Here is a 72,089-nt window from a genome sequence, read left to right as displayed (position 1 = left end):
TATGTAATCATGACCATTACTATAACGGGTTTTAATGAAAACTGAGAAACTGCTCAGATAAATTCAGGTAAGGTATAAGAAACCATCTTTTAGCCTTAAGGATCCGTCAGCCGATGGACACCGGACGGGGGCTCCCCACTGGTGAATCTACGTCTCCTTCGAGAAGCAAGTAGTCTGCACAGACCAGGCTCTGTACAGCATTTGTGTTCAGTTCTCTGCATCTCTGAAACGTCCGGAAGCACCGACACGGAAAAGGGAGTCGGATCCTGAGGAATCTATGTAAGGCAAGGAAGAAGAACCCAAGCCAGGCCTGGAGAAAGGGGGCAACACCCCAACCTCCAACCCCAAGGTCTCTGCAGAGGTACAGGGCATCCTGCGTGGGGAGGAGCCAGATACCCACCTATACCTGACCAGAGTCGGGAAGCAACGACCGAAACGGGATCTTTGGGCTACAGCGCACACCAGGAACCGGAAATAAGTCACAACGCTTGACCGCATCTCCGCCGGCTCCTCAGCCGCCTCTCTAGGACACTTGGAGGACCCGTCATCTCAGTGGTTGATCTGGCAACCTGGCACGCCTTCGCGTGCTTGGCTTCCTCCTAATGGCTCAGGCAGGAAAATCGACGAGGGCTCGTAACCTCTGGGGTCCAGCAGCCACTCAGTCTGGGCTAATATCTTTCTACTCCACTGAGGACACCTGGCCACTCTCACCGGATTCTCGAAACCCTAGGTTGCCTTAGGACCCGGTCCTCTGACGTCCCAGCCTTCAGGGTCCCTCTCCTGCAGTCTCTTAAGGTACCAACTGTCAGTTAACTTCCAGGGTCAGAAGCAATAATCAACATCCACCTAAGGAAAGCGGCAACAAGAGGGGCAGAGGTCGGCTTGCTCTCCACTGTTTTAAATCTTTGCATAATCGGGTCCCTCTGAGTAACCTAACCACTGATTTAGTCAGTCTGGGGTGGGGCCCAGGCAACTGCACTTCAAACAGCCCAGGTGATTCTAACGCAGGTATACACCAAGAAACAGCGGCTTCATCATAAAGCTAAGGTAGCTGGCATGGAAATCTGGATGTGGGTCCAGAGAGACCTAAAAACATCACAGAGTAATTTATAGACTGTGCTCTTCTCCCTGTTCTCCTTTTTATGGAAAGTACTAAAATGAGTGAGGAGCGAAGGCAGTGAGACTATTTTCACTGCTTCAGACTCTGTACCTAAGACACTTGGAACAACTGAGATGCAGGAATTTCTAGCAAGTACTGTGAAGATGAAGCACTTATCTTGGTAGTGCTGTCTCTGCATCTATCTTATTTTTCCTTCTCTTTGGTCACCATTGTTGGCCAGAGTTTTGGTGTCTCATTTTGCTTTCTGTCTGATTCCTTTTTATGTTCTCACATTTTGTCCATCCTTTTTCTCTTTCCATCCCATTTGTTTTTTGCAGATGCCTAAAATGTGTCTCAGGGCTCCAAGTCTAAGTGTCCATGAAACTACATATAATTCACGATGATATTTGTTCATAGTTTTGTTTTAAAAAAACTTAATGTGATTAAAAACTAGAAAGATCACTATAAGTACTTAACCACTTGGGTTTCACTTTTCTCATGTAGGTATGAAATGAGCAAAACTCCAAATTTTCTTTTTAAAGCTCAATATTCTCTGATTCTATAGTAAAAAGCTCCTATCATGCACAAAAAATACTTTTGATGATTCTACACTGCTTATCAAAGACTCAGTGCATTAGGAAAGTGTTCAAGGCCCTCTCAATCTGGCCCTCACCTACAATCTCCCACTCCCGCACTTCTTTGCAGGAACTCCGTGACCCAAACTGGAAAACCCCTGGCTCTTGAGCATGTCTTAAATGGGGGTCTTGCCTCACCCTATTCCCTGTGCCAAAAACACTTTCCTCTGTCCTCCACCTCCCTCTGCAAAGAATCTATGTTTCTCTCAATTACTAATTCAACATTTAACCAATGACACATGTATATTCATATATATTTTATATTTCAAAATTCTTCCACAGAAAATACTTCATATTTTATAATAATTTTGACCTTTTATTTTAAATTTTCCTCAGAGATAATTTTTGTCTTACTAGAAAAATATAAAACAATCTTCTACTATAAATTATAATTATGTTTTTTAAAAGAAAAGTATTGTCAGATATAGAAAATAGGAGTCATTTTCAAATACAAAATATGGACAGAGACTTGATTCTCCTGTTGTCCTGACCTTCAACTCAAAATTATAGTGAAAGAGAATCTTCAGGGCTCTATCTACAGCTCTAGGCAGGTTTTGGTTGCGAGATACTTAGCCATTTTTTGATGCAGTGTCCACTGTCCTAACAGTGCTCAAAGGGGTGCTGGACTATCCTTCAAGAACCAATAAGGCTATTTAATTGGATTTGAATCAATATTTCTTACACCTTGCTCAACCATAAAACCAAACTCTGCTCTCTCAGATTGGACTTTTCAAAGGGATAGGGAGGGATGGATACTGGTCCAGGGAACACCTGAAATGAGATCAATACTAGAGACTTCATGGGCTGAATAAAAGGAGCCAGGGTGGAAAAGAGAGGAGAAGTGAGAGAAATTTAGAAATATAAAAGGGAGACAACTAAGGACTTCTGGCCAGAAAGACTGGAATAATCACAGAAGAAGTCAAAGTCTACATGCCACTGTCTATAGGTTGAGACAAATATTATTTCTCACATAATGAGGAATGTGCATCCTAGATAAAAGAATTAGCATAAGAGAATTAGTACAATTAGTATCAGAAAACAAGGAAAGTTAGTTTGGTGAACTGTCAGTCATTTTAATTGTGTTAACCATCATTGCATTCTAAGCAGTACATCTGTCTCTACGGCATATATAATGTATTTTGTTTCTTGGCGTTTTACCAGTTGTTAAGAAAATTGAGAATTTTTGAGAAGCTGTAAACAAAACAAAACAAAAAAACAGGCACAGAACAAACCAAATATCCAACCTTCAACTGCAAGTGTAAAAACTCAGTCCATTAGAAATTCATCCTCTAAAATACTAATCTGTTCATATTTTAAATCTTTTAAAAGCTGATATAATTGAATTATCCAAACATGCTGCTTCAGCATATTGGAGAAACATTTAAAATACTTATGAACTCAGATTGTAATAGTATATGTACTATATCACTATATGGAATATATATTTAACTTGAGAAGTTGAGTTTTTTTGAGAAGTTGATTTTATTTCAAACTTACGTCTACTATATTTTCCTTAACTTCATCCTAAAATCCCTATTTATTTCTCTTGGATATAATTTAAACCTCAAGACAATAAAATATACTCTTGAGGAAATTTAAGACTGTTTTTCTTCTAAGATTGTTGATAAATACCTACAATTAGTCACAAGTACTGACACAAATAGTTTGAAATGTTAGGTCTAAGAATATATAACAGAACAAAATACATGAAACTGAAAAATACCACCTATCACTTCTCCATTCTCCACAGAAGCATTATGTGTAATTCTAGTGGTCAAAACCCTGTTTCCTAGCTCATGTGGAAGTTGTTAGCTTTTAAACAGAAAGTGTTTGACTTGGACTAAACTGGGGAGAAGAATGAAACAATACATAACATTTCAAAGTAGTGATTTTTCATCTGTAGGAGTATGTTGAACTATGGAGCACCAACAAATGAGATACTGTCAACTTGTAAATAGAATAAGGAAGCCCTCTGTTATAATGCAGAAATCTCTAAAGATTATATTGTTTCATGAAAACAATAAGGTATTGAAGAATATAAATAGTATGCCATCGTTCTGTGTAATCAAGGGAATAAGATTATATATTCATATTTTCTTGTACTTACATAAATAAACACTGAAAGATACATAAGAAACTAGTAAATGACTACCTATAAGGGAAGGATAGCGACCTTTTTTTAGTGTTGTTTCGATATTAGAACCAGGTGAAGAATGAATTTTTTAAAAAACTCCTTCTAAGTAAATTAAAATTTAAAGTTAAAAATAATCACTCACTACAAAAATAAATAAAATGCCTCAAATGAGAGATAAGTGGGAGGAATCTTTCCTGGAACTCCACTGTAAATTAAATAGGCTGTACATTTATTGAAACATATAGATGGGAGGGTTTGTTGAGCTAAAAAGCAAAACCTCAGTGCCTTGTAAGTCCTCTAAGTTCTATATGGCAATACAGTGCTTCCAGTGGCTTAGTAGAAAGAGCATTGCACTAGGAATTAGGAGAGAGGGTTTTAGTTCCAGCTCCATTAACTAGCTGTATGATCTTACACAGTCACTTCCTAGAGCTTCTGTTTCCGTATCTGTCAAATAAGGGCATGTAGAAGTGATCTCTGAGGTCCCTTAGAGCATTTCTATTACTCTTAAGTTAACTGTGTATGTATTTGGTATTCCAATCCAGATTGTTATCACCATAGATTTTTCATTTTTTTGGTCTCCTGGCCTTAGTATAAAGTTTTGTAACACTCAGTCAGTGTTAAGGAAAAGAAATCTTTTTATGTATGACCTTGATAATAATCAATAGGTAGTGCTGAGAGGCATGGAGGTTATAAAAAGCAATCAACATGGAAGACTGATCATACTTTTCTGTCTACTTTTGTATATGTTTGAAATTTTCCATAACAAAAGTTTAAATAAAGAAAAACCCCAAAATGCTCATAAGTCACAGGAAAAGTACAATGAGGCCTATATTTTTGCAATAAGGATCTGAAGTGAGATATCAGATTTTTAGCTAAGTGTCTTGGGCTTTGCAAAATTTAAAATCATGAGCAATATTTGTTATGACTAGCCACTGAGCTACTAATAATATATGGTTGCTTCAATACCTTGGTTCCTAAACTGAAGGCTGAATTACTAAACCTCTACAGGGAGAAGCCTTCTACATATTTATGGGAGGATTCATCTGCCCCCTTTTGTAGGTTAAAAGCAAATTATCCTATCTTATGTGAATGGAAACTAATCTAATAGTTTACATTACAGATTTTACTGCAATTATTTTTAAATTAATTTTTAAATACTCAGTGAACTACCTTTGACATTTTGTATTCAGGCTGCATATAATTTTTAAGACTGTTTTTTAAAAGTTTTTAAAAACTAGGATGAAGGAGTTTTCCTGAAGTACATGTAGAAAATTTTGGGGACAGATGTGTTTGAGGCTATGTTGATGAAGTCAACACAATATTCAGTATTGCAAAGTATGGATGTCACTGACCAAAGAGATTTTGACAGATATATTTAAGATATTATATGTCTCTCAGCATAAAAATAAGGACGTTTTCACTGGTCTTCCTTGGAGCTTCCTATACTAGAGGATTAATCTCTTATTGTTCTCTCAGAGACAAAGTAAGAACCAGGACCCTTGCTACCATGCCTAGTGGTCTGACATCATGAAATTTTGCCCTACCTGTTCCAAGGAGCTAGCTGGATTCAGCCACAGGGTGGACTTTCCGATGCTGGACAAGGTTGCAGTGGTAACTGAAGTTCTTGCCACATTCCTCACATTCATAAGGTCTTTCTCCAGTGTGAATTCTCTGATGCTTAATGAGGACAGAACGTCGACTAAAGCTCTTACTGCACTGACTGCACTGGTAAGGTTTTTCCCCCGTGTGGATCCTGAGGTGATGGAAAAGCCCAGCGTTCTGGCTGAAGGCTTTACCACAAACGCTGCACTGGTAGCGCTTCTCCCCAGTGTGGAGTCTCTGGTGCTGGAAGAGGCCTGACCGCTGGCTGAAGGCCCGCCCACATTCATCACACTCATAGGGCTTCTCCCCCGTGTGCGTTCTCTGGTGCTCGATGAGGATGGAATTCTGGGTGAAGCTTTTCCCACATTCACCACAGATATAGGGTCTCTCCACCGAAGAGCTTACCCGTTGCCTTTCCCATCTGGCTTCGTGGTCACAGGTCTCTCCACACTCAGGCACTGGAATAATATCACCATTCAATGTTTCAGGTACTTCCACACGAGATTTCGTTTCTTTAGACAGATCCCTCTTTGGGGCTAACTCCACATTCCAAGTCCCAGCCTCATCATCTGAAATAATAAATGGATGGCATGAATGTTATGTTTCCAAAGAAGAAAAAAAAAACTGGTCAGGAGAGTGGGTGGAAAGGGACAAGCAACACATTTTCTGTTTACTTTCCCACTCTCAACAATTATACCAGGACTTCAGGAGAAGATGCCCTGTATCGTAACTGCTTGCTTATTGTCTGCCTCTCCCACCAGACTGTAAACTTCCTGAGGGCAGGAACCACGTCTACCTTCCTCATCACTGTTTCCCCCGTACCCAGCACAGTGCCTGGCACACAGCAGACACTAAGTAAATGTGCTGAATAATGACCATTCAGGGAATGAGTTAGGCTTCCTGAGGAAATTCTAATCCTCACCAATCTCCTGAACCGGGCACACGCCTCGCAAGTTCCACTGAGGCTGCTCTTCCAAGGTTTGGAGCTGGCCACCTGACAACTCCTGGGCTGCTCCTAGAGTTGCTTTCTCCTTCACAAGCTCTTCCTGTTCATGATCATGGGCTGGGACCTGGTAAAAATCAAGGACAGTTAGGAAGCAAATATCAGAGAAGACACTGCAAGGCCTTCTCAAGACCAGTGGATAGGAAAAGAAGGCTCAAGAAACTGGCAAAGAAAAAAAGGCAGAGATTAAGAGCCTATTACAGATCAAGTTAGGCATAAAGAAATCCATCTCTTCCTCCTCTTCCTCTTACTGCACTGAAACCCCATGCTTGATCATACGAGCACAAACCCCTGTTCTCCCATCTTCCCACCTGCTCTCCTGGTTCATCCAGCTCTCTCTCCAAATCCTCCAGCACAGTTACCGCCTCCTCTCCACTCACTGGGCGGTGCTCTCTCACCCAGGCCTGGAGCTCCTCGGGCAGGATGGTCAGGAACTGCTCCAGCACCAGCAGCTCCAGGATCTGCTCCTTGGTGTGCATCTCTGGTCTCAGCCACTGATGGCAGAGTTCCCGGAGTCTTCGAAGAGCCTCTCGGGGCCCAGGTGTCTCCTGGTAGCAGAATTGCCTGAAGCGTCTACGAAAGATCTCTCTGGTGTGAGGGTTATCTCTTGACAGGCCAGATTCTTGCCCATAGGCATGGCCTCCCTCTTCCTCTTTTACTTTCACTGCTATAAGTCCCTCCTGCATCTCTGGAGTCTGAAGGGCCAAGGCTGTGGTCATTTGAGGTTTAACTATTCAGAAAAAGAATCTATTCTTGATAATTCCCCCTTGATCTTTTCTTCTGGAAATCCCAAAATCTAAAAAATAATTTGCAGGAAAAAAAATATTAAAATGTAGAAAATCTTTTCTGCTGGTAGGCACTGGGAGTATTTATACTAAAATCAGTAACTTCGTCTAATGAAGAACATAAATGCATGATTAATAAGGACTATGCAAATACTGATGAAGGTAATATAGGAAGGCAAACAAAACCAAAACAGCACCACCCCCCGAGTTTTATTGAAGGAAGGGACCATTTTGATTATCCTGAATGAATCAGCTCAAATAAATCAGCTTGGATGCACTGGGTTTCCATTTGAATGGCAAGATACTGGACTCATAGTCAGTTTTTAGTTGAATGGGGGTAAACAAACACTTTGGGCCCAAGTGGTCACAGAAGACACTAAGAATCAAGGAGAAAAAGGAAAGAAGAAGGAGGAGGAAGGGAAAGTAAAGAAGATAAAAAGACACAATGAGGAGCAAAACAAATGTGCTTGGGGGGAAGAGAAGCAGAGTCCTTCAAATCAGGTGAGGTGTGGAGGAAAGAGATGTATGCTTGGAGTGGGGAAGATCTGGGATTGAGACTGATCTTCCAGGTACTCCCTGCACAGTCTTGGGCTTCATCTTTTGAGCCTTAGTCTACTCAATCTGTAAAATAGGGATCCTAAAGCCAACCTTGTCTACCTTTCTAGGTTGATATAGAAATAAAATAAGATCACATATAAAGAGCACAAAGAAGCTGGCAGTTTGGTAAACTCGAAAGTATTATAAATTACCACTATTGTTATTTTTCTTATAAATTTTATTGACAGACTAAATGAATATCCTAGTGATCTAAACACTAAGGTGAAAGAATCAGAAAGTAGCCAACTGGAGTGGTCTTGGTCCACAGATATTAAAATGAAGGAAATATTAGTTCTAATATTTTTAAATCACAGAACTTTAGCTCTTTCTTGCTCTTCAATTTCTTGGAAATTGTTTCTCTTTGAAGTTCCTTGAGGATGGAGAGTGGGCAATCGTATGTAAAATAAAATAAGCGCTAATAAAGAGACAAACATCTATGACCACTTAAATCTTAATCAGGATAGTAATTAATGAAGGCAATTTTCTGAAAGAAAAATAATTATGTGACCTAATGATTTCCAAGCACCATTTTTTTTCTAGTACATACTTTATTTTTTTTTAAACATCTTTATTGGAGTATAATTGCTTTACAATGTTGTGTTAGTATCTGCTGTATAACAAAGTGAATCAGCTATATGCATACGTATATCCCCATATCCCCTCCCTCTTGCGTCTCCCTCCCACCCTCCCTACCACTGGGAAAAGCAGATGCAGGAAGAGAAGCTACGGTAATAATCTAGGGGAGAGATGATGGTAGCATGAACCATGGTCTGCTGAGCTTGTTCTAGGGTGAGAAACTTGGGGGGTACAAATATCAAATAGGTAAATTAAGAGTATGTGCTCTCACATTACTCGGTTAACCCAGCATGGGTTCAAAGAATTAAACAACCGCTTGTTTTCTCAACCTTCCAGGCCCCTGAAAAATGTCTTCTTCCTATCTGCTGCCTACCCACCTTGGTTTCAAGTCAAAGTTTTTCTATTCACAGACAATGCAGCTGAAGCTTTGAGCTCTGCCAATAGAAAATCATTTCTGGTATATGGTGTTTCAAATCTTTACTCAGTTTCACTAAGATCAATTTCCCTCCATTCTCTGTATATCCTAGGTTCCCTTTTGCTCTCCCTCCCCTGAATTTGCTTTTATCTGGTGGCCTGAATACCCAGGTCGTCGCACCAGCATATCTTAGTTCTTTGAAGCCACTGTCTCTGAAAGGCTTCCCAAGTTTTTTTTTTATAACCCTGCCCTCCTGGTCACAAGCATACAGCTACTAATCTCCCATCCAGGATCACCACCCCATTGTATATGCCAGGTACATAATTGGCATAATAATCTCCCCTACCTTAAAAAATACACCTGCATTTTAAAGCTGGTTTCTCCTAGAGCCTTGGCAAGCTCAACACCCTTAAATCTACATCATTCCTGTGGAGCAATGCTCTTTACCAAGGATATGCATGTAGTGAAGACAAAGCAGCACACAATGCAAAGGTGCCTTTATCATCATACATCCCCCTACCCTCACTTCTGATGTCACCATCTATGGCTCCTCACTACTTATCCCAAACTCTCAAGCCTGGCTCAAGACCAATTACACTTCTAGCTTCCACTGTCTGGCCCCACTCTTGTTTTCCTATATTCCACATGCAGAAACTGCCAGCTCCACTTAGGCGTTTCTTCTTTAACCAGGCTTTTCTCGTCCCTGTTCCATGTCACTGGTCTTGCCTTCTGCATTATTCAAACTCTACCCGATCTTTGCAGTTTGATTAAAATCTCACATCCTCCCTGACATCTTCCTCATCCATCCCAGTCTACTCTTATTAAAACAAACAAAAAAACCCCAAAAGTACAGAATTTAGAATTCCTTCACCAAGTTCTACTCCTGAGAAACAGACACTGTTAAAAATTGGAATGTATCCTTTCTATGTGTCTGCAATCACACACACACACACACACACACACACACACACAGAGACACACGACATAGCTCATATTTTTCCTATTAACTAAGCTAAGTAGAAGATAGTATGAGGCAGCAGAGAACATAGATAGGCAGATCTGGTTGTGAATTCTGACTTACTAACAATGTGATCTTGGGCAAGTTACTTGATTGATTTTTCTGAGCCTCGATCTCCTCATGTATGCAATGAGGACAACTACCCTGCAAAGCCGTTGAGAGAATTAAGTGAGATAATGCTTATAAAGTGGTTTTGCACAAAGAGCACAGCACATATTAAACATGCCAATTAACCACCTTTTAATGAGATAATGTACAATTTAATGTACAATTTTTGGTACAAGGATGGCTTGATCAACAGCTGCTACCTACCTTTAGGGCCAAGACTGTCATCTGTTCTACTGCTCAAAGCACCAACACCAGTGAGTGGGTGGGGAAACACATGTACACACACAAATGAAATGGCTGTTTCATTAGGTTTGCAGACACACTCTGACAGACTTACATGTCTTCCGGTATACATCTCTCTCTAATCTTAAATCCTAACTAGAAGTTCAGAATTACTAAGGTAGAAAAGGGGTAGGACCAGATTCAAATAAGGGAACTCACTTACTGGGTTGTGACTGTAAAGCTAATACAGAGAAAAAGAGCAGAGTCAGCATAGCAAAGGTTTTAAGAAAATGGACTCTGAAGCCAGACTCCCTGGATTTGAATCCTGACTACACCCCTTACCAGCTGTATCAACTGGGGTGAGTTATTTAATTTCATTTTCTTCCTGGACCTTAAATAAAGGGGGGAGGAGGGAGAAGTTACATACTACCAGTGCCTACCTCATAGAGTTATGAAAAGCAAATAAGTTAATATTTGGAAAGTGCTTTGAAGGGTGCTGGCTGACACGTAAGTGCTATTTAAATATTCGTGTTTTTTTTTTTTTTAAATCAACAGGTGGCAAGAGGCTTTACACTCTTGAGTGAATCAGACTAAGAGAGGCTGTGGCATGTTATAAAACTATCCTTGCTCGTTGTTTAAAATAAGCCCCCAGTCGAGAATGGTAGACGTGGGAAAACAGAAACCATCCTGGATATCCGAATCTACCCTTACCCTTAGATGCGGGGAAGGACAGTTCCGAGGGGCACGTGGGCTAGGACGGAGTGGTTGAAGGGCTCAGGAACAGACGAAGGGGATGGGGGTGGGGGCAAGGACGCGGACTCAGTTAACAGGGCCCTTCTAGTTTCGGGGGCAGCCTCCTCTGCCTCTCAACTGTCCGGCCAAACTCTGGCCAAGAAGACCCGCTGCCTCCTCCCCACGCCCAGTCCAGAGTCGCAGCGCACAGCCCGGACCTTCCGAAGGCCCTGCGGCAGCCGGACTCCGAAGCTCACCGGGTAGCCGTGGCACCACCTCTGAATCCTTGACAACCGCAGCCCGGATGATGATAGACTACAAAGGCCGGAAGTGCGTCACACCGCCGCTCTCCGGAGGAACAGCGGTTCTGGCCGCGTTCCTTCTAGTAAGCCCGGAGGTTTTCACACCTCTGTGGTCGCCACGCTGAATCCCCTTCCAGGCGTAGTGAGGCGCTAAGTGGCATAGTCTCTTCCAAGGGGGTTAATATACAGTAATAACAGCTAATATAGCGTTTTACGCATACTAACTCATTTACACATGCTAACTCACTCTACATTAACAGTCCTGTGAGTTCGGTATAATTATCCCCATTTAGCAGATGAGGAAGCTAAGGCACATTCCTTCTACATTTATCAGTTGCAAAGAAAGTTTCCTACAAAGAAAGTTTTTGTGCACTTTACTTTCTCGCACGTGATATTCCAGGCTCATTTTACACTTTTTCTGCCTTAGACCTGGAATCCACCATTGCTCCATGAAGCTATGGTTCCTTTTAATGGAGAATAATATACAGAAACCAGGATCTAGATTTTGAAAAGTAGATAAGCTCATTGCTACTGGGATAGGTCATTGCTTCTAGGCCCTATCAGTGGACCTTAGAGCTGGAATAAAATATACATATGATAGGGATTTTATAAGGTATTTCCAATTCAAATACAACTTCACAGATTTTTTTTTTCATTTTCACCGTTGCACATTTGATTTTCCTTTCTCCCACAGTAAACACCCTGGTTCACAGCAGCATCAATATATTCACTCAATTTGCTCTTACAATCTTTTTTTTTTTAATTTTCAAAATTAAAATATCAACATCACTAGCAACAACACACTTACTATGTACAGTGCAAAATTTCTTTGCTTGCTTTATTTGTTCTTGAATTGTATTCCATTAAGGGAGTATAGTTCAGAGTACATATACGTACCTTATTTGAATTCTTTTCTCTGTGTAGTTATGTTATAAACTTGATATACAGTTAGTCATTTGTTTCTGTTTTAATTTCAAAATTTGCTTTCCTTTCATCTTTTTCATTTCCTTTCTGAACATGCAAAACAGTTCAAAATCAAAATTATATAAAAAGATATATTCAGAGTTTTGCTTCTATCCCTAATTCCTTTATCTTATATATACTCTTGTTCCATTTTCATTAGTTTTTAATTTATCCTTTCCTTCCTATTTCCTTCTCTCATCCCTTCCCTTCCTTCCTTTCTTTTACAAAAATAAGTGTTTACCCTTTTACCACTATAAGTTATATTATACATACTCTTTTGCATCTTGCTTTATAACTTAATAGAATAACCTGGAAATTATTCTAAATCTGTTCATAGAAATATTCCTCTTTTTCTCTTTACAGTGGTATAGTACTCCATTGCGTAGATGTACCACTATTTTTTCAACCAGTGTCTTAGGGATGGGTATTTGGATTGTTTCCAATATTTTGCTTTAACAAATAATGCTGCAATGAACAATGAAGAGAGGAGAGGAGAGAAGTGTCTTTGTAAGGGTTGTATCATTTTGCACTTTCAACAGCAATGCGAGATGGTGCCTGTTTTCACACTGCCTCCCCAACTGTATGTTTTCAGGCTTTTGAATGTTGCCAATATGATAGGTCATTAGGTATTTGTTAAGAAACCGCAAACTGAAAGCTGAAATCCCTGTTAGAAATGAATTCACAGTGCCAAATGTTGGCAAGGATTATAGAGCAATGGAAATTTTCATACACTGTTGATGAGAGTGTAAATTGGCAACAACATTTTTGGGAAATTCTTTGGTATATCTGCTGAAGTTGAACATATGCATATTCTATGACCCAAGAGTTTCACTTCTAGTTATATTGCTGCCAGAAATGCATATATATTTACATCTAAAGACACACTTTAGCAGCATTTTTTATAGCTCTAAACTGGAAACAACCCAAAAGTCTATTAAGAATAAGATTGGTACAAAAATTGAAATTTATCCATACAATAAAATACTATGCAATAATGAAAATGAATGAACTACAGCTACAAGCCACAGTGATAAATTTCACAAACGTAATAATGAGTGAAAGAAGCCAGACACAAAAAGATACATACTTCACGATCCCATTTATATAAAGTTCAAAACAGGCAAAACTAATATGTGTTAGAAGTCACAATAGGGAGTAGGAAAGGAATAGTTTGGGAGGGAGCGCAACTGGGGTCTTCTGGGGAACTGGTAATGATCTATTTTTTGATGTTGGTGGTGATTATGTGGGTGGTTTCACTCTGTGAATTTCATTTAGCTGTACACCTGTAATTTATGTACTTTCTACATATGTATACAATATTCCAATAAAGTTTTTTTTTAATTCAAACCATTTTTTACAGCTGAAGAAACTAAAGTTCAGAGAAATGAAGTGTATTGCTGAGGTCAGCAGAACCAGGACTCAAATCCATGTTTCCTGATCAGCTATCTCCCTTGGCTCTGAGGGATCAGTGCCTAGGAATCCTTACATACAGATCCTAAAGGGGCCCTTTTTTTGGTTGCAAGTTTAACACAGTGTCCATTAGACAAAAATGAAGTTATCAGTAATGCTTAAATATATATGTATGACAATCTTCTTACTCAACTATTCTACCTTATGTGAAGTGCATTCCAAATAGAGATAGAGGTGGCCTTAATAAATATAAAGCCTAAAGTGACTTAAAATTATTATACAAGCCATAAGGTGATAACTATGATTATATAGAAACATGTAAAGTTTTTCTTAAATAAGAGTAATTGCTAAAAATAGAGCAGAAAAATTCTAAATACAGAAAATAAAATTATGTAAAGTCATACACCTAATTATATCTATCAATGTCTCTAAATACACAATTTAAGAAATGAAAATAATTCTTAAATAAGAGGTAGGATTCTAGAGGAATATTTTTCTTTAAAAAAGTTCTTTGATACCATTTAGGAATGGATTTAAACTCTTACTGAAGAAAGCTTAGTGAGTTTAGTGAACTCACTGAAGAAAGCTTAGTGAAACTCCAACTCAGGAGTTTTATCAATTCTCATTCCCCACTTTCCTCTTTTCCTTCTCCTTGTTCTATTCCTCCCCTCTTAATATCCACTAGACCACTATATCTCCTGGTTCTCATTTTGTTCCTTGCACACATTATCAGTCATTCATGCATTCATTCATCTGTTCATTGATCTTTTAGCACAAATTTATTGAGTTGGTACCTGCATGTCAAGATGGCAGAGTAGAAGGACATGTGCTCACTCCCTCTTGTGAGAGCACCAGAATCACAATTAACTGCTGAACAATCATCGACAGGAAGACACTGGAACTCACCAAATAAGATACTCCACATCCAAAGACAAAGGAAAAGCCACAATGAGATGGTAGGAGGGGTGCAATCACAATAAAATCAAATCCCATAACCGCTGGGTGGGTGACTCAAAAACTGGAGAACAATTATACCACAGAAGTCCACCCACTGAAGTGAAGGTTCTGAGCCCCATGTCAGGCTTCCCAACCTGGGGGTCTGGCAATGGGAGGAGGAATTCCCAGAGAATCAGGCTTTGAAGGCTAGCAGGATTTGATTGCAGGACTTCTACAGGACTTGGGGAAACAGAGACTCCACTCTTGGAAGGCACACACAAAGTAGTATGCACATCAGGACCTAGGGGGAAGGAGCAGTGACCCCATAGGAGACTGAACCAGACCTACCTGCTAGTGTTGAAGGGTCTCCTGCAGAGGCAGGGGGTGCCTGTGGCTCACTACGGGGACAAGGACACTGGCAGCAGACGTTCTGGGAAGTACTCCTTGGCATTAGCCTTCCAGGAATCCACCATTAGCCCCACCAAAGAGTCTGTAGCCTCCAGTGCTGGGTCACCTCAGGCCAAAAAACCAACAGGGAGGGAACCCAGCCCACCCATCAGCAGACAAGTGGATTAAAGTTTTACTGAGCTCTGTCCACCAGAGCAACACCCAGCTCTAACCACCACCAGTCCCTCCCATCAAGAAGCTTGCACAAGCCTCTTAGACAGCCTCATCCACCAGAGGACAGACAGCAGAAGCAAGAAGAACTGCAGTCCTGCAGCCTGTGGAATGAAAACCACATTCACAGAAAGATAGACAAAATGAAAAGGCAGAGGACTATGTACCAGATGAAGGAACAAGATAAAACCCCAGAAAAACAATTAAATGAAGTGGATAGGCAACCTTCCAGAAAAAGAATTCACAATAATGATGTAAAGATGATCCAGGACCTCGGAAAAAGAATGGAGGCAAAGATCGAGAAGATGCAAGAAATGTTTAACAAAGACCTAGAAGAATTAAAGAACAAACACCTAGAAGAACTAAAGAACAAACAAAACAGAGATGAACAATACAATAACTGAAATGAAAAATACACTAGAAAGGGGACTTCCCTGGTGGTGCAGTGGTTAAGAATCTGCCTGCTAATGCAGTGGACACGGGTTCGAGTCCTGGCCTTGGAAGATCCCACATGCCATGGAGCAACTAAGCCCATGTGCCACAACTACTGAGCCTGCACTCTAGAGCCTGTGAGCCACAACTACTGAGCCCACGTGCCACAACTACTGAAGCCCACGTGCCTAGAGCCCGTGCTCTGCAACAAGAGAAGCCACCACAATGAGAAGCCTGTGCACCTCAACAAAGAGTAGTCCCTGCTCGCCACAACTAGAGAAAGGCCACGCGCAGCATTGAAGACCCAATGCAGCCAAAAATTAATAAATAAATAAATTTATAAAAAAAAGAAACACTAGAAGGAATCAATAGTAGAATAACTGAGGCAGAAGAATGGATAAGTCACCTGGAAGACAGAATGGTGGAATTCACTGCCGTGGAACACAATAAAGAAAAAAGAATGAAAAGAAATGAAGACAGCTGGAGAGACCTCTGGGACAACATTAAATGTAACAACATTCGCATTATAGGGGTCCCAGAAGGAGGAGAGAGGGAGAAAGGACCCGAGAAAATATTTGAAGAGATTATAGTCAAAAACTTCCCTAACATGGGAAAGGAAATAGCCACCCAAGTCCAGGAAGTGCAGAGAGTCCCAGGCAGGATAAACCCAAGGAGAAACACGCTGAGACACATAGTAATCAAATTGACAAAAATTAAAGACAAAGAAAAACTATTGAAACCAACAAGGGAAAAACGACAAATAACATACAAAGGAACTCCCATAAGGTTAACAGCTGATTTCTCAGCAGAAACTCTACAAGCCAGAAGGGAGTGGAACAATATATTTAAAGTGATGAAAGGGAAGAACCTGCAACAAAGATTACTCTACCCGGCAAGGATCTCATTCAGATTCGACGGAGAAATCAAAACCTTTACAGACAAGCAAAAGCTAGGAGAATTCAGCACCACCAAACCAGCTCTACAACAAATGCTAAAGGAACTTCTCTAAGTGGGAAACACAAGAGAAGAAAAGGACCTACAAAAACACACCCAAAACAATTCAGAAAATGGTAATAGGAACATACACATCAAAAATTACCTTAAATGTGAATGGATTAAATGCTCCAACCAAAAGACACAGGCTTGCTGAATGGATACAAAAACAAGACCCCTATATATGCTGTCTACAAGAGACACACTTCAGCACTAGGGACACATTCAGACTGAAAGTGAGGGGATGGAAAAAGATATTCCATGCAAATGGAAATCAAAAGAAAGCTGGAGTAGCAACACTCGTATCAGATAAAACAGACTTTAAAATAAAGAATGTTACAAGAGACAAGGAAGGACACTATATAATGATCAATGGATAATTCCAAGAAGAAGATATAACAATTATAAATATGTATGCACCCAACATAGGAGCACCTCAATACATAAGGCAAATGCTAACAGCTATAAAAGAGGAAATCGACAGTAACACAATAAGAGTGGGGGACTTTAACACCTCACTTACACCAGTGGACAGATCATCCAGATGGAAAATTAATAAGGAAACACAAGCTTTAAATGACACAATAGACCAGATAGATTTAACTGATATTTATAGGACATTCCACCTAAAAACAGCAGATTACACTTTCTTCTCAAGTGCACACAAAACATTTTCCAGTGTAGATCACATCTTGTGTCACAAATCAAGCCTCAGTAAATTTAAGAAAATTGAAATCATATCAAGCATCTTTTCCGACCACAACGCTATGACATTAGAAATCAATTACAGGGAAAAAAATGTAAAAAACACAAATACATGGAGGCTAAATAATATGTTACTAAATAACCAAGAGATCACTGAAGAAATCAAAGAGGAAATCAAAAAATACCTAGAGACAAATGACAACAAAAACACGACGATGCAAAACCTATGGGATGCAGCAAAAGCAGTTCTAAGAATGAAGTTTATAGCAAAACAATCCTACCTCAAGAAAAAAGAAAAATCTCAAATAATCTAACCTTACACCTAAAGGAACTAGAGAAAGAAGAACAAGCAAAACCCAAAGTTTGTAGAAGGAAAGAAATCATAAAGATCAGAGCAGAAATAAATGAAATAGAAACAAAGAAAACAATAGCAAAGATCAATAAAACTAAAAGCTGGTTCTTTGAGAAGATAAAGAAAATTGGTAAACCTTTAGCCAGACTCATCAAGAAAAAGAGGGAGAGGACTCAAATCAATAAAATTAGAAATGAAAAAGGAGAAGTTACAATGGACACTGCAGAAATACAAAGCATCATAAGAGACTACTACAAGCAACTCTATGCCAATAAAATGGACAACCTGGAAGAAATGGCCAAATTCTTAGAAAGATACAAACTTCCAAGACTGAACCAAGAAGAAATAGAAAATATAAACAGACCAATCACAAGCACTGAAATTGAAACTGTGATTAAAAATCTGCCAACAAACAAAAGTCCAGGACCAGATGGCTTCACAGGCGAATTCTATCAAACATTTAGAGAAGAGCTAACACCCATCCTTCTCAAACTCTTCCAAAAATTGCAGAGGAAGAAACACTCCCAAACTCATTCTATGAGGCCACCATCACCCTGATACCAAAACCAGACAGAGATACTACAAAAAAAGAAAATTACAGGGACTTCCCTGGTGGTGCAGTGGTTGAGAGTCCGCCTGCCGATGCAGGGGACACGGGTTTGGGCCCTGGTCTGGGAGGATCCCACATGCCGCGGAGCAACTGAGCCTGTGAGCCACAACTACTGAGCCTGCGCGTCTGCAGCCTGTGCTCCGCAACAGGAGAGGCCGCGATAGTGAGAGGCCCGTGCACCGCAATGAGGAGTGGCCCCTGCTCGCCGCAACTACAGAAAGCCCTCACACACAAACGAGGACCCAACACAGCCAAAAGTAAATAAATAAATTTATTTTTTAAAAAAAGAAAAGAAAATTACAGACCAATATCATTGATGAATATAGATGCAAAAATCCTCAAAAAACACTAGCAAACAGAATCCAACAGCACATTAAAAGGATCATACACCATGATCAAGTGGGATTTATCCCAGGGATGCAAGGATTCTTCAGTATATGCAAATCAATCAATGTGATACACCATATTAACAAACTGAAGAATAAAAACTATATGATCATCTCCATAGATGCAGAAAAAGCTTTTGACAATATTCAACACCCATCTATGATAAATACCCTCCAGAAAGTGGGCATAGAGGGAACCTACCTCAACATAATAAAGGCCATATATGACAAACCCATAGCAAACATCATTCTCAATGGTGAAAAACTGAAAGCATTTCCTCTAAGATCAGGAACAAGACAAGGATGTCCACTCTCGCCACTATGATTCAGCATAGTTTTGGAAGTCCTAGCCATGGCAATCAGAGAAGAAAAAGAAATAAAAGGAATACAAATTGGAAAAGAAGAAGTAAAACTGTCACTGTTTGCAGATGACATGATCCTATACATAGAGAATCCTAAAGACGCCACCAGAAAACTACTAGAGCTAATCAATGAATTTGGTAAAGTTGCAGGATACAAAATTAATGCACAGAAATCTCTTGCATTCCTATACACTAACAAGGAAAGACCAGAAAGAGAAATTAAGGAAACAATCCCATTCACCATTTCAACAAAAAGAATAAAATACCTAGGAATAAACCTACCTAAAGAGATAAAAGACCTGTACTCAGAAAACTATAAGACACTGATGAAAGAAATCAAAGATGACACAAACAGATGGAGAGATATACCACGTTCTCAGATTGGAAGAATCAATATTGCGAAAATGACTATACTACCCAAAGCAATCTAGAGATTCAATGCAATCCCTATCAAATTACCAATGGCATTTTTTTACAGAACTAGAACAAAAAATCTTAAATTTGTATGGAGACACAAAAGACCCTGAATAGCCAAAGCAGTCTTGAGGGGAAAAAAATGGAGCTGGAGGAATCAGACTCCCTGACTTCAGACTATACTACAAAGCTACAGTAATCAAGACAATAGGGTACTGGCACAAAAACAGAAATATAGATCAATGGAACAGGATAGAAAGCCCAGAGATAAACCCACGCACCTATGGTCAACTAATCTATGACAAAGGAGGCAAGGATATACAATGGAGAAAAGACAGTCTCTTCAATAAGTGGTGCTGGGAAAACTGGACAGCTACATGTAAAAGAATGAAATTAGAATACTCCCTAACACCATCCACAAAAATAAACTCAAAATGGATTAAAGACCTAAATGTAAGACTGGACACTATAAAATTCTTAGAGGAAAACATAGGAAGAACACTCTTTGATATAAATCACAGCAAGTAGAGTAATAGAAATAGAAACAAAGATAAACAAATGGGACCTAATGAAACTTCAAAGCTTTTGCACAGCAAAGGAAACTATAAACAAGACGAAAATACAACCCTCAGAATGGGAGTAAATATTTGCAAATGAAACAATGGACCAAGGATTAATCTCCAAAATATATAAACAGCTCATGCATCTCAATATTAAAAAAAAAAAACCCAATCAAAAAATGGGCAGAAGACCTAAATAGACATTTCACCAAAGAAGACATACAGATGGCCAAGAGGCACATGGAAAGCTGCTTAACATCACTAATTATTAGAGAAATGCAAATCAAAACTACAATGAGATATCACCTCACACCAGTTAGAATGGGCATCATCAGAAAATCTACAAACCACAAATGCTGGAGACGGTATGGAGAAAAGGGGACCCTCTTGAACTGTTGGTGGGAATGTAAATTGATACAGCCATTATGGAGAACAGTATGGAGTTTCCTTAAAAAACTAAAAATAGAATTACCTTATGACCCAGCAATCCCACTACTGGGCATATACCCAGAGAAAACCATAATGCAAAAAGACACATGCACCCCAACGTTCATTGCAGCACTATTTACAATAGCCAGGTCATGGAAGCAACCTAAATACCCATTGACAGAGGAATGGATAAAGAAGATGTGGTACATATATACAATGGAATATTATTCAGCCATAAAAAGGAACAATATTGGGTCATTTGTAGAGACGTGGATGGACCTAGAGACTGTCATACAGAGTGAAGTAAGTCAGAAAGAGAAAAACAAATATCCTATAACAATGCATATGTGTGGAATCTAGAAAAATGGTACAGATGAACCGGTTTAGAGACACGGATGTAGAGAGCAAACGTATGGACACAAGGGGGAAAAGCGGGGGTGGGGGGGTGGGGGGATGAATTGGGAGACTGGGATTGACATATATACACTAATATGTATAAAATAGATAACAAATAAGAACCTGCTGTATAAAAATAAAATAAAATTCAAAAAAAGGATACTTCAAAAATAAAATAAAATGAAAAGATAAAGTTAAAAAAAAGAAAATGAAAAACCCTTCACAAATAATCCATGACCAGAGCTGCTGTAAGTAAAAATAGATGGTCACTCACAGCACACACACACACGAGTTAGTACCTGCACTTTAGAACTCAAAATGCCATGAGTTTATTTGGGACTGTGGCAGGCTGTTGATTGCCTACTAAATAAGTAGCTCCTTTTTATTAGATAACAGAAATCTAACTTTTTATTTGTGTCCTTTGGCACCTGGAATAAAGATTACATTTCTCAGCTACCCTTGCAGCTGAGTTGTGGTCATGTGACTAAATTCTGGCTAATTCAGTATAAGAAGAAATATATTGTCCTGAGAAGGCTCCGAGAAAGATGCTGACTGATCTGGGAGTCCCTTTTTGGCCCTTCCTGCTGACTGGAATGTAGAATTGATGGCTGGTGCTTCAGCAGCCATGCAGAGGATGGTGAAAAGTGGAAGGGACCTGGATCCCTGATGATTCCATGGAGTAAAAGCAACAACCCTAAACTATCTACCTTTAGACTTCTTTTACTCGAGAAGCATACAGCTTGTGTATTTTTCAGATCTTTATTACCAGTAGCTGATCATAAATTCTGATGTAGGTGTCTGTACTTTGACTCCCTATCTAGGGTTTTCTTTTCCTTTTTTTTTCCTTAAATGTGATGCCATCATCTCTGATTGAACCCACTATCTCTGCTTCCTTCTCTGAAACAATGATACTTAGGAAATGCAAGTTTGGAGGGAAGGCAGAGAATTAGAAAGAAATGATGCCTATGGTATTATAAGTGGTCTGAAAGAAAGGGAAGAGAGATTCCCAAGAGGGTCAATACTATTTAACCCAAGCCCTTTTTTTTTTTAGATTTTTTTTCTTGTAATTAATTAATTAATTAATTAATTTTTTTTTTTTTTTTTTTGGCTGTGTTGGGTCTTCGTTTCTGTGCGAGGGCTTTCTCTAGTTGCGGTGCGCGGGCCTCTCAGTGCCGCGGCCTCCTTGTTGCAGAGCACAAGCTCCAGACGCGCAGGCTCAGTAGTTGTGGCTCACGGGCCTAGTTGCTCTGTGGCATGTGGGATCCTCCCCGACCAGGGATCGAACCTGTGTCCCCTGCATCGGCAGGCAGACTCTCAACCACTGCGCCACCAGGGAAGCCCTCCCAAGCCCATTTTTAAGTGACACCTTAGGAGTACTGCATACAGCCTCTGGGAGGTTCAGTGCTCAGAAAGCTTGTTTATTCTAAGTGGAGTTACAGTAAGACATACATCAAATTTAACTGGAGAAACAACAAAGATAAGGAGGGCATTCAGGGCGTGAAGGGGGTTAGAATGGAAGACAAAGACATGGAAGCTGGAGTGTACTGGGGGGAGCTGGGGAAAGTGAGACCAATACAACAAGAGCAGAGAGCTCTTGTAGGATAGTGAAGAAAGTAACATTTCTTACTGGGACAAATTTGTAGAGGAGCCTCTTGAATGTCAGGTTGAGGAATTAAATACAGAAGCTTGAAGGCATTCACAAAAATCAATTGTAGAGGTTCAAGGGATCCGTGAGAGAATATATATTCTAATCCCATAATTCACAGATGAGGAATCTAAGGCCTAGAACGTGTGGGCGACTCGCCTAAGATCACACAGTGGCGTAGTGGATACTAGAACCTAGTATCTTTCCTCACCCCATGTCAACCCCCTTTTAAAGCAACATCTAACAAGTTACTAAGGTGTTGATCGCCACACGTAAAGCAAAGGAAGAAAAAGCGAGGAAGAAAAGCAATGCCTAAACCTTTAACTAGTCACTTGAGAAATGTTATGGTACTTTCAACTCTGGGTTATGGGTGTGCATTTTTCTCTAAATTTCATTGTGGATAGGATGAAACAGGCCATTTTGAAGCTTTACATTTTAAATTAGTCAGCCTTGAGGCCTAGAAATAGAAAATCTGGATTAGCTCACTCTGAGAATCTAGTCTGTAGATACTTTGATGTCAGAGAAATTGAGACAGTGACAGATATGGAGAGTGCTCATGTAGCTTCTCTGAATTCTACGAGAAACAAATGCTGCTTAACATTCTTACTACAGTAATTAAAGCAATGTGATTTTTTTTTTTTTTTTTGCCGTGCCACTTGCAGGATTTTAGTTCCCTGACCAGGAATCGAACCTGAGCCCTCAGCAATGAGAGCTCAGAGTCCTAACCACTGGATCACCAGGGAATTCCCAAAGTGATTTTGATTAGTTGTGCTTTTTTTTTTTTTTTATGTTGAAAAAGACCTGTTCTCTGTTTAAAGGCTCTTCCACACTTACTACACACAGGGTTTTTCTTTGTTGTGGATTCTCTGGTGTTCAGTAAGATGTAAGCTCAGTTGGAAGGCCTTCCCACACTTGTCACATTCTTAGGGTTTCTCCCCAGTGTGAATTCTGTGATGTCTAGTAAGGTCAGAACTTCCACTGAAGGCTTTTCCACATTCATCACATTCGTAGGGTTTTTCTCCTGTGTGAATTCGCTGATGTTTAGTAAGGTTTGAACTTTCTCTGAAAGCCTTCCCACAGTCATTGCACTGGTAACATTTCGTTAAGGTATGGTACCTCTGATGCTAAGTCCTGTGCTGTTACTGAAGGTTTTGCCACATTCATTGCACTCATAAGGCCCCTCCTCAGTGTGATTTCTTTGATGTTTCATAAGGACTGAGCCTTAACTAAAACTTTTGCCACAATGATTACACTGATAAGGTTTTTTGCCAGAGTGAATTATGAGGTGATTTAAAAGGGTTGTATTTTGACTGAAGGCTCTTCCACATTCTTTACACTGAAAGAGTTTTTCCCGTGTGGATTCTCTGATGTCCAATAAGATTCATGATGTGCATGAAGCTTTTCCCACACTGATCACATTTGTGTTCTTTCCCTTCCTCTGCGTTTCCTTCATGCCCTCCAAACCTGTCCTTGCATTCTCAAAGGTCTCCAAAATGAGCCCCCAAGAAAATGTTCCTGCCTCTGAAGATTCTGTTGAGTATCATCTTCTGTGATTCCATTCCTTTGGACACTTCTTGCTTTGCAGTCAACTTCCCAGTCTAAGGTTTGGTCTCACTTTCAAAAATAGGAAATGGATCATTTAAATGTCACTTTCTTTTTAAGCTTTTTATTATGGAAGATTTTAAACATATGTAAAAGTAAACAATAGAAATGTCACCTTTTTGAACTGATGAAATATTAAACTCCTAAGGGATCATTTATCTCAATTTTCTAGTCATGCTCCTCCAACAATTAATAAATAGCTCTTATGTTCAATTAAGGAAAATGCTAGAAAGGAAAGTTGAAATAGACATATCCTAGGCATAAATAACCTATGTAATAATTACTAAGGTAGGATTGAGAATAATCTTTAACACCAAAAAGGGGCACTAATTTGTTAAAGTCTAAGTGTGTAAACAGTACTTTAAATTGCATTCAAATACAAGTACAGTTGTCCATTGGTATCTGCAGGGGATTGGTTCCAGGACCCATGCCTCCATACCAAAATCTGAAGATGCTTAAATCCCTTATATAAAATGGCATAGTATTTGCATATAACCTATGTACATCCTCCCATATACTTTAAATCATCTCCAGATTACTTATAATACCTAATACAATGTAAATGCTATGGAAATAGTTGCCAGTGTGTTGCAAATTCAATCTTTACTTTTTGGAATGTTCTGGAATTTTTCTTCTGGATATTTTCGATCCACGGTTGGTTGAATAGGAGGATGTGCGACCCGCAGATACAAAGGGCCCACTGTATAGCAGAAAGGCAAAAGTGTATTTCCTCTATTGCTTGGAGAGAAAACCCTTTGTCTTAATCTTCCCCCACATGGAACATTGCTTGAAGATTCAGTGTAAACCAATAATTCCTTCAAACAAACTAACATCAGTATTGCTTTATGAACACAATAAAATACACATTCTTAGTGAAATTTGGCCTGAAGGAAATAAATTAAATGTCCCATCGAGCTCATTAAAATGGAGATTCCACTTGAACTCAAAGGAAATACTGGAAAAGGACTGATTTCTTGACTCTTCTGGTCACTTTATTGCTTTTTCTGGAGATAGATTCTAAAGGGGATCAGGATGTAAAAAGGGAGACACTTAGTAAACGGAAAGCACATTTGGCATGTAGAGAATGTGGAAAGGAAAAGGTGTAACAAACCTAGACTGGAGTGACACGTAGGGGAAGCTACTGACATGAAAAGACAAGAGAATTTAATGTGGAAGAGGACAGGAGAAAGGTAGTCAAAGTGAAAGGCTTAAAAGATGACTTTATCACTGATGGGTATAGAAAACTTACAGATACAGGGTAGGATAGGACATTTAGAAGGTCATTGTATAGGACACTGTAAAACAGAGGTGGTATAAAAAGCAACAGAATGTGATAGTTTAATGCTTTAATGAAAACCAACATGGTATATGAAAACAGATAAAATAAAAATATTTTGCTTAAAAGACCAAGAATAAAGGTTGTACTTTGTAAAGAGAGAGGTAGATGAGCCAGGGAAGATTTCAGGTGAGAGTTAGGGTTAGAAACACTAATGATTAAGTTGTAAAGGATGGCTTTGGTCGGCCAAGTAGGAGCCTGCTACCCTAACCCACCTTCCCAGATAGATTCCTCCCTCTCCTCCTCACCTCTCTCGTAGGAAATGGGGTTTTCATCTTAATACTTTCTATATTTTGTGAATATAGAGTCATGCTTGAGCAGGGTCTCCACGTGCCAGAGCTGACAACTTGGTGACTGTTGTGCAGCTCCCAGAGATATCACCTCCTGCCAGAGCATTTCCTGTCCACCTGCTTGAGATGTGCCCTGGAGACAATTAGGGACCATTGGGCTTAGGAGGAAACTACTGTGAAAACCAGAGCTAAAACCTTAGGAAACAACTCCCATGGAGACAGGATTAGGAAAAAGGACTGAATGGGCTTAGCAGGAGAGATGAGACAGAAAAAGGAACTGACAGAAGCAATGACTCTTGACAGGGACAAAAGCTCACTGTTACCCTCACTGCTTTCCTATTGACCAAACTATTAAATGTGGTTAATTTAATGGTCTGATTGCCACAGCAGAACATCCTTCCTCTTCCCACCCGAAATTCTGGATCATCAAGTTCTCTCTCCAAATCTCCCAGCAAAGACACAGCCTCAGCCTCCTCTCCACTCTCAGGATGATGCTCTCGCACCCAAGCCTGGAGCTCCTCAGGCAGGATGGTCAGGAGCTGCTCCAACACCAGCAACTGCAGGATCTGCTCCTTTTTATGATTCTCTGGGCTCAACCACTGACAGCAAAGTTCCTGGAGTTGGCTCAGAGCCTCCCTGGGTCCAGGTGTCTCCTGGTAGCAGAACCGTCTAAAGTGTTGGCAGAAGACTTCCTGGCTGGACTGGCTATTCTGCTGCAAGTCAATTTCTTGTACAAAAAAGTTCTCTTCCTCCACCTTTACTATCACAGGTCCCTCCTGGTTTTTTTTCATTCTGAATAATAAGATCTGTAGTCATTTTCTCTCAGGAGAGGGGTCCCTGCAGAGAGGTTCACACCCCAGGGAGACTCCCCTTTGCAAAATATAGAAAGTATTAAGATGAAAAACTGCCATCAGTTTAAAAACATCCACATGTATTATTAAACACTGCCTATACCACTTGAAGAAAAACACAACAGAAAAGGTTTTTGAAATCTGCCTAACAGTGATGTAGATGACTTGAGGATTTGACATTCTTGGTAATGGAAATTCATATGATTATTTTAGAAATGAAAAGAGTAATCTTTTTCCTATACTCACTCTACTCCAAACCTTTTCTATTTTAGACATGTTAAATGCAGTCTACCTGAGGCCCTTCACACTTGCGTGGAATGCTCTTACCCAGATATTAGCATAGGGCATTCCCTTGTTTCTTTAAAGTATGCTCAAAAATCATCTTCTTAAAGAGACATTTCTAGCTCATTGTATATAAAATAGTTTTCCGACCATTATCCACCCTCCTACTCTACTTTCTTTGTAACACTCACCACCAACTGACAACATATGTTTATTTGCCTTTTGTTTGTTACTCCACAATAATATAAATGCCGTAAGAACAGGGGTTTTATCTATCAGTTTGGTACACTGCACCATTCTAAGTGCCAAAAGAATGTCTGGGACATATAAATCATCAATTAACTATCTGTTGAAAAAAATAATGACTAACAAAAGGTATTAACTCTAAGACTTTTTCAACAGCTTGCTCAGGAATTGTTTGCTTTAATACTGTGTGATACATAAACAAACAAGATTAGAGAAATAAGGCAGTGAAAATATTAACTAGAACGGGTCCACAATCCCTCCTCCACAATTTTGATGTCCCCCAGAGTTCTGAAAACCAAGAGTATTTTCATAAGTCATTTGATGGCAATACTCAAAGTGACATAAATTCATTTTTTAACAGCTTGGCTTGAAATGACATGAAATTATTTATAGTTTTAGAGTGAATATTCATATTTTGTTACAGAAATATTAATACTACTTTCTGTAATAAAATATGGGACTGCCCCAGACTCCTGGGGTGTTATGCATTCAATATACTATATACGCACAATGTTTTTTAAAAAATTCCTCAATCTGATTTCAAAAACACTTCTGACCCCAAGGACTAAAGAAAAGTGCCTGCTTTCTATGCGTCAAAGACCCACCAGATTCCAAAACAAGCCACCCCTCTTACACTCAGGAGTCCTCTGCTTCTCTGAAACCTCTGGGGCCCGGTCGGGGTAAGAAATCTGGGGTCGGGTCCGTGCACAAAGCCCAGTCTCCCACGTCAGGGGTAACTCCAGGAGACCAGCTCACGGCAGCCGGGATTGGAAAGGGGGGGAATGTCTCACACTGGACCCGGGCCGGCCCGGGTCGACCCCATGCTGCGGAGGTTGACCCCGGCTGCAGCTCTTCTCCCGACGCGCGCCCAAGCCCCACGTACCCGGAAGCCCAGAAAATCCACCTCTCTAAGGACCTGCAGATATCCCGGAAGCCACGCCCCAGAGCCACGCCCCTCTAGGAGTATCCATCTCTATGGCTGGCGCCTTCCAGCCGAGTCCAACAGGTTTCCAAGGTCGTCCCGTATAGCCCGAGAACTTCGCAGCAAACCAACTGCCAAGTCAACACCTGGTTAGTCCAGGAATGACCGCTCGGTATGACGATACTGATTTTTTTCTCTCCTTTCCTCTCCCCCCAAGTTTTATCAATCTCTCTCCATCCACCGCCATCCAAAAACCCAGCACGTTCCCGTTCACACAACGTATGTCTAGTATGCATTCTTCCATATTTTTCTCTCTGCTCATATAATCGTGTACAGACATACACATTTATATGCAAAAAAATTTATATGCAAAAGACAGTGTGGTGCTTGAGAGCTTGGTTTCTGAGCTTGACTTGGAAATCTTGTTAGCTTTGTGCAATGGATCAAGTTACTTCATCTCTATGTGCCTCATTTTCCTTACCTGTAAAATGAGAATAATAGCACATATACCTAAAAGTTACTGTGAGTATTGAATGATTATCATGTAAAGGACCCCTGAAGCACAGTAGATACCAAACAAATGTTTGCTAATTATGTACATATGTAGGTTTTTTTTTGGGGGGGGGGTGCATATTTGACTTTCTCTGTTTGGTCCTAAGTTGGAAGCAGGGATAAAAATGAGGAAGCTGTCAGTTATTAATCAAGTCCTTGCAATTTGGAGCCAATTGTTTCAGAAGTTATTGTTTGGTTTCTGGGGCTTGTTGCTAGAGTAGTGGACTGACCTCCTACAAGTCTGACTTACAGATAATAGGCTGGCTTCCTGGGCTGGTTATTATAGATAATTATGTTGGTTTCCTGGGCTGGTTGCTACAGATTTGGGGTCAGAGTTCTATCTGCATATATGATCTGGTCATTGTCTGCTTGGATACTCAGTGTCTTCATTTTTAAATGAGAAATATAGATATATTTATATTATAAATATAATTCTTATATTGATTTATACTATATCTATCCCATTAACACTCCATTATCTGCTCTACATACTTCAATCTGTTGTCTTCCTCTTAAAGTGCAAGTGTTCTTCAAATGTTTGATACTTTTGTTCTGCAGTTCATATTCTAGAACATCAACAGTCTCTGTCGGTAATGTGTACCTGGGTGGAGGAGTGAAATTACAGGTCAACAACTGTTGCCACTCTGTATGGTTATTAACTATCCCAAGGAGTGAAGTGGAGAATGGTACAGACTAGCCTTTCTTACTTTATCTGTTGTAATTTATATCCATCTTTAGCCAGGCTCTGACATCATCCTGGTAGATCCAGTTCTAGACAGGTCCGCTAGAGTGGAAGACTGCTTTTGCTCTTAGTGATGAAGGAGGCAAGGATCCTCTCATGTTTGAGGGCCAGCTTATTCTCTAGCCCTGGCCTTCAAACCTCTTTCTTTAGGGTTGTGTTTTCCTCAAGGTAACAGGACTCAGCTAACTTCTATATTCCAAAGGATTTCTCACACTTAAAAAATATTAGTTTCTGACATCCACCAATTTCTTTCACATATCTATCATATATCCCAGTTTGGGTTAGCAGAAGGAACCAGGAAACCATGTCAGTTTGCAATCTCTTCTGAATTTTTAAAAACTTGTTTGTAAGGGGCTTCTCTGGTGGCGCAGTGGTTAAGAATCCGCCTGCCAATGCAGGGTACACGTGTTCGAGCCCTGGTCCGGGAAGGTCCCACATGCCGCGGAGCAACTAAGCCCGTGTGCCACAACTACTGAGCCTGCGCTCTAGAGCCCGTGAGCCACAACTGCTGAAGCCCGCGCCCCTAGAGCCCGTGCTCTGCAACAAGAGAAGCCACCGCAATGAGAAGCCCGCACAACGAAGAGTAGCCCCCGCTCGCTGCAACTAGAGAAAGCAAAGACCCAACGCAGCCAAAAATAAATAAAAATAAAATAAATTTATATTTTAAAAAAAAAACTTGTTTGTAAGACTGAGTTTCGTCACATAATGATATATTGCCTATGTTTGCCCGTACGTAAAGTGTCTGTCACTAAATAGTGGTTGCTTATTTCAGGGTATTATACATATATATTTGTTAAGTCTTTATATATTTTATATAGAAAAAACATAATATTGGCTACATTTTAAAGCAACAACTTTACTCTTGATGTTTATTTTGTTATATACATCTTTATTATTTCTATTCATCTTGTTTTGGTCTTTTTTTCCATATATTCAATTGTCAGAAATGTATTTCTCTTCCACAACTATGACAGAAAAGTATTTCATTTTTAATGAAAAGCTTTTTAAATGTTTAACTTCTTGATTCAAATTTAATTTGTTGTAATTTGTGGTATGAAGTATAGACTCAATTATTCAACATACCAACATCCGATAGAATCAATATTGTTTAATAATAGTGCTTCCTTGTCCTGTTGAAATAACTGTGGTTTGATAAGTTTTAGAAATAATTAAATGTACGAAGTCATAAAATAATTTTATATTTTTATCAATGAAAATTTTATACAGTTTTGATAATTATATTTTAAGGTTTTTAAAGTTCTAACATAATAAAACACTTTCCCAGGTAATTCCTTTCAGATTTGTTTCAGAACTTTACATGCCCTTAGCATTTTTCACTGATACTGTACTAAAGGTTCCAAAGAATTTTCAAACTAACTTTTAGGGTTTTTTTTATGAAGATGCTTACTTTCATAAGAAAAGTATGATAATAAGAAACATATATTTGGTCTTTATTACCAGTTTCTGACCTAGAGCGTCTAAAACCCTTGGAATTTCCTGACTGATAGGGGTGATAGGAGCATCTTTTGTTATTCATAACAAGCCCCTTTCAGCTATATTTGAGTTTATCCTAAAGTGATTCTTGGTGGGCTCCTGTACGGCTTCAGAATGTGGGCTGGTTGCTAGAGGGAAGCATCCATGTGTTTAGAGGGTTGGAACTTTCAGCCCCATCCCCTGACTCTGGGGAGGGGAGGAGGCTGGAGATTGAGTTAGCCACGCACCGCCAATGATTTACATATCACGCACCGCCAATGATTTACATAATCATATGGGAACCTCCATAAAAAACCACTGAGCAATGAGGTTTGGAGAGCCTCCTAGTTGGTGACCACATTGAGGTGCAGGGGACCCATGCCCTGAAAGTGAGTGGAAGCTCTGCCCACTGCCCCTCCCTGTCATATTTTGCCCTATGCATATCTTACATTTGGCTGTTCCTGAGTAGTATTTTTTATAATACATTGGTAAAATATGTGAAATGTTCCCTTGAGGGGCTTCCCTGGTGGTCTAGAGGCTAAGACTCCGAGCTCCCAACGCAGGGGCCCCAGGTTCCATCCCTGGTCAGGGAACTGGATCCCACATGCTGCAACTAAAAGATCCCGCACGCTGCAACGAAGATCCCGAGTGCCACAACTAAGACCTGGCACGGCCAAATAAATAAATATTTTAAAAAATGTTTTCTTGAGTTTAGTGAGCTGTTCTAGGAACCCTTGACTTTGTAGCTGGTTGGTCAGAAGTACAAGTGGCCTGAACTTGTGATTGGCATCTGAAGCAGAGGTATTAGAGCAGGTAGGTAGCTAGATATGAGCAGAGAAAGGGGGTGGGGGGCACGGGTCAGGTGACAGGAAACCTTACGTCTTGAGGCGACAGGGGTCCTAGAGGCAAAGAAAGGCCGCAAAAGGTGGGAATCTCTGGCTTCCGAATGTAACCTTTTGCTTGTTACGCCCTCATTACAATAAAATTAGCCTTGCAGAAAAGAAGTACCCATGATGCACCGACACCATGACACTTACAATCAAGACCAAGAAAGGGCAAAAATTCCTCTTCCCCCGGGGAAGGTGGAGCTGGGATGAAAATCAGGATATTTGACCCCAAACCCCTCCCTCCTCAATGAATATTTTCTGCCCAATGATTTTCATACCCTATGTAACCAGCTTGTCGAAGGAACTCAGAGCAGCTGCTCACCTGAGCCTGCCTGCTCTCCCTCCTGAGAGTGTACTATCAATTAATAAATCCTCGCTTTGCTTTCTTAGCCTCTGTGTCTCATCTCTGAAATATTTCTGGGATGAGACAAGAACCTACTCTCCAGTAACAGAGGCAGTTTTGTGGAATTGAGCCCTTAACCTGTGGGGCCTATGATAACTCTGGGTAGTTCGTGTCAGAATTGAATTGAATGTAGGACACCCAGTTTGTTTCAGAGAATTGGTTGTTGTGGGGAAAAAAGCCAACACATTTGGTGTCAGAAGTGGTAAACACAACACACAAAGGTTTTCTTGAATTGACTTTTGAGCATGATTTTGATGGAACATCTATTTAAAGGAGGATATATTTCAGGTTATTGTTGGGCTTTCCCATTCAGAATAAAGCATCATTTTCTTACATTCTTTTGGACAAAATGGCCCTCTTCAGAAGTCTCCTCAAAGCTCCTTTAACATCCTTGTTCCTCAAGGTGTAGATGAATGGGTTGACCATGGGAGTAATAACACAGTAAAACAGCATCAGAACTTTGATGACGTCTTGAGGGCTGTCCCCTGAGGGCTGCATATAGATGTAGATGCCAGAGCCATAAAATAAAGACACCACCAGTAAGTGTGATGAACAGGTGTTGAAGGCCGCAAGTCTCCCATCAGCAGAAGGGATCTGAAATACAGCTTGGGCAATGTAACTGTAAGAGACAAGAATCATGGAGAGGGGACCCATTATCAGGAAGGTGGCCACCACTGTAAGCTCACTGACTGTGGTGTCCACGCAAGGCATCTTAATTAGACTGGGCAGCTCACAAAAGAAGTGGTCCAATTCCTGGTTCCCACACAGGGGCAGCTGGACTGTGAGTGTGGACTGCAGTAGTGAATTGGCCAGACCAATGAGCCAAACAGTGCTGGAGAGCTGCCAGCAGAGCTTGTGGTTCATGATTACAGAGTATCTCAGAGGCTTACACACAGCCACATAGTGGTGTAAGGCCATGGTGCCAAGCAGGACACATTCAGTACAGCCTAGCCAGTGAAATACATAGGCCTGGGTCATATAGCCTATATAAGTGATGTTCTTCTTGGGCACCCCCCACCAAGTTGAACAGCTTTTGGGGTAGAGCTGTGCTGGTGAAACAGAGGTCCAAAAAGGAGAGGCTTGTGAGGAAGAAATACATAGGACTTTGAAGTTGGGAACCTATTTGAGAGACCCGAATAATAGCAATGTTTCCCAACAGTGTGAACATGTAGGAGATTAGGAGGGCAAAGAAGAGAGTAAGATCCAACCACGGATATTTGGTAAAGCCCATGAGAATGAAATCCTCTGGAAAACTTTCATTCATGTGCTTCATTGAATTTTGCTGGGAGACACCCACTAAAATCAAGGAAGAGAAGGGTGATTTTAAAAACCCTGAGTTGGCAGAAGTTTTGACGATAACAGGAAAAAAATACTTTTATGGGGGAGCAATGGGGTACACCCTCAGTAGAAATCATAACAACATTAATGAATATAATAATTATAATTAATAAGTCACATTTGAAAAATCCTTTCAGTAGAGAAAGTGGTTTCATTTTTTCCCCCCTAAATCAAAGCCCTATGTGATGGGTTAGTGGACATTCATTATTAGTTATGGCTCTTCTGTATGATTAAAGAAGCCAATGGGAGGTGGTCTTCTCCCAGCTACCTTGCAGCTAAGGGAGTGTGTGACCTAAGAGGTGGGGTCGTGGGGAGGTGCTTAGGTCATGAAGCTAGAGCCTTCATGTATGGTCTTAGTGCTCTTATAAAAGAACCCACAGCGATTCCTGTCCTTTCCACCATGTGAAGTTACAGCTACAAGGTGCTATCTATTAACCAAAAAGTGGGCTCTTACCAGACACTGAAACTGCCAGTGCCACGATCTTGGACTTCCCAGCCTCCAGATCTGTGAGATAAATGTTGCAATAGGTCTCCTGGTCTCTGGCATTTTGTTATAGCAGCCCAAATGGACTAAGACATATGTCATCAGGGAAATACAAATTAGAACAACAATCAAATTCTACTACACACCTATTAGAGTGGCCAAAATCGAGAACAATGACACCAAATGCTAGCAAGGATGTGGCACAATAGGAACTCTCATTTGCTGGTGGGAATACAAAATGGTAGGGCCACTTTGGAAGACAGTCTGGCAGTTTCTTACACAACTAAACATACTCTTACCATATGATCCAGTAATCACACTCCTGGGTATTTACCCACATGAGCTGAAAACTTACATCCACACAAAAGCCTGCACAAAGATGTTTGCAACAGTTTTACTCATAATTGCCAAAATTTGGAAGCAACCAAGATGTCCTTCCGAAGGTGAATGGATAAATAAACTGTGGTATATCCAGACAATGGAGTACTATTCAGCACTAAAGAGAAACAAGCTGTCAAGCTATGAAAAGACATAGAAGAGCCTTGAATGCTAATTACTAACTGAAAGAAGCCAATCTGAAAAGGCAATATACTGTATGATTCCAGCTATCATACAGTATGTTTGGAAAATGCAAAACTATGAAGACAGTAAAAAGATCAGTGGTTGCCAACGTTTAGGAGGGAGGGATGACTAAGTAGAGCACAGAGGATTTTTAGGCAGTGAGACTACTCTGTATGATATTATAATGGTATATACATGTCATTACACATTTTTCCAAACCCATAGAATGTACAATACCAAGAGTGAACCATAATGTAACTGTGGACTTCGGGTGATTATGATATGTCTGGGTAAGTTCATCAGCTCTAACAATTGTACCACTTTGGTGAGGGATGAAGGTAAAGGGGGAGGCTATGCATGTGTAGGGGCAGGGGTTATATGGGAAATCTCTGTACTCTTGCTGAGTTTTGCTGTGATGTGAAACTGTTCTAAAAATAAAATCTTAAGAAAATTGTGATACTTCCTTACTGAGTGGGATGCAGAGTAAAAGGAATAATTCTCCTGATGGCCCTCTCCATACCCATCAGGTAAACAGGGTTCGATTGCTGCAGGCTCTGCCAGGGCAAGAAACATTACAGGCCCTTGCTAATTTGGGGCAGAAATTTGGAGACTGTATATGGGAATGAATTTTGAGAGCGTTTGACCCAAGAAATTAGATATGAATTTGTCATAATTGTTACCTTTACCAGAGAGACTTGTTTCAATTTACTGGCTGGAGCCATGAGTATGGTTTTAATTGGTTTTTTTTTTTTTTTTCTCTGTTGTTTTAGTCGACACTAAAACCTGGTCACTTTAATGTGACCCATCTAAATGATGCTGATTTGTCAGAATTCCCTTAGCATATAGTAGAAGGACCCTGAAGATGTGTGTGGATTATGTAATAAGAACAGACTGGTGTTGAGGACAAGATCCCTTGTCATGTCTCCAAAAACAAACAAACAAAAACAACAGGAATTGTACCATCTGACCATCTGTGAGAATTGAGAAGAGATTTTTTTTTTTTAGGTAACCATAGTTCACTAAATGATTCCACTGTGACTAATGTTTATGCAGTCGTGAAAGTGTAAACTCTCCATGCTGATATAACCAAAAAGTATGATATAAGAGTATCTGGAGAGTAAGGCATAGACAGTCTCTCTCTCCCTCTCTCTCTCTCTCTCTCTGTCTCTTGTCCTCGCTCTTTCTCTTTGTAATGTAAGGGTTAAAAGTTCTCATTTTTTATAGTAAGTGATAAATAAGTCATATTTAAAACTAAAAAAAAAACCACAAATAGAATAAAGACTTGTTATTAAGAAGTATGGGTAAATAAAAGAAAACACTGAAATTATTAAAAATGTGTTAACTTGGGAGACCAGGAATTGAGAGTGAGGAATGATGAAGAAGGGAACTGCTATTTTTCATTATAAGCCCATAGTATTATTTTATTTTTTTAACTTTGATCGCATATGTCTTTAATATAAATGAAAATTAAATAAGAAGGAATGGAAGGGATCTGAATATTTGTCAATGATGGTGAAGGCATTAGAGTCGTATACGTTGTTTGAAAGCGTGGAAAGCACACATCATCACGTACTGCAGCATAGGGTGCATAACATGGTGTAGTGGAAAACCAGGTTGCAAAAATAACTTGGGTCCAGGATATGGAAAATCTTGAACACTAGGTTAAGGAGTCTGATCAAATGAAGATTTTTTTTTTTTTTCAGAAGAGGTGTGAAATGATTGGAGCAGCATTTAAAAACATTTATTATGGCTGAATAACGAGGGATTCAAGAAGAGACTGGAAGCTGGGAGCTCAGTGGGGAGGCTACCGCAAGAGTCTATGGGAGAGAGGCTGAGAACGTTAGCTCAGATAGTGGCGGTGGGAATCAAGAGCAAGGTATGAATGTAGGAGAGAGGAAGGAGCTGAAAGAACATTTGAAGTTTTAATCTGAGGCGCTGAAAGAATGGAAATTCAATTAAGAGAAAGAAGCATGTATATGAGGACTGATCAGAATACGTGATTTAACTAAAAAAGACCTCCCCAAAAAGATAAATTTAAAGCTTGACCTATAACAATTGGCCCTGAGGGTCCATTCACCAGAGGATGGATTCCTGCTTCATCCAGACACCTCTAGGTCAATTTGACAAACTACACATTTACATACAACCACTTGAATTCATGGCTAGGATGGTTTGTTGCAGCTGTTTAACCACCAAGGACAGGGACGGGGACAGAAAGAGGGAGAGGCAAGGGATTATGTCTCCAAAAACAGAAAAGATCATCGCCTGCATTTGCCAGGAAGTTCATGCATTTGTGTATAAAATGGCTGAGGAAAAGAGAAAAACAAGATCCCATTACCCCACACCCCACCTCGCAAATCCTCAATATTTTATCATTGGTTATTCTTTATATTGTTTGATCCTCAAATTTATCTTCAGAGTAGTGGCATTTATTATTTATTTATTCATTCATTCATTCACTTTAAAGCAAAAAGATAAAAACTTTATTACTGGGAAATTCTTGCTGGTCTTCACATAGGGATGTGACAAAAATGACAGAGTATTGGTTTTAGAGAATTGATTTTTAGTGACTTGACCTGCTTTCTCATTCCTCCCCATCTCCTAGATAATTGGATTTTTTGGACATAATTCTGGGATCAACATAATTTTGAACAAGTGACAACCATTGGTCTGGCATAACGAGAATTCATTTAGCTCATGGAGGCATCTTACCCTGCCTGATATTGCCAAAACTCAGAACCTTCATTTTCTGTCTCAAAACAAAACGCAATACCATCTAGGCTGGTGTGAATAGAAAGAGACATCACTAGAACTTACCTCTTCTTATTTGAATTTGTATTAAGCAAATGTGTTTAGCTATAGAAGCTTAGTCAGGAGAAAGTTTGCAGAAGGGTTGGATTCCAACAGTCCTGAGAGAGGGAAGCAAGTATGATCAGGTCAGCACTTCAATAAAAGCCACCAAAGGTCTTAATATGGCAGGTAGGGTGAATGTGATTCTGGAGGCATTGGATAATCTCTCCTGGTTCCAAATCTGATTCAAAGGCAGATAAAACACGTTCACACCCAGTGTGCCAGTGATCCCATAGGGGCTGTCACTGGTGAATTAATCTCTCTAGAGACAGTATCTATCTTTTATTTATACTTTTGGTTGTGATTATAGATTGCATCAGTTCTTCCGCTCATTAATCCCATCTTAATAGCAAGGGAGAGCAGGATTTACCCCAATAATTTTCAGAAAGAAAACAAATATAGTGCTATTAACAGTAATGATGATAATAATGGCTTAACACATTCTAGACAATTTATATGAATTGTCTCCTAACAACTCCTTGAGGTGGGTACTATTATTGTCCTCATTTTATAGTTGAGAGACTTAAAGCTTAAAAAAGGTAAGTAATTTGTCCAAGGTTCATAAGGCTCACACACTTCCAGAATTCACACACTAACTGGATGCTCTGCAAATGTCATGAGTAAACATAGGATTTTTAAATATCTGTAGTGTTTGGGGTACGTGCTTATTTGGTATTTTCAACCATATTGAAAGCTCCTTGGGGGCAAGGTTTATGTCCTCTTTTTCAACTGGCTAAAGCACAGTGCTGATCAAATTAAGATCCTCCTCTTATTTCCTACGAATGCAGGTATAATATCCACATCTCCATCACATGAAGACCATCTCAGAGCAGGTCACTCCTCAGAACAAGGTAGAACTAAAGAAGCAACTGAATAAGTACTTTAAAGGACAAATCCTTGCCTAATTGTCTGACAATGCTTTTTTTCCCCCTTTTTTATACTTTGTATTTTAATTTTGGGGGGATGTTAATTTTACAATAAAAATTATTTTTATTCATGAAATCGTTCACTCTTTTAAAAAAATAGTTTGTACATTTGGTGCCATGTTGAGAATGGCCTTCTCCACCTCAAGATATTATAAATATTACCTACATTTTGTGCAATATTTTATGGTTTTACTTTAAATATTTTATAACAGTATTTTCTGTTTTTACATAAATATTACATATTTTTACATTTAAATCTTATTACCTGATACAAAGTGTCTGACAAAACTTTTATCTCAACACTTTCTTCACATCCAAAAACTCCCTTTTCAGGCTGAACTTCAAAAGTTATTAGATGCTGTCATGACTGAGTTGTTACTCAGAGCTAGGCCATACAGTCCCCCCTCTTCCTACTTGTTATGGACTGGATGTGTTCTCCCAAAATTCATATTTGGAGGCCCTAACCACTAATGTGACTACATTTTGAGACAGGGCCTTTAAGGAGGTAATTTATGGTTGAATGCGGTCATAAGGGTGGGGCCCTAATCCAATAAGACTGGTGTCCTTATAAGAAGAGGAAGAGACACCAGAGCTACCTTCTGCTCTCGCTCTCACTCCCATTCTTCCCTTGCACGTACAGAGGAAAGCCATGTGAGGACACAGTCAGAGGGGGCCTTCTACAAGGCACAAAGAGAGGTCTCACCAGAAACCAAGTCTGACGGCACCTTGATTTTGGACTTCTAGTTCCAGAACTATGAGAAAATAAACTTCTGTTATTTCAGCCACCCAGTCTGTGATATTTTATGGCTGCCCTAGCTGACTAATACACTGTGTTTAAATCTAAAGAATCAGGGCATGAAGACAGCATGTCCAAGGCAAAAAAACAAAACGAAAAACCAAAACCAACCAACCAAACAAACAAACAGAGCCTAGGAGATGAAGAAGATTATTTCAGTTTGTTAGTTATATGGCCTGCTCATTTTTTTGTGGAGAACCTCCTACATAGATTTCTGAGGTTTTATTTTATATTTTCCTCCTCCCTAAGTTAAACGAGTTAAGCAACTGTTCACTGGGCTGATTATCTTCTAGCAGAAAACAGACAGTTATCTCAGGATCCCTAACCCCTAGGACTAAGGTTTGAGATCAGTCTAAGTTGCTTAATTTTATTTAGCTCTGTGGCCAAAAACTTCATTCTTGACTCTAATCAAATAGAAGACAAATATCATGAGAAAAGCATGGATTCCAGAATCAGACAGACCTGAGTTTGAAATTGAACTTTGTCACTTACTCTGTTACTGTGAATATTATTGAACCTGTTTCCTCATCTTCAAGAGCTGATTATAACACATATTTGACAGGATTGTTGGGCTGATTAAATGACAGCGTGTCTGGAAACTCTTGGAATGTAGTAGACTTCCAATAATCCTAACTAGATGATAAAGAGGGTAAGTAGATGTTCATGAATTAATACAAAAGTGCTAATAGCATAGCTGGACCTCACTTTCAGTTCTGCTCTGTGTGTAATATTCTAAGCAGGATTTTTGCAAATGTGATTCACGTGCTTCAAAATCTCTTGGAGTGCTTGTTAAAAACACACATTTCTGGGCCTTTCACCAAAACAGAATTAAAACCTCTGGGGATAAGTCCCAAGAAACTGTGTTTTAACTAGTTCCCTAGGTGATTTAAATGTCTACTAAGCTTGGGAATCATTGCATTATAGGATCATTCCGTTTTTTAAATTGTAGAATTAAAGTTCAGTTTCTAGTGGGGCCAATTTATGTATTCCCTTTGGGACTAAAGCCCTTCCTTGAAGACTGAGGCGTATAAGCAAATGTAAATTACTGTTATTATAATTTAGTAATATTTGGAAAATCATATATAAAACAGATAACATAATGCTGAGTTTCCTAGAATCACTAATAAATTACATGGGAATTCAGAAAAAAGCTTTAAGAGTTGGTACAGTTTTGTTGCCCCCCCCCCCCAACTAAAAAAGAGAGGACAGGGAACTTCAGCAAAGATGAAAAACAGAAGGTCATTTTCTTTCTGTTCCCATAAAGTGACCCACCACCTTTTCCTTAGGAGTGAGAACTTTTGTAGTCACAGCTGCTTTTGAGTGAGTGGATCACAATTCACAGTACTACTGAGTACGGTGGAGAATTAGTAGTAATGGGGGGTTACTGAAGAATTTGGCTTCCTAGGGAGAGGAAAAAAGCCAAGGCCCCACTGGGACTCGAACCCAGGATCGCCTGTTTACAAGACAGGCGCTTTAACCAACTAAGCCATGGAGCCCACACGTGAGCATTGTTTTGTTCTAGATCTGTGCTTACCGTGAGATTAAATATTCCTGACGTAGTTTATGTGATTTAGTGCAGCTTATTGTGAGAAAAGAGACAAACTCCAAGAAGACGTTTTGCTTACTTAGATGCGCTGCAGAGCTAATACAAGCGGGAAAAAGTTTCAGGCAGCTTGAATGTTGGGACCAATAGCACTTCAATTAGTCGAAGGATAACCATCAGTAAAAGTCGAGGCTACTCACTTTTTCCAATTAGGATAAAGTCTTCTAAAAGCAAAATTTGCTGTTACTGCACCTCGTCTTTTGTAACTAAGATTCTTCATTCCAATAAACTAAGTGAGGAACTCTAAAAATGGAACTCCACTAGAAGACTCTTAGACCGCCGGGCTAGAGCACCTAGTGTCCCTACACGTCACTTGCACTTAGCAAGCAGTGACTTGGAGGGGAAGAATCGGGAGCGGAGAAGAGGGGGCTGGGAGTGTAGAGTTCAGCTACACAGTCAGTCACATCGCTCTCAAAATCCTAAAACGCCAATGTCAAGGTCGCTGTAAAGACTCCGATCAGACAACCACAGGTGTAGAGCCCCTTGGAGTGGGGGACGGGGAGAGGCGGAATGGTCCCCTGCTGGCCACAAGGTGTTCCCTGGATCCAGGTACAATCCTCCTTAGGTGAAGAGCCTTACGGTTCCAGAGAACCACCCGTTGACCACTCCCTGCCCACCAAGTGCCTGATTTCCAGTGCAATAGGTCGTCAACTCGCAAAGAGGGCAACACCTTCTCCCTTCTAACCCGGTTCCTTCACTCCGAGATGACCCGCCCTTTCCCCCCCTGTCGCATCCCCCTGAGGAACGAGCAGAGAGCTAGGTCTGAGGGCGGTCCCCTGATCGCAACTGCGGGCCACCTGGACGCCCAGAAGGCTTTACGGGGAGCTGACTGGGGGGATCGTGGTAAGATAAAGCAGGTGACGTTCGCAGATGCGCCTCTGATATTCCCAGGGGTAGGAATCGAAGCTCCTATTTTGTACAAAGAAAGCAGAAAAAGCAAAGTCTATTTAAACATACATACGGAATACAGAACTTTCTTAATATTTTTTGGAAATGAGAAAAACGTTTGATTAAAACGTTTGGAGGTAGTGTGGGAGCCTTCTAGGATGCAGCATTGTCTCTAATTTCTTTAGAAACATTGGTTCAAATCCCACCGCCACATCCCAGCCCCCTCAGGTCGGCAAGTGGAACCCCAGTAAACAAGCTCTTCCTTAAAAGCTAACGGAAAATTCACACTTCGGGGAATTAGTTTAGGTGACAAGAGTTCTTTCACCAAGGGCAAGAACCTAAGGGTGTGGGAAACTCTCCTAATCCAGTCCTTTCCTCTTTCCAATTCGTGGAGCTTCTCAGAGACATCCAAACTACAGAACTACAATGAAATAATATTTTCTACCTAACAGACTGGTAAACAAACAAACAGAAATTGTTTGTGGTAGCACCTGAAGACATTGTATGAGTTTCCTGTGGCTTCTGTAACAAATTACCAGAGCTCAGTGGCTTAAAACAACAGAAATTTTTTTTTTCCCACAGTTCTAGAGACCAGAAGTTCAAAGTCGGTATCACTGGGCAGAAATCAAGGTGTTGACAGGGTCATACTCCCTTTTGAGGCCGTAGGGGAGAATCTGTCCTTGCCTCTTCCAGCTTCTGGTGGCAGCCAGCCTTCCTTGCTTTGTAGTTGCATTACTCCTATCTTTGCCTCTGTCTGTATTCACGTTGTCTTCTCCTGTTCTGTCTCTGTGTACTCTCCCTATGCTTCTCTCTTGTAAGGACACTTGCAATGGCATTTAAGCTCCACCTGGATAATGCAGGATAAATTCCCCATTTTGAGATTTTTAACTTAATCTCTTCTGCAAAGACTCCACCTTTTTTTTTTTTTTTTTTTTGGCCTTATAAGGCAATATTTACAGCTTCCAGGAATTAGGATGGAGATATCTTTTGGAAGACCATTTTTTAGTCTACCCTACAGTATTAACGTCTTGATTCCTCCACCCACAAGCAAGAGATTAACTGGTTATAACTTCAGTTTATTTCTCTGTAAAATGGGAATAATAATATGACTTTCTTATATATTACTGAGAATATAATATGACAATGTAAAGAACTATGACAATATCTGGGGCTTAGTAAGAACTAAATGGCTGTTAATTCTCATTGTCACAGGAATGCTCTGTGCTGGTCAGGGTGTCAAGGAAACAGGCCCCTCCTTGGCTCTATAGGAGGATAAATTAGTAACATTTAGGGAAGACTAAGACAAGAACCACCGAAATTACCATCACACATATGATTTGATTTAGCAATTGCACTTTCAGAAAATTCTCTAGTACACACCCTTATGAAATGCAGATATTATTTATTTGAACATTGTTTATATTGTTAAATGTGGCTGGTTAAATTTAAGATATATCCATAACATGGAATACTTTTGAGACAAAAGAAAAAGAAAAGAAGCTCTTTCTATGTTGATATGAAAACCACGGCAAAATACGAGAAGTAATAAAGGCAAGATGCAGTAGAATAGGTTTGAAAAGTGCAAAATGTGAGGAAAATAATAGACTTCTACAGGCTTGCATGCAAAAAGTATACCTTCAAGGTAACTCCAGGCTCTAACATGTTTGCGTGAGGAACCAGAATCCGGTGCTGGGGGGAAATGAAGTGGGATGAGGGTAGACTTTCACTGTGTATCTATTTTAGTAATTTTGAACCATGTGGAAGTTTTATTTATTTCTGTACGAACATTTAAAAAACATTTAAAAGAATTCCCTTCGATCCTAAATCCTGTTCTCCGATACAAACAATTGGCAGTCACACTTTTTTTTCCCCTTAATTACCCCTAAAGTCGGAAAACAAGGTTCTTCCGACCTCAAGCAATTGTTCCAAAGAAAGGGGTTTATCAACAGAGCTGGCAGCGGTGGGATTCGAACCCACGCCCCCCGAAGAGACTGGAGCCTTAATCCAGCGCCTTAGACCGCTCGGCCACGCTACCACACCAGCAGGCCTTTTAAAACTCTCCTTAACATTTTAAAAGACACAAGTCTGTTCTCGCGTGTGTTATTTTTTTTCTACAGCATTTGCCCCCGCCCCCCCCACCCCCGGACAACTGTCATCCCAACTGCCAATAAAATCTGCAAATAGATTCCTACTTCGGGAGACACACTTTTGCCTCCTATGCTATGTTTGTGATACTGGAAAGTAAAGGGGGAAGCTGCCAATGCATAATATCCCTCAAACGAAGAAAATCAGTCGTTACAAAAAATGATTAGAAATCACCACCGCCGATGCAGCACCGGAACTCTGAGGACGCAGAAATCAAGAGTCTCCAATTTGTCAACTGCGTTTGGGGGTCAGCAGCGGGAAGTTATCTTTAATGTCCTCACCTAGAAAAAGGAAGCTCCCCTTCCCACTCACTCGGAACTTGAGTCAGGGTTTGTATGTCTGTGTGTGATTTCTTATTGAAGGAAACAACTGCGCAAGCAGACCTACTTTTTGCTGAATGTGATCATGGTCTTAATTTACAAAGTTCAGGGAGGGAATTAGTTTGCTTTTGGTGCGGGGCGTCCCATCCTCTCCAGACCCAGAGAGGACGCGTTCTACCTGCTCCAACCCCAGCAACGCGAACTGGGCGAGTCCCTTGGTCTTTTTTCCCCCGGTCTCTGCCTGCAGGCGGCTCATCCTCTCGCTGACCGGCCTGATCCATTATATGCGGCACCGTTTAAGTGAGCCCTAGTTCCACTGTTTCACATCGACTGAGTAGCCACAAGCCTACTGGCAAGTCACTTAAACTTATTGGGTCTTACTTTTCTCATACGTAAACTGGAGACAATAATAAGACTCGCCTAAAGTGATAGGTAGATAGATAGGTAGGTAGATAGATAGATAGACAGATAGATAGATAGATAGGTAGATAGATAGATGGTCAATACATGTAAGATACATATAAATTGCTTAAAAGAGTGCCTCGCCCATAATAAGCACTTAATACAGTGTGCTATCATCATTTGTATCACTTACTAGTATTCATTGAACAACTTTTGTGTGTGTGTCGTGTTCAGCCTTTTAAATAATACTGTGAGATATTATCCCATTTTACAGATAATGAAGTTTTAAAATTGACATATTCCCAAGAAAACCAAGTGAATTATTTTTCCTAACGTAATAGATGGCACATACAAGATTTACACTTCAGTCCTACAGTTTCAATTTTGGGACCGTTTCTTACTTTGCCGGATTGAAATCCAGTATATTCTTTCTCCATTCTCAATCATCTCACCTCATCTCTTCCACCTTATCTCGCCTCTATTTACATTATTCTGGACTTCTAGCCAGAAGAGAAGGGCCTTCAGGTCATGGTCATGGTCATGATCAAAGACATCGATTGTAAGAGGAACACTGGCAGACAAGGAAGCTCCAGAGCTAGATAAGGAGACAGCAGCTTCGCCCTCAGCAGAGCTAAGCATTTTTGTGTGTCCCTCATTGTTGCAGTCTGGAAATCTTCATGCCTGTGGACCCAGCTCAGTCCCCTCGTATCTGTATGTCACTTTCTACACACGTTGTGAAGTGGGGCAGTGTGAAATCTAATGAAGTCTAATGTCTCCCAGCAGTAAGTAGTGTTTAAGGCATAATGGGAAAAAAAAATTCACCATGTGGCATATTTAATCAAGGATAAAATCCTGAAATACTTTTGATCAATCACTGCGACATACTCGGAGCAACGGTAAACATATGCCCTAGCACATACTCTTATTTTGCACTCTATTCGAAAAATATAACTTCCTAGAAAGTTCGTATAAACATGAAAGAGAATCGATAGTTCTACCGAAAGCGACACAAGCCAGTGCCTTCTTAGCGCAGTAGGCAGCGCGTCAGTCTCATAATCTGAAGGTCCTGAGTTCAAATCTCAGAGAAGGCAAAAGAGTTTTGTCGCTTCCACATACTCTCGTTTGAGAAAGAAACAGGGTAACAAATAAAATTATCCCACTGATCGAGCTCTGCGGTGTGAAATCCAGGTACAAGGACTAACTCCCAGTCAATCTGATGTGATTATACGTGGGGCTGTAGTCCTTCAAGAAATTCAGCAGGTTTCTTTGGTACCAGTTTCCTTTGGCAGCAAGACAGTTTTTCAATACGTTGACTACAGTGCACACCCATACCATAAATCTGTATTAACTGTCTATTTGCTGCCCTAGAAAATTAGCAAAAATATACCACCTTAAAATAGCATAAATTTATTATTTATCAGTTCTGGAGGTCAGAAGTCTGAAATGGGCCTTAAGGCGTTAAAATCAAGGTGTGGCAAAGCTGCCTTCTTTCTAGAGGCCCTGGGGAGAAATCATTGCTTGCTTTTTTCCAGCTTGTAGATGATGCCCCTATTCCCTGGCTCATGTTCACATCACTCTGACCTCTGCTTCTGTTGTCTCATCTCCTTCTCCGACTCTGACCCTCCTACCACCCTCTTATAAGGACCTTATGATTACACTGAACCAATCCAAATATCCAAGATAATCTCCCTATCTCGAGATTCTTAACTTAATCACATCCCTTTTGCCTTGCAAGATATCATATTCACAGGTTTTAGAGATTAGGAAAAGGACATCTTAGTCTACCTGCTGGTCCCCAAAGATTCACACTCATCCCACATGGAAAAATATTAACCCCATTCGAATTTCCCCCCAAGTCTTAACTCATTTTCAGCATCAACACATCTAAATCTCATCAGTTCAAAAATTGCAAATATCACCTAAATTTGGAATGAGTGAGGCTCTGTGTATAATCAACTCTGGGCACAATTTTTACTTTATTGGTTGCTTATTTATGTGCTAGATATCCTTCTAAAATATTTTATGTGTATTTACCCCTCAAGTCCTCCCATTAACTCTATTAGGTAGTCCTATTACTATTTCCGTTTCACACATGAGCACAGTGATGACCATTGAGATAAAGCAATTTGCCAAAGGTCCCTTAGCTAATAAGTGGAGCAGCTGAGGTTTGAATACAGACAGTGTGAACTAGTTCAATAAAGCCCTAATCAAAATGAATGGAGGTGAGATCCAGGCATTGCTGGGAGTCAGTTTTCTGATTATTCAATATTGCTACTCATGGTTCTTAGAGTAATAATAGTAGCCACTTTGTAACTATTTCTCATTAAAAAGTTAAAAAATAATTTTTTAACATTTGCCAGTGATTTTACCAAGGGACAGGATGACACTCTTTGGTTACTCTGCCTCTACCCTGTACTCTCCCCATATTCTTTCACTGCTTTATTTTTCTCTGCAGACTTCACCAGTATCTTATATGCTTACTTATTTTACACACTCATTTCTTTATTTTTTGTGTCACCCCCCCACCAGAATGTAAGATCCATAAGAGGAGGGCTTTTTGTTAGCTTTGTTCGCTGCTGTATTTCCTGCCCTTAGAAATATGCCTGGGGTGGTTACCAGAGGCGGGGATTGGGGGTGGCGGGCAAAATGAGTGAAGGTGGTTAAAGGTACAAACTTCCACTTATGAGATAAATAAGTCCTGAAGATGTAACGCACAGGTTGGTGACTATAGTTAATGATACTGAATTGTATATTTAAAAGTTGCTAAGAGAGTAGATCTTAAAAGTTCCCATAACATGGGGGAAAAAATGTAACTGAAAATAAAAGGAAAGAAAGAAAGAAGAAGAAAGACAGAAATATGCCTGGTACATAAAAGACCAGCAGTTTACGCTGTTGGATTAATTGATGAATGAGTAGGAGACAAAAAGACACAGAAGTTCCATAAATCTTTAGGGCTGAAACTCAATTGCTTTAGATATCTGGCAGAATTCTCCAACTTGCTCTTTTCTCACAGCAACTTTGTCCTAGCTCTAGAATGTTTGTGTTTAGGACATTTTTCCTTCCAGCTGATCATCATTCCTGAAGTATTCTAGTGTTTTCCTTAAGAGAAATAACATGGGAATATACTGTTCAAAATGGCAAGCATGCCCCTGCAAACATCCTAATTTTCCTTTATAGCTAGTAGTGGATTCATTGTTCATTAATTTATCTTATTTAATGAAATCAATTTTAGAGCTGGAGATTGTTAGACTCTAGAGAGATTATACATATCTTCCTGTTTGGGTACTTTAAACTGTAACACATTGTAGGTGCTCAAAAACATTTTACCACAGTTCAATGCAAAACCTATTTGAAAAGTGATTGAGGTAAAGTCACATTCAGTATTTTTTGGAGGTGGTTTGCATTTGAATTGTCATCTCCCTAAGAATCTACTTCTCTTCAAAAGTAAGGAATATGAGCAAATTGCAGTCGAATAACTTGTAATGTATCTGATTGAGTTCTAGCGCTGTACGTTTGGTGAGAATTTGTGGGGGATTAGTAGGAAGACACAATTAACTCGCCAACATAAAATAAATGTTTAGGAAGAGTTGGCTTCCGGGTAAAACCTTAAGGCCCTACTGGGAGTCGAACCCAGGATCTCCTGTTTACGAGACAGGCGCTTTAACCAACTAAGCCATAGAGCCACCTGAAAAGCAAGAGCGCAGCCGAATCTACCCCATTTTACTTCCATTGGGTGAAAGAAATGACTTTACACTGTCCAGTGTTAATCTGTTGCCTTTAGAAAATATGCCAACTCCGGGGAGATGCTTCACTTCCTCAGAACGCACTAGAGACAGAAAAATACGAAAGGAAAAGTAATAGGTAGGTGTAGCGTTAGACAAAGGATTTTACTGTCATCCCAAGGAAAAGCGTTACAGAAAGTCGAGGCTAGGAAATAAGTGGTAAAGACTTTTACAAGGAAATATGTCTTTTAAAAACTATATGTAATCTTTTAAAAACCTTCAAGGATTTGCATGAAATAACTGGCCATATGTGACAAAGTAACTCATTTGAGGTACCTGAAGGTGCCGGATTGGTGAGAGGAGGAACGTGCGTCTCTCGGGTGGAGCCGAGGAGGCTGGGCGTTAAGGCCATCTTCCTTCAGCTACAGGTGTCAGCCCGTTTAGTTTCCCTCCAAACCCCGTGCTGTCATTCTCAAGAGCACGGCCAAGATCTGTTGTAACAACCTTCCACTTGGAGCCGCTCAGGGGGTGTGTGGAGGTGGGAGTGCGGACAGGGAGGCAGGAACCTCTGCAGCTTCCGCCTCAGGAAATTTGGTGAGCATCTGAAAAAATCCAACCAGGAAAAAGGCTGTTTACTTCAGTTCCCCCCACTTTTTTCCTCCTCTGTTCTTCTCGGACTAGGTTTTCACACTCAGGTAGTTCTGAAAATCAGCTCGTAGAAGAGGTAACGCCTTGTCCCCTCTAACCCGGTCCCTGCACCCCACGGTGACCCCCCTTCCCCGCACCTCCCAGTCGCATCCCCTCGGGGACGAGCAGAGAGCAAGGCTGGTGGGCTCTGGACCACTTCGCGGCTGCGCGCCCCCAGAAGGCCCCGCGTGGGTGGGGGAAGGGCCGTGGGAGTCGGGATGAGTCTGGGGGCCCCCAGGACAGGCGGGAACTGAGACCACTGAGGTGATGCGGGCAGGGAGGCCGGGACAGGAGAGGGGAGACCCGAGGACCAGTCCAGACTGCGTTCGCAGGGTCAGAACCCGCAGGACCCGGGTGGGTACGAAGACGCGCATCACGGATCCCATCCCTGAACTTTGGGAATTCAGGCCATAAACATATTCAGCAAAAAAGTGGGTCTATCGCACAGAAGTTTCTTTCCATATCTTTTACAACAGGGTCTTTATTAAAAGGTCGGGGCTCGAAGTCCAGGTGGTTAGGGATGCGGGGGCAGGGAGTGAGGAGGGGAGTTAGTCTGCTTTCCGGTTGCGGACAAGAAATATAACTTCTCTCCGCCGACGCCTAAACTCAGCCGGCAAATCTGAGACTCATCTCAGGGTCGTCACAGTTCCAAAGCCAGGTCGGCCATGGTTATTTTCAAATGTTTTCTCGATGGTTGATTTTTCTAGACTCTAATGGATTTATTCTCTGTCGACCTCCTCGTTCTCATGAGAGACCGCACCAGAGGCGAAACTCGGGGCTGCTGGGTCCGGATTGGACGGACAGAGGGGCGACCACCCGAAACCGAATTTTGCTCTTTCTCGGTAGCTGGGAAGACTCATTACAGCGCAGAGAATCAGGGAGGATGGAGCACCTGATACTTGGTGCGTGGGAATCTAGGAATAGTCTGAGCATACAATTTTAACTCTAATTTTGCCTGCTTGAAGGACGTGAAGTTCCCGACGAGTGTCTGTTGAAAGGGAGTAGAGAAGGTAATATACACAAAGTTCACACTGAATTTACTTTCCTTATATGTCTTTTGAACATTAGAAATAGCTGTAAAGTAATTTGCTTTTTTTTTTTTCATGTACATAGAGGTAAATTGCCTAAGTGATCCAAAGCGTTGGGGGAGGGCGCTAGTCTCGTGGGGTACGGAGATTCAAATCTCACCCCTGCCAATCATTTTTGTACAGACCTTTCCATAAAGGGGAGAGAGCCCTTCCAGTCGCTTTTTTTGGGAGTTGATAATTTGGCAGAGACGTGTTTAGGGAAGAACTTTGTCTTACCATAATAAATTAAGGATAATTAAGGTTCAGTTTTAAAAGATTTTATGTTGTATATGTAACATTTTGACAAGTCCCAAACCTGAAAAAGTGTCAAACAGACCCTCCTTACCCCTCACCACCGTGCCCCCTCTCCCTGTCCCCAGTCTCCCACCTCACCTCCACCTCCCAGAGAGGGAGCCTTACAGCCTTACAAGACAGCATGTCAGCCTTACAGACACACATACTCATTTTTGTGTTTCCTTCCAAGGACAAGTGCATGCATATAGCATTAACCCACTTTTTACTCAATGAGAGTGTACCAAACACACTCTTGTGCACCTTAATCATTTCTAATATCTTGGAGTGATTCCACAGAGAAACATAAAGCACAGGATTTTTGCTAAAGACAGGCCAAGGTAGAGGACTAGTAGGGAAGAGGGCTCAGAGAAGCCTGACTAAAGTTTGGTCAAAAAGGAAGTCTGCCAGGTAATACACCTTGAATTTGGACCCAGGTGGAAACCACAAAGGTCAGAGACTGAGGAAACAGAAAACCAAGGGGCTGAATTGTCCATGTCAGCCCTGGGGTCCTAGGAACACCTAATGGCTGAGCGGGGGAGGCACTGTAGCCATGGTCATGCAGAGGACATGGTAGCCACATGGAGTACTAGAGAGATTTTCCTCATTCATCCTTTGTCAAAATTTCAATACCTTCTGCTGATTCTCCATTCCCTAGAGCAGTGGTCTTCAAATTTTAGCCTGTACTAGTATCACCTGGAAGGCTTTTTAAAACACAGATTGCTGTTCCCACCCACACCCCGGCATCCTCACCCTCCCCAACCCTCGTTTATGATTCAGTAAGTCTGAAAGTGATCTAAAAACTGCATTTCTAACAGGTTCTCAAGGGACTCTGTTGGCTGCTGGTCAGAGGACCATGCTTTGAGAATCAACTCCCTAGAGATAGAAGGCAAGAAAGAGAAAATGTTGACTGAGTGAGGACCTCTATTGGGGATTCCTCTGAATAATGAGTTGTTCATGGAGGGTAGTAGATGGTCTCCATGGCCTTATTCAGATGTGCTTGAAGGATTGTCCATCCATCCCTACCTGCTCTGAGTGTTGGCTCCTAATGGCCCATAGCTGTCCCTTTTTCAGAGTATTACCTTCAGCTGCCATATTCTTCAGAGAATTTCCTTCAGCCAAAGGGATCTGTCTCACATCGGTTATGCCCCTGGGGCTCAAGGGTGAGCCCATAGCTAAGGATTGACAGACATGAGTTACAAAAGGCCATCTCTCTTCCTTCAAGATGGAAATAATTATAGTGCAATTTACCTGAAGCTAAACTCCAACAGAAATTGCATCCTTACTTCTCTCTTTACCCTGCCCTATTCTGCTTCATTGATTCCCTCTTCTGAGACCAGTCTCTCAGTAAATTATGTGTACCTGACTGCTAGTCACAGCTTCTGTTTTCTGAGACCCGAAGCCAAGTCAAGGAGTATTCACAAGACCACAGAGCAAGATTCGATGTGCTGGCTATGGGAGGGACTTTGGCTACTCTTTATCAGATTTGGGGAATCCAGCTTCCAGAACTAACATGGGCACTCTCAAAGTCTGGCAACCACCAGTGTCCATGCAATCTACAGGGAAGATACTACATCTATGCAATAACTGTCATGGGGGAGACAGTATTGGGGCCTTACTTCCAGGGATGGGCTGCTTAACGAACTGGGAGTAGGATGATTAGAGGTCTGAGTCCTGGTTCTCTGAACTTTAGAACATCCCTGTCCTGTCCAGGGACTCTCCTCAAAGGTTTTGTGATTAGCGGAGCCTTAGTGATTTTAGCTGCCTGCTAGGTGGTTTGTAGGGGTAGTAGATTTATGCAACAACACTAGTCTTAGATTCAATTAGCTCAAGTCTATCTAATTTAAATGATAAATTGTGGGAACCTCTGGTTCAAGGAAAAAATTTGCAGCAATAGTAGTGCCAGTAATGATGATGATGATCACCATGATAGTCAATGTAAAGTTTAAAAAAATAAAAATAAAAATAAAAAATAAGCTGCGGAGTTTCCCTGGGGACATAGGTTCGATCCCTGGTCCGGGAAGATCCCATGTGCTGCGGAGCACCTAAGCCCGGACGCCACAACTATCGAGCCTGTGCTCTAGAGCCCGCAAGCCACAACTATTGAGCCTGTGAGCTACAACTACTGAGGCCCGCGAGCCTAGAGCCCGTGCTCTGCAACAAGAGTAAGCCCGCGCACCGCAGCGAAGAATACTGGCCGCAATTAGAGAAAGCCCGTGCACAGCTTTCCAAAAAAAAAAAAAAACTGCCCTCGCGGCCTGACGACGACGGAGGGGCTGGGGCTGTGTGCCGGGCCCCGGCCCGGGCTCCTGCAAATGCAGCCAAAAATTTAAAAAAAAAAAAAATCTGCCATCAATTTAATTAAATTAATTTATTTATTTGGTCGTGCCGCGCGGCTTGTAGGATCTTAGTTCTCCAACCAGGGATTGAGACCGGTAATTGAACCCAGGGCCACAACAGTGAAAGCCCGGAATCTTAATCACTCGACCTCCAGGGAACTCCCTCATAGTAAAGTTTTAACTGCTATAACAGACTAGCGTTCCTGAGACCCTCCTGGGCAGTCTGCCCCTCCCAGAATGTTCTGCCTGTGACTTTCCTTGGGGACTAAAGTCTGTTACATGAATTGGTGAGGAAGGGAGAAGTGGAAAGCTGTATCCCTTCATCTTCTCTTTATAAAGACTTTATCATCATCATCATCATCATCATCATCATCATCATCTGCTACATTCTGATTAGGACTGCTGCTTCCACACCTGCCCCTCACCTGCACTCACCTCCCAGTGCAAGGAAGTTTGTTTTTCATTTCTCTGTTCTTGGCTCTCCCCATAACAACCTTTCTTTTCTCTTCAGGGCAGCCACTGGAGGGCACCAGGAATGTGACACCTGGATTTTCCAGAGCAGTGGCAGGACTGAGATCTCTCCTGACACTCAGGCATAATGCACTCAGGTTGAAGCCACAGTCCTCCACCTTCATCACTTTAGGTCTTTACTATGGAACAGGTGATATTGTTCCCCTGGAGAATTCACTTTTGTCCAGCAACTACAGTTTCCTGGTTTGGGCTGAACCAGTATCTTGAGAGAATTCTATACATTGGGTCATCCCATCCTCCTCCACCCACTTCCTGCACCTCGAGTATTCTGATCTGAAAATAGTAACAGATTGGGAACCCTTCTGAGGACTGTTAAGGTTCCTGGAGGTTCTCAAGAACTGCAGAGATTTCAAAGAAACTAAAACATGAAACACGCATTTCTCAACACCACTGTAACTGGTTCTGTAATCCCCTCACTGCCCTAACTGCCATAGTGCCTAGTAAAAGACTTATGATGTCTCAAATCCTGTGGGTTATGGCCAAGGACAGCCAGGCTTTTTCTTTTTTTTTTTTTTTAATCCATTTTTTTCTTACTAGATTTTGAGTTCAAGAAGAAAAAACATCCAAATATTTTGAAACTATTTTCCATTTCTCATGTGTGTCTATCGCCTATGAATTTTTAGAGTCTTAAGAATCACTTTCCTGGTCATTTCTGGCTTAGTCTGTCAATTTTCATGTTGCTGTATGAAGATTGTCAGGGACCACATTTCTGTTTAGGTACAAAACAGGATTATAATGTTTGACATTACTCACCGATATTTAAATTCTGTGTACTTTTTTTAGTGCAAAAAAATCTTTAAGTGCAAGTACCTATGTTCATAGTAATTTGTGAAAAGGAAAAGAAAAACACCTATTTTATTCCTCATGCAATCTTCTCTTTCCTGTTTCTGATATTCTGAAATCTGTCTTCATATAAAAGACTGAACTTTAATTATAAAACAGCATGGGCTAGATAAGGCTTCCAGCATGTTCTTTACTCCTGTGATTAGGAGTGGGTTTTGTTATGCTTTTCTTCTAATTTAATGTGATTTTAGATTTTTAACAGTGAACAGAAATTAATTTTGTAAACAGAAATATATGCATATTTGTTGAGAGAGAGAGAGGAGAGAGAGAGACTTTTTAAGAAGCAAGGATTCCTCTCACATAGGGGTTCCCCAGGAGACCTGAATGGGGGGAGGGGTACAGGGGGCTGACTCCAAGAGGTCTGTGTTCATGTCACAGCAACTCTGTGAGCAGCCAGTCCCACCCAGTGTTCTTGGATGGGCCAAAAAAAGGTCTAGAGCACTTTTGTGAAAACCAAAAGAGCTAGGTGAGGTAGTCAAGGAAACAGAAACAAAGTGAGAGAGGAAGTGGTATGACTCCACACAAAATATGGGACTGGGAAAACACCAATGGGAAGCCAGATGCTGCAGAATTTTTTTTTAATTTGAGATAGTGACAATGATGAGTTTAAAGGGTGAGGAAAAAGCCCATCATTCAGAAAGAAGGAACATCCCTGCCCAGGTGCCATGACCTGAATGCACTAAGGGACAGGCACCAAAGAAGGTTCTGGTAGGGTCCGACCCACAGGGGCTTTGGGATCCACCATCATGGAGATGCCCCTCATTTCATGTGAGTTGAGGTTTCTGCTCTCACTCTGCCTTCAGAGATCCTACAAGAGAACTACAGGGTGTCAGGGAACTAAAAGAAAACTAACTAGGGAGAGGAAGAGTTTAACGTTGCATGCCTGTCTTGGAGGAGGGAAGAGGCTGTTAAGGAGATCTTGAGAGCCTTGCTGCCAGTTTCTGTTTTCTTTAAACCTTCAGGATGTGGAAGGAGGGTGTCAGGACTGCTGGGGATTACTTTTTTAGGGACATGGGTAGTCCAAACCATCTACCTATAATATGATTTTCCTTTGGAATGGAGTGGAATAAACTTGATACTTTGGGATCAGACAGTTGGGAGATAGGTTTTCTTTCCCTTAATCTCCACACACACACACACACACACACACACACACACACACACGCACAGGTATTTGGGCCGTACAGGATGTTTTGGTCATGTGGAAGCTGGGTAGGATGGAATCTGGAGCAAAGATAGATCCTTAAATGTGTTCTTCAGGTAGGAGGCAACTTCTGATGATGTCTGGCCCTTCCTATTTGCTTTTGAACTGCTTCATGTACTCCAGGATGTCTGACTTGACTGTGCTGATGGAAGCCCGGTGGAACCAGCGAATGATAGGGACTCCATCAGGCCCCACCAGGAACTTCTCAAAGTTCCAGCGGATGTCATGGACCTTCATGGGCTCCCAGAAGAGTTGGCTTGATGAGCCCAAAAAATCAGAGGTTGGAGGGCAGGAGTTCTGGAGCAGAGAAGATATGGAAACAGCAAGACAGTTTTTCTTCTGCTTCTGTGTGGTCTAGTCTTATCCCTACCCCTAGAAATTCTACTCACCATTATATATCTCAATATATTAACTACTTGACATGCTCCTAACGAACCACAGACATTTCAGTACATCACTACCAGTACAATCAAACAACCAAGAGCTAGAGAGTATGATAGCAAATAGAAAAATTTCCTCCTTTCCCTGTCTCTCCCTCACTCCCATGATTATATCATGGTGCTTCAATGAAAGACTATCTTCTGTTTTCTTTGTTAAGTCATAACATTTCTTTAGCTTCAGTTTCTTAACCTGAAAAAAAGGGGTCCTTCTATTCTGGGCTTATGTGGTTCTAACACTCTGTGACTCTAAAGTTAATTATGACATGACACTCTACATATCTATTTCTATATTTGCCTCTCTGATTAGATATGAATTCCTTCAGGGAAGAGATTATGCCCTATTAATATTTGTTAACTCATTGTGCAGCACAGTTCTTGCACATAATCAGGGATTTTATAAATGATTGTTGAATGAATGAATCATTACCATTCTGTAGGGAAGGTCAGTCTATGTTAGAGCAATCATATGTTATATGTTTCCTCTACTTGAAGCTAAAGCCTCACAACAGATATTGCCATGATCCGTGAACTGAGCATTTCTTTCCAAGGAGTCCAAACTCAATCCTAGACTTGAGCCCCACACTTTCAGGGCATCTCTACCTACCTGACCAATCCTTGCCAGGTTTATGTTTGCTTACCTTCAGGAAGCTAAAGACCTTCTGTTCTTTTTCTCCATTCACATCCCCTTTCTCAAAGAGCTGAAAATTGGGAACAAAGCCACCACCTGGACGTACATACCTGCAATGAACCAGAGTGTTCCTGAGAGGATCCAAATTACGAAAAGGATGGATAATAATGGCCACCACAACTTAACCACAAAAGGAAATTAGAGGTAAAGAAAGAGAGGCCGTAGACAGGGAAGGTGAGGAAAGAGGTCTTTGGGAATCAGGACTTCATGCACAGGCTTTAGGGAACCAATGGAGAATTCCAAGAAAATTGGAAGGCAAAAATTACTCAGCCATAAAAAAGAATGAAATAATGCCATTTGCAGCAATGGATGGACCTAGAGATTGTCATACTGAGTGAAGTAAGTCAGACAAGTAGTCAGTGAAGTAAGAGAAGGACAAATATCATATGATATCACTTATCTGTGGAATCTAGAAAAAAATTATACAAATGAACTTATTTACAAAACAGAAATAGAGTCACAGTTGTAGAAAGCAATCTCATGGTAACTGGCGGGGGGGGATAAATAGGGGGATTGGGATTGACATATACACACTACTATATATAAAATAGATAAGTAATAAGGAGCTACTGTATAGCACAGGGAACTCTACTCAGTACTCTGTAATGGACTATATAGGAAAAGAATCTAAAAGAGTGGATATATGTATATGTGTAACTGATTCACTTTGCTGTAAGCAGCAACTAACACATTTTAAATCAACTATACTCCAATAAAAATTTTAAAAAAAGAAAATTGGAAGGTTAGGATTCTTGATTCATTTCTATTTCCTGTATCTTCTCCTTTTTCCTGTGCTTCTTTTACATTAGATTTCCCGTAGTCTTACCATTAAAGTACTGAAAGGTAGAGAGAATTATTGAGCACTGCCAGTAGGGCAAGACTGAATTCAAAGCATCATAATGATGTTCTTGAACCCATTAATCTGTCAGTCACCCCAGAAGTCTCCAGAATAAGAAGCCTCTAGGTAGAATGTGGAAGGAAAATCCTGACAGGGACTTGCAGGGTCCCAGGCAGGCACTTACTTGAGCCCCAAAAGGATCTCTGAGTTTTTTGCTGGTTCTTGCTTTCCAAATTGGTTGCAGGGAAAGCCCAACACAACTACACCAAAAGGCTTCAGCTCCTCCTGCAGTGCATTCAGTTCTGTAAGTAGAGAGTGAACTGCATGGATAACCCGGCCAGCAGCCCTACCTTGAGCAGTAAAAGACCACTGATTTATCCATTTATCACATGAGTAAGCTGAGGACTATGAAGGGAAAGGTTCAAGATTACAGAGATTGAGGAAACAGAGCAAAAAGCTAGAACACAGGTTTCCAGAAGCGCATCCCAGTATCTGCCATTTTTCTTGTGCAATAGCTCCCATAAGTGGCTCCACTTCATCATCCAATAGGAGCCCTCCTTTAAAAGCACAGATTGGTTAGTACTCTGTGTGTGTGTGTTGGGGGGAGGGGGGGGTTCTGCTTGATTCTGATTCAGACTTCTGAAGAGAAGTCCATTGCCTTCCTAAGTTGATGGATTGATTGATTGATCAAAAATGTTTTAAGGAAAGGCAAACAAAATGGACATGCTATCCCCTTCCTCCTACTATGCCCCATGATGACACAACCTGACACTCCAGTCACCTTCCCAGGAGCACTCTTTGGTGCTCTAACCTGGGAGTTGCTGAGGGAATCAGTGAGATGCTAAGCCTAGCTCCAGAGCATTCTCTACCTTTCTGTCAGTTCCAGTGACATAACTGATGCCATTTCCCTGGAACACTCACCAGGATTCTAGGCTACAAACTCCAACTGTTCTTTACCACTGCCAGGAAGCTTTCCAACTCTCTGTCTGGACTTGTACCATTATTTCCAACTTTAGCCATTTTCGGTTCAGATTTACTGATTCCATGACCAGCACCAGCCAGTCTTATTCAGACTCGGCTCTATCTGCTGGCATCTCCCCCAAGGACCTCTTCTTAAAAGAAAGTGCCTTCTTCTTTTTATATATTTATTCAGTTACTATCTCTCTTATCTTTAGCCATCAAGAATATTTCCTTCCTGTTGCGGAAATACCTAGCAAACTTTGGTTCTAGTCCTTTGGCAAGTTCCTTAAACTCTCAATGTCCTCATCTGGAGTAAAATTTGAATGAGATGCTCTTTATAATTCTCATGAACTAGTTTAATAAATTATAGCACAGCAATACAATGGAAAACTATATCTCTTTTTTTTTCTTTTTTTGGTCTTGTTTGTTTTTTGGCTGCGTCACGTGGAATGTGGGATCTTAATTCCCCATCCAGGGATGGAACCTGTGGCCCCTGCAATGGAAGCACAAAGCCCTAACCACTGGACCACCAGGTAATTCCCTGGAAAACTATATCTTAAAATGAATGAGGAAACTCATCATGTGGTGATACGGAATAATGTCAAAGATATTTTATTATGTTAAAAAGCACTGTGCAGAATCATTTGTGTGTGTGTGTGAGAGAGAGAGAAAGAGAGAGAGGAGAGAGAGAGAGAGAGAGAGAGAAACTGATTTGCTTGCATATGCATTAAAGATTTATGCAGGGACTTCCCTGGTGGTGCAGTGGTTAAGACTCAGAGCTCCCAGTGTAGGGGGGCTCAGGTTCGACCCCTGGTCAGGGAACTAGATCCCACATGCATGCCGCAACTAAGAGTTCACATGCTGCAACTAAGGAGCCCACGTGTCTCAACTAAGGAGGCTGCCTGCCACAACTAAGACCTGGCACAACCAAATAAATAAATAAATAATAAAATAAATATTAAAAAAAAGATTTATGGAAATGTACACCACAAACTGATGACACTGGTTGCCCAAAGGGAAGGGACTGTGGAAGATTTCACTGTAAAGCCCTTTTGTACCTTTTAAATTTTGAATCTTGTGACTGTATTACCTATTCAATAAGTTTAAATTAAAACTGAATTAAATTAAAACAGATTTAAAAGCAGATTTACATTCCATGGAACTTCTGTTTACACCTCACAACTTTTTAAGCTTACCATATTTTTCAAGCTTAACTTTTTGAAGGGAGGAGAATCTCCACTTGCTAAATGATACTAAACTGTTGTTTAGGCTCTTATAATTAGATCCTGAGATTTTTATAAAAATTTAAAAAAGTAGTCTTTAGCTTTTCAGGTTTTCCCTAGAGTTGATTGTACATAAAAATAATAAATATAATGTGACCCCCAAATTCTTTTAAATGTCTTGATCTTTTCAAAATCTGTAATTTGAGAGTATCTTTTTATGCACAATTTCAACATTAAATTGAAAAGGTCTTTAGCTTCTTTTGGTAAATGTGAATCATTTGGTTTTTGTTGTGCTTTGGTGGAGGGGGTATTTTAATATAATTTTTGCCTGAATCAAGCAGTCCCCACTGTCTTAGTCCATTCAGGCTGCTAAACAAAATATCAGACTGGGTGGCTTGTAAATAAATAAATGAGAAATTTATTTCTTGCAGTTCTGGAACTTGGAAGTCCAAGATCATGGTGCCAGTATGGTAGGGTTCTGAACAAGACCCTCCTCTAGGTTGCAGACTGCCAACTTCTTCCTGTGTCCTCACATGGTGGAAGGAACTGGGGAGCCCTGTAGGGTATCTTTTGTAAGAGCATTAATCCCACTCGTGACGGTTTTACCCTCATGACTTAAGCACCTCCCAAAGGCCCCACTTCCTATTGCCATCACATTGGGCATTAGTTTCAATATATGAATTGTGGGGGGACACGAATATTCAAACCGTAGCACCCGCTGAATGTTAATTTTCAAATATCAAAATTTGGTGAACCGGGACTTCCCTGGTAGTCCGGTGGGTAAGACGCTGTGCTTCCATTGCAGGGGGCCCCGCGTTCGATCCCTGGTCTGGTTAACAGATCCCGCAAGCTTGCCACAACTAAGGAGCCCACCTGCCGCAACTAAGGGTCCGAATGCTGCAACGAAGATCCCACGTGCCGCAACTAAGACCTGGCGCAGCCAAAATAAATAAACTAATTAAAAAAAAATTTGATGAACCATATATCTTAGAAGTGAGATTGCAATATGCCTAAATTTAAGTGGTGTTTAAAAAGGAGAAAATTGTTGGATTTCTTATTATTGGAGCGCCATTAAGACAAATTAATAGGACTTTATATTTTTAATCAGTTGACTAGATACTGATGTCAATATGTGAAAAAATTTCTTAAAATTCGTTCATGTATTTTTTTGATCCATTTTTTGGTGGCACTGGTATAATTAATCTTTCGAATTTATCTTGAACTTTTTAAAAAAGCTGAAAATAAAGTTCTTGGCATGTCAAAAACTCCATCTATCTCTAGTATAATCCATCTAAAACTTTAACCTTTTCTGGATCAGCAGGAATTCCAAACTCGTCCCCATGAGTGCACAAAGAAAATGGAAAATCCACCTCAGCCACCAAAGGTTGGGCCAAGTTTGGAGAGATGAAGCATTTTCCCAAATAGCTCTCACTCCAGTTAAATACTATGTAGATAGTAAACTACATTTCCTCTTCTCTGCCATTTGGAGGTGCCTGCGGAACCCAAGGCTGTTTTCCAAAAGATCAAAGATCAATCCTCTTTCCTGTTACCATAAGTCACCAGTGAGAAAGATAAAATCAGCCCCTGAAATCTAGATTCCGGCCTGGGAGTCACAGCTAGGGTTTGGTGTTCTCCTGTTGAACATAAACAGTTTCACAGAAGATCAATATCATACAAGTGACCATGATGAATCAAGACAAAAACAAGGACCACTCCATAATCATGTTTCTTTTTTTTTGGCTGCGTTGGGTTTTCGTTGCTATGCACAGGCTTTCTCTAGTTGTGGCGAGCGGAGGCTACTCTTCATTGCGGTGTGCGGGCTTCTCGTTGCAGTGGCTTCTCTTGTTGCAGAGCACAGGATCTAGGCACGTGGGCTCCATAGTCGTGGCTCACGGGCTCTAGAGCGCAGGCTCAGTAGTTGTGGCGCACGGGCTTAGTTGCTCCACAGCATGTGGGATCTTCCCTGACCAGGGCTCGAACCCGTGTCCCCTGAATTCGCAGGCAGATTCTTAGCCACTGTGCCACCAGGGAAACCCCTTAATCATATTTTAACCACACAAAACATGAACATTATCCAGATCACAAAAATGACCAAGCATCATCCTATTCTTACCAATCTAAGTGATTGCTGTTTCTTTACCCTTGCTTTATTCCTCCTACTCTGTAGATATGATTTATTAAGATACCCAGTCACCTACCTGTGCCCATTTCCTGACAGCATTCAATCCAGAGCAAAGCTTCAATTCCTTGAACCCTTCCCCAAATCACCTAACACAAGCCGAGATCCTCAAGTCCATTCTAACATCTTCTTACTAAGAGCCCCATGGTTGCCTACAGTATATGTTTTCCCTCAGAACATTGAGCAACAAACTCAACTACAGATATGTTCCTGGTGGTCTTTGACTAAATCTTTGGGAGAATCTTCGTTCTCAAATCTGGAGGTAATTCTCCTGGCATTCTAAGAAGCAGAGAGCAGTGGCAGGATTTAGGGGAATAGAGTCACATGATCACCTATCTCCCACACCCCCCCCCAATCCCCCTGCTTCCTCCTAATAACAAAGTAGCAAAACCTTCTGGAATTAGAATATGGTCATCTGACAAAGCTAGTTCCAAGAGAGGTGAAACATGAGTTCTTACCAGGATACTGAGCTGCCAAGCCTCAATAGGTGGCCACATTGACAAAGAGGACATGCTTGCCCGCATACTGCTTGAACTGGATATACTCCTCGCCGTTGAGGGCGAGGGCTCCATACTCATAGATGGTGCCTGTCACCCCCTTATAGCAATCCACCTGGAATGTGACAAAAATAACCATAATGATGCGATGATAAGACAAACGATAATCCCCAATATCTGTGGACTTTTTTTTTTTTTTTTTTTTTTAGCAGGATATGAATCATTTTAATTTAGCCCTCTCTCTGTGGACTTTTTTTAAACTCTAAGAACTGAAGAGAATTTTCCAAGTGATATTTTTAGTTATGGCTAATGCCACAGTTAGAACTTATATCTTCTAACTTACAATCTTTTTTTTTTTTTTAATGGTGGGACAAGCACTGTATAATCCTCTTCCCATTCCTGGAATATTAACACAATTTACCTCCATTCTCCGATCTACTATTTACCTGCACTCTCCTCCACATCCTAACACCGCATTCCAGTCATCCCGTCCCTTCTCAAATATTCTTAACAGATTTTGGCAGAGTTTCTCATAACAGAAATATGTTTTACATAAATTTCTCCTCTATATATTCTTACATAGTAATTTCCTTCCCCCAGAGCCCAGCAAATAACTTGTTCCTCCTCTGGATCCCACTGAAGGCACTTTCCAGAGTTTTGTTGGTGGGGGCTCACTGGTACCTACAGAATTCATCCTCGACACCCCTTTCTTCTTATCTCTATGTGAAACAGGAAGCAAAGGGAAGAGACTTCCTACCCAGAAGCATGCCAAGGGAAAGAGCGGACAGGACCTGGAGCAAAAAGCTAAAATACTGTTATCTGAGGAGAGGGACTCTGGAGATGTGGAGAAAAGGCATAGAATTTTAGAGTAATTTAAGTGAGTTTCAATTACTCTAAAATTCTATGTACATAAATGTCTGCCCCATGCAGTGAAGGAATTGCTTGTGGGTGAGCTCCTGTGGGGAGAGTGGGGCAGAAAACTCTTTTATCATTTTCTAAGCCTGTTAGTTCTGTCACTAGGATACCAGGCATAGCTTCCCCTTCATTATCCTTGGAGAGAAGGAGGCTGACGCAGGGCAGGCACGTTCCCTGTGTTCCATACATCCATACACATCTGTGCACAAACATTAATCCAAATATTTGAGAGTATTAGCCTAAGAAAGCCACCATGAAAGGGTTGTTATCTATGTGCCTGCATTCTCTTTTGCATTCATGCTACCTCAGCTCTGTGCTGAAGAGTTTCTAGCATTTGCCTTTCTTTCTAGTACAATTTTTTTTAAAAAGTGGAAATCATCCTGTGAGCTGTCATTTGTGTGCCTCCATTTTCCTTGTCTTCATGTTGCCTTAGCTCTGGGCTCAACAGCTTCCAGCTGTCTGTCTCACACATGGATATCAACCTGTGATCCAAGCTTGTTTCCAGGATGTCACATCACCTCCCCTGAAATTAAAATTGGCCAGCAACTCTCTGGGCCTTTTGTGTTTTATTATTCCCTGACAAAAAAGAAAAGAAAAAAAACCCTCTCCCAACGCTAAAACTCCTTAGGGCACATTTCAGCACCAGCTTCTTTTCCACCTGCCCCGGGGTTTCACCGTCCCCAGGAGCAACCAGTTCAGCTTCCCTCTAATCCAGTTGCTACTTCATGTCCTCTTTCCCGGACCCGCAATGGTGCCTGAGGTTCCAGACCAGAGTGGAGGGGACGGGCTCTGGGGTATCAGGCGGCCACCAGGGGAAGTGGCAAAGCGGAACGCAGCGAGAGCAGCCTGCGTCCTTCGCCCACTTTCGGCCCAGTGACCCATCAGGCTCAGGGGAGACGATCCACGTAAAGAGAGTTTAGAAGAGACTCTGCCTCACAGGACAGCAGTGGCAGTGGCAGATGTCAGTTTGGAAGGGCTGAGAAGACGGATCTCGTCCTTCGTAGAGGGGGAGAAGGGAGAACTCCTTGCATCCTTGGCGGCCAATTTAGTCATCACGTGCTGAAATCCGCCTGGGTTCCCTGCGGGGCACTCACCTTCATCTGTTGCTGTTTCGGGGTCGGCTGAGCGAAGCCGACCAGGAACAGTGAGAAAAGACAGCAGGCCCAGAACTGCGGGATCATGGCTCGGACTAGGAGTTCTAGGCGAGCCTCAGGTCCCCAGGGATCTCGGCTCCTTTTGAGCCCCTGGCACAGACCAGTTTGAAGATGCGCTCTCCAATCGCAGAGCAGCATTAGCACACGGGCAACCCCCCCTTCCCCGCCACCCCGCTCTCCCTCCCCTTTCTTCTTCTGCCCTTTCCCCAACCTCCCCCTCCCCCTCCCCCTCACTCCTCTGCCCACTCCCGCAAGCCCTGAAGGCTCAGCGCACCCAGTGCCTCCGGGTCAGGCCACTCGCTGGTGTTCTGGCGCCCGTGCTCTGGCAGGTGGAGGCGGAGGCTTCCCTCTTTGGAACTTGAAGTACTGTCTCTACCTTCTCCAGGCAGTTCCTAGGTGCTGGCTCTGCATCCAGGAAGTAAAGCCACCACCACTGAATCAGAATCTGCTTTTTAAAATTAAGATCCTCATGTAATTTACACACAAGCTGAAGTTTGAGAAGCATTGTCCCAGATGACTATTAATCCTTTGTACTGTCCCCTCAGACTTTCATCACTTAGTCAACAGCACACTGTATTTTCTAATTATGAAGTCCAGATGTGGGGACCTGCATGTCTCAGACCCTTTGCCCTGAGATCTGTCCCCTGGGGAAGGGCTTGTTAATGCAGGAGTAACACAGATGATGGATACACATTCACAGGCGGAAGTTATCCAGGAGAAAGATCTAAACTGTGCATTAGGGAACTGCCTTGGGCTCGACTGAGCTTCATTCTCTGTAAATTATTGTAATCATCTCTACCCCACTTACTCCATAAAACTATTTACTGTGAGGTCCTAATAAGGTAACAATCTGAAAGTTGTTGCAAAGTATTTGAATCGGTGAAGAGTCAGAGTTGTTTCTCCCACCCCTCCTCCCTCCCATCTGCTCCCTTCCAGCTTTTCACTGCCAGCTCAGCTTTACTAAACTCCCTTGTTTATTGAAGTGATAACGTCTTCCTTTTCAGTTCTAAGCCCCTTGACATCCAGTCCCCTCCATCTGCCCTGCCTCTTCCAGGTTTGCACAAAAGCCTTTCTCTGCTCCTGAAACTTAAGTCTGGATGGGGTTGAATTCTCATGAACTCTGTTGGAAGATAAGCTTTCTGTTATCTCAGATTTCTTCTCAAAGGCCTATAATCTATGGCCTGATGGCTGATATCTGATCCAGCCAAGCAGGTCCTCGAGGCATTTAGAGCAGTCATGCAGAAGGCGTCCCTCTTTTGGCACAGACCTATACACAAGGAGAGGCTCCTTGGCCTCTCATCATTCTCATTTTTAAAAATGGCTGAACCTTAGACTGTGAAGCTATAGCGACCATTGAGTTCAATACCCATGAAAAGGGTATTGACTAGCTCCTTATCTCAGAAAAAGCTAATGTCCCTGTACCTTAGTTTTCTTACCTGTAAAATCAGGGTAATAATAGTGTCTACCTCCTAGGGCTGCTTTGAGGATGGAAAAGAACTCAGCCCAGGGCCTGAAACATGTAAGCAACTGGAAGTCTACTTATCATCCACATGTTCATCTTTATGCATCAGAAAACTGAAGCCCACAGAGAGAAGGGACATCTCAAAGGTCACAGGTTAGTAATGGTGAAATGAAAGCAAATTCCTGATTCTAACCATAGAAACCTTGCTCTGGTTCCACATGGATCATCAGTTGTTGTGACTAAATCTTCTTTGTCTGAGGCGATTTACTTTTGCTCATCTTGCAATAACTAGCCCTTGAGTGGTGAGGAGACACTTCTGAATAGACCTTATCAGTAAGTCAAATAGTCTAAAACCCCAACTTCCCATGTTCCTATTCCAATATTCCTAAGTTCTTGAGCACCTTGGGTCCTGGCCTCCAGTGATGAGAAGTGAAGGTACAGAGCACACACTGAGCAAGAGGAAAGGGGCAGACATCTCATGTCCCTGATCCCCCTGAAGGTATTTCAGGGCTACAATTTCCCTTCACGCCTCCTCCGGAGCCATAGTTCACATCCCTATTAGCTCCTTCCAGGAGCTTTGCTTTCATCCCTTAGTTTGTCTCTTCACTTCTGTTGGGGCCCAGGGCAGGCCTCCCCAAAATATGCCTTAATGGCAGACTTTCCTGGTGGTGCAGTGGTTAAGAATCCGCCTGCCAATGCAGGGCAGATGGGTTCGAGCCCTGGTCAGGGAAGATACCACATGCCGCAGAGCAACAAAACCCCTGTGCCACAACTGCTGAGCCTGCGCTCTAGGGCCCGCGAGCTACAACTACTGAGCCCACATGCCACAACTACTGAAGCCCAGGCGTCTAGAGCCCGTGCTCTGCAATGAGAGAAGCCACCACAATGAGAAGGCTGCGCTCCACAATGAAGAGTAGCCCCTGCTCTCCGCAACCAGAGAAAGCCCACACGCAGCAACGAAGACCCAACGCAGCCAAAAATAAATAAATAAATTGCTGTTGTTTAAAATATATATATTTATATGCCTTAATGGCATGTTGATTATTTTGAATTAGTTACTTAAGAAATGATTGATGCAAGAGAGACACTTTGACCCTCCTCTCTGTCTCCCTGAAAGCAGGAAATAAATCTCCCATGTGAAAGGTACATTCCCTGCCTCTCCAGGCATCAGGACACGCTTATCATCAGAGATAGGGAATTCCTACAGAGAAGCCTGTATAAACAAACCTTGTTACTTCTTTAATTTACTACCCCAAGCCCAAACTCTGTTTAGATTTTTCACTAATTAAGCACCCAAAGCCTAAGTTTCTTTGTCTTGTCAAGTCCTCACATATTTATTGGTCTTTGTCTAAAAAGTATAAAAGCTGCCTGCTTTGACCACTTTTGGGGACCCATTTCTATAAGACCTCCATGCACACAAATTAAAATTTGTTTCTTTTTCTCCTGTTAATCTGTCTTGTGTTGATTTTATTATTAGTCCAGCCACAATAACTCAAGAGGGATAGGGGGAAATTTCCTCCTTCCCATACTTCCCAGATCTTCTCCAGTCTCTCTTCCTCCACACTTTGCTTCTATTCTATTACTTTTCTAAAGGTCAGTCTCGTTGACATCGCTCATATTAAAAATACTTTGATTCCTCCCTAATTCTTACACTTTCAATTTGAAATTCTCCCATGGGGCACTCATCCTTCCTGATTTGACATTAGTTACATTTTCAGGTGTACCCTTCCCTCCATAAATGTTATGTTTCTGGCAGATTGAACTGTTTTCGTCACTCAGAATCCATCTATCTAGGTATTGATTCTTGACATTTTAGGTAAAATCTGGGCCAGTACTTTGGGATCATTCCTGAAAGATTTTTTGACACATTAATTGCATGTTTTTATTCAAAATGATGGGACACAATTATCAAACAAGACCTCAGAGGTAACTCTCTGAGGCCTGAGTCACAAATCAGGGTTCTAGTGAGCTTGATGAGGCCTTGAACTGGACTCAAGGTCAGTCTTGCTGCCTTTCTCAAATAGCCTAGGGCTAGGGCAGAGGAGGATGGGAGACTCATATCAATTTGTCTCAATCACTATTTCTTTGACCTAATCAGGATGAAGCAGTTTAGATGACATAGACAGGATTCCTAAGAAGAGAAATAATTTGTACAAGGTCACAGGATGTTATGGGCTGAGTTATATTCCCCCCCAAAAGATATATTGAAATCCTAACCTGCAGGACCTCAGAATGTGACTTTATTTGAAAGTAGTATCTTTGCCAATGTAATTAGTTAAGATGACATCATAACTGGAGTAGGATGGACACCTAATCCAATATGACTGATATCCTCAAAAAAGATGGCCTTGTAAAGGCCGTAAAGAGATTGGAGTTGTACTGCCACAAGCCAGGGGATGTTTGGGCTTACCAGACTCCCAACTCTTCTCAGTTTAAGGGCTCAGTTTCACAAGATTGCCCCCACTTCAGGGACCAGTTGTAAATCCCAGTATGGGGTCACCCATCTACTAATTGATTAACTATAAATTGGGGGTTCCCACGACCTTCTCTTCACTTTTGATAATTTACTAGAATGACTCACAGAATTTGGGAAATCACTTTACTTACATTTACTGGTATATTATAAAGGATGTAACTCAGAGACAGCCAAATGGAAGAAATGCAAGGCAAGGTATGGGGGGGGGGGTGTGGATATGGAGTTTCCATTCCCTCTCCAGGTATGTCACCTTCCCAATGCTTCCAGTGTTTATCAACCAGGAAGCTCTCAAACCCTGTCATTTAGAGTTTTTTTATGGAGGTTTCCTTACAAAGGCATGATTGATGAAATCGGTGACCACTGGTGATTGAATTCAATCTCCAGGCCTTCTCCATTCCCTGGAGAGAGGGCGGGGCTGGAAGTTCCAATTCTCTGATTATGACTTGGTCTTCCTGACTGGCAGCTTGCATCCTGAAGTTATGCAGGAGCCCCCAGCCACCAGTCTTCTCATTAGCACGCATCCCACTCGGGAGATTTCAACAGCTTTAAGAAGCTCTGTGCCAGGAAGTGGGGACAAAGAGAAAATATTTAATTTTTGTTCTACCACAAGGGTCAGACACCAAGTCCTAGGGTCCATTCAGTAAGAGTCTGCCTACCTTAAGCTATGGTCTGAACAGCGTAAACAGCTTGTCCTTACCTCTTGGTAAGGACAAACTAGAAAACACCAATCCACCCAACGACAAGCGTATGCAAGGAAATTAGGGTTCTCCAGAAAAACAGAACCCATAAGAGAGAGATAGATAAGGAGATAGAGCTATCTCTACTGGTTCTTGTTTCTAGAGATAAATAGTTACTAGATCTATCTATCTATCTATCTCTCTATCTAAAAAGATTTATTATAGGGAACTGGCTCACATGTTATAGGCTGAGAAGCCCCAAGTCAGGAAGCTGCAGTCAACAAGCTGGAGACCCAGGATAGTCAATGGTAGGCTGAGTCTGAAGGCTTGAGAGAACCAGGAGAGCTGATGCTATAAGTTCCACTCTGAGTCTGAATCCAAAGACAGAAGACCAATTCAAAGACAGGCAGAAAGAGAGAGATTTCTTGCTTGCTCAGCCTTTTATTCTATTAAACCTTCAGTGGATTGGATGAGGCCCACCCTCATTGTGGAGAGCAATCTGCATTATGCAGTCTATCAGTTTAAATGTTACTCTCTTTCAGAAACACCCTCACAGACACACTCAGAAATAACTTTAACCAAATATATGAGCAACGCATGGTCCAATCAAATTGACACATAAAATTAACCATCACAGTAAATGCATTACTAAGATTGACCATGTAAACATCTTTCTCTTTATATATTTATATAGGTAATATCTATTTATGTTTAAATATACCAGTGATATAACATATAATTATATAATGTGTAAAAAATTAATAAACAGAAACCTCAGTTGAATAGAGTTAGGAGACCAGAAGGGGGAGCTCTCACAGTCTGTGACCATAGCAGAGCCCAACAGGAAGAAGAAAAACTTCTTTTCTGGCAATTGAACTCAGCCAATGAAAAGCCATGGATTCTTTGTTTACGGTAGCCCTCCCAACTTCCTTTTCCTCTCTGTAAAAGCGGTCTCTTTCCTTGCCTGTGGGGACTGGCACGTGGCTCACCACGGTTGCAGACCCTGAAATGCAATTCTCTGCTCATCCTGAATAAACTCATCTTTGCTGGAGAAATATCTGGCAGCCTATTTGTTTCAGACCAACAACTCATATTTTAAACTCACAGCAAACTAAGAATACAAGAGACCTTTTCAACCTGATAAAGAGTATCTTACACAAGACTACAGCAAATATCATACTTAATGGTGAAATATTTAATCATTACCCCTTGAAATAATATTCAAGGAAAGAATGTCTCTACTACTATTTCAGTTCAATTCAGTATTGTACTGGCAAACCTGGCCAGTGAATTGAAGGCAAAAAAGGGAAATTTAATGTACAAAGATTAGAAACAAATGAAACCATTAGCATACCTTATGAACATATAATTTAAAAAGAAACTAGCAATAAATTATTATAATTATGTGGATTTAGCAAAGTTGCTAGATAAAAGAATCAATACAAATTTTATTATATTTATATATTTTCAGAAACCATTAAAAAATTAAACTTAATTTTTAGATTACATAAAATAATCAAATACCTAGCAGTAAACTCAGCAAAAGATGACTAGATCTTTATGATGAGAAATATGTCTTAACTGGCACAGTTTTGAAGAGCTCTAAATTAATTCTGAGGTATATTATCTTAATGGATTGGAAGAGTAAACACTGTAAAAATGTCAATTCTACCTAAACTATTCTATAGATTCAATACAATCTCAACCAAAATCCTAACAGACATTCCTGAGGAATTTGGAAAAGATGCTTAAGAAACTTAAGTGTAAGTGCAAATGGACAAAAATAGTCAAGACACTTTTGAAGAGGGTGGGAGAACTTGCTTCATAAAATATCAAAATTCATTTTTAAAACTATATGTTAAAATCTACCTTAAACATGCTTAGCATTTCATAAATATTAAGTTCTCTTTAAATATTTGGCTTTAGGCTATTATAAACATGCCAATTCAGATTCAAGACTAAGTTATCTCAGATAATCAGTCACCAATATCAAATTAGTAAGGTCAAACAAAAAGATTAGCTAAATGAACTGACCTTCATAGTCTGATGGGTATATATCCATTTCCTCCTGTGTAAATGTTTCTACTTCTAAAAGATCCTCATCAATATCTACAAATTCTTTTTCACTATCATCAGTGACAGAAATAATTTCATCATTGGTTCCTTTTATTTCGGGATTTTTTACTTCAGTTGGCATTCTACTGACAAAAATGAAGCAGCTAAATTATAACTCATTCTTGGGAACAAAGAGCTTGCTTTCAATTGATTCAGTTTATTGAAAAAGAACAAACTAAGCTTTCATATTTATAAAGTCTTTGTTTTTTAACCTTGTGTGGCACATAGTAGAAGCTCAATAAAAGGTTGTTCAATGAAAAAAAAAGGTACATTAAACGTTGTTTTAAGAATAAACTAATAGAACAATGGAAAGAAATAGCTCAGAAATAGACTTGTGTATATAAGGACTCTTGATTTATGACAAAGTACAATGCAAAGTAATAGAAAAATAAAGGATGGTCTTTTAAATAAATAGTGATGATTCAAGTGGATATCCATGGGAAAAGAAATTAAAACCTTACTCCTACCTTATACAGTCAGCCATCTGCAGTTGGTTAAATCGATGGATATGAAACACGTGGATACAAAGTGCTGACTGTATCCGTTGTATTGTGCTATTTTATATAAGGGACTTGAGCATCTGCAGATTTGGGTATCCATAGGGGCTCCTGGAACCAATCCCTGGCAGATACTCAGGGATGACTATAACATTCTCAAAATTCTAGTCCATCCAAGTCTTTGGCCTCACTTCCAAAACAAGAAATATAGGCACACCTTGGAGATGCTGTGGGTTTGGTTCCTTCCAGACCACTGCAATAAAGTGAGTCACACAAATTTTTTTTTTTTTTTGGTTTCCCAGTGGGTATAAACGTTACGTTTATACTATACTATTACGTGTTTAATATAGCATTATGTCTAAAAAAAAATGTACGTACCTTAATTAAAAAATAATGCTGCGGGGGTGGTGGTGGGGGTGGGGGAGGGGGCGCTTCCCTGGTGGCGCAGTGGTTGAGAATCCGCCTGCCAATGCAGGGCACACGGGTTCGAGCCCTGGTCTGGGAGGATCCCACATGCTGTGGAGCAAGTGGGCCCGTGAGCCACAACCACTGAGCCTGCGCGTCTGGAGCCCGTGCTCCGCAACAGGAGAGGCCGCGACAGTGAGAGGCACGCGCACCGCGATGAGCAGTGGCCCCCGCTCGCCGGAACTAGAGAAAGCCCTCGCACAGAAATGAAGACCCAACACAGCCAAAAATAAATAAATAAATAAAATAAATAAAATAATGCTGGGACTTCCCTGGTGGTGCAGTGGTTAAGAATCCGCCTGCCAAAGCAGGTAACATGGGTTCAAGCCCTGGTCCAGAAAGATCCCACATGCCTCGGAGCAACTAAGCCCATGCACCACAACTACTGAGCCTGCGCTCTAGAGCCCACGAGTCACAACTACTGAGCCACGTGCCACAACTACTGAAGCCCGCGCGCCTAGAGCCCATGCTCCGCAACAAG

The 72,089-nt window shown here is 41.1% G+C and overlaps 3 protein-coding genes, 4 non-coding genes and 1 pseudogene across 7 annotated transcripts; 1 reads left to right on the top strand and 7 right to left on the bottom strand.

The window, feature by feature from the left end:
• Positions 1-5,314: 5,314 nt before the first annotated feature.
• Positions 5,315-11,218, bottom strand: LOC137772894 (zinc finger and SCAN domain-containing protein 23-like). The gene is made up of 4 exons (XM_068557053.1): positions 11,184-11,218; positions 6,785-7,269; positions 6,393-6,540; positions 5,315-6,039 (listed from the first exon to the last, which is right to left on the bottom strand). Exons 2-4 carry the CDS (start codon positions 7,190-7,192, stop codon positions 5,426-5,428), a joined length of 1,170 nt encoding a protein of 389 aa, XP_068413154.1. The 5' UTR covers positions 7,193-7,269; positions 11,184-11,218; the 3' UTR covers positions 5,315-5,425.
• Positions 11,219-23,172: 11,954 nt separating this feature from the next.
• On the bottom strand, positions 23,173-26,458 carry LOC137774100 (zinc finger protein 397-like; annotated as a pseudogene).
• Positions 26,459-32,355: 5,897 nt separating this feature from the next.
• Positions 32,356-33,298, bottom strand: LOC137772897 (olfactory receptor 2B11-like). The gene is given in 2 exon segments (XM_068557060.1): positions 32,356-33,042; positions 33,044-33,298. Coding segments are annotated over 2 exon segments (942 nt in total).
• Positions 33,299-40,402: 7,104 nt separating this feature from the next.
• On the bottom strand, positions 40,403-40,476 carry TRNAT-UGU (transfer RNA threonine (anticodon UGU)). The gene has a single exon. It is a non-coding gene; the product is annotated as a tRNA-Thr (tRNA).
• Positions 40,477-43,423: 2,947 nt separating this feature from the next.
• Positions 43,424-43,506, bottom strand: TRNAL-AAG (transfer RNA leucine (anticodon AAG)). The gene has a single exon. It is a non-coding gene; the product is annotated as a tRNA-Leu (tRNA).
• A 1,850-nt stretch (positions 43,507-45,356) lies between these two features.
• On the top strand, positions 45,357-45,429 carry TRNAM-CAU (transfer RNA methionine (anticodon CAU)). Its single transcript has one exon. It is a non-coding gene; the product is annotated as a tRNA-Met (tRNA).
• Positions 45,430-47,947: 2,518 nt separating this feature from the next.
• On the bottom strand, positions 47,948-48,021 carry TRNAT-CGU (transfer RNA threonine (anticodon CGU)). The gene has a single exon. It is a non-coding gene; the product is annotated as a tRNA-Thr (tRNA).
• Positions 48,022-55,112: 7,091 nt separating this feature from the next.
• GPX6 (glutathione peroxidase 6) lies at positions 55,113-63,943 on the bottom strand. Its single transcript, XM_068557063.1, has 5 exons — positions 63,857-63,943; positions 61,809-61,962; positions 57,173-57,290; positions 56,101-56,200; positions 55,113-55,319 (listed from the first exon to the last, which is right to left on the bottom strand). The coding sequence occupies exons 1-5, from the start codon at positions 63,941-63,943 to the stop codon at positions 55,113-55,115; spliced, it is 666 nt and encodes a 221-aa protein (XP_068413164.1).
• Positions 63,944-72,089: the final 8,146 nt, after the last annotated feature.

Source organism: Eschrichtius robustus, chromosome 12 (assembly GCF_028021215.1).
Source record: "Eschrichtius robustus isolate mEscRob2 chromosome 12, mEscRob2.pri, whole genome shotgun sequence".
Classification (NCBI taxonomy): Eukaryota; Metazoa; Chordata; class Mammalia; order Artiodactyla; family Eschrichtiidae; genus Eschrichtius; species Eschrichtius robustus.
This window is presented reverse-complemented; position numbering and strand designations above follow the sequence as displayed.

Bases quoted from the DNA above. Each gene is read 5' to 3' on its own strand.
- LOC137772894 (XM_068557053.1), bottom strand. From the start codon at position 7,192: ATGACCACAGCCTTGGCCCTTCAGACTCCAGAGATGCAGGAGGGACTT. The intron at 6,541-6,784 runs GTGGGAAGATGG...GATTTTTACCAG, and splicing joins TGGATGAACCAGGAGAGCAG to GTCCCAGCCCATGATCATGA. The intron at 6,040-6,392 runs GTGAGGATTAGA...TTATTATTTCAG, and splicing joins GTGCCCGGTTCAGGAGATTG to ATGATGAGGCTGGGACTTGG.